The 61331-nt window shown below is 50.5% G+C and overlaps 2 protein-coding genes across 5 annotated transcripts; one reads left to right on the forward strand and one right to left on the reverse strand.

The window, feature by feature from the left end:
* The first annotated feature begins 11147 nt into the window (after window positions 1-11147).
* FAM240A (family with sequence similarity 240 member A) lies at window positions 11148-15768 on the forward strand. The gene is made up of 2 exons (XM_060021418.1): window positions 11148-11296; window positions 15666-15768. Exons 1-2 carry the CDS (start codon window positions 11154-11156, stop codon window positions 15766-15768), a joined length of 246 nt encoding a protein of 81 aa, XP_059877401.1. The 5' UTR covers window positions 11148-11153.
* Window positions 15769-36667: 20899 nt separating this feature from the next.
* ALS2CL (ALS2 C-terminal like) lies at window positions 36668-58866 on the reverse strand. Of its 4 annotated transcripts, none has more exons than XM_060022345.1 (27): window positions 58812-58866; window positions 54820-54945; window positions 53853-54051; window positions 53456-53521; window positions 52842-53007; window positions 52203-52334; window positions 51378-51497; window positions 49876-49934; window positions 49666-49732; window positions 49048-49244; window positions 47894-47959; window positions 47363-47461; window positions 47111-47272; window positions 46262-46373; window positions 45084-45161; window positions 44100-44230; window positions 42729-42902; window positions 42478-42574; window positions 42155-42312; window positions 41497-41565; window positions 40402-40575; window positions 39143-39185; window positions 38515-38544; window positions 38254-38315; window positions 37998-38147; window positions 37612-37708; window positions 36668-37193 (listed from the first exon to the last, which is right to left on the reverse strand). In XM_060022345.1, exons 2-27 carry the CDS (start codon window positions 54920-54922, stop codon window positions 37134-37136), a joined length of 2871 nt encoding a protein of 956 aa, XP_059878328.1. In that variant the 5' UTR covers window positions 54923-54945; window positions 58812-58866; the 3' UTR covers window positions 36668-37133. The 4 variants fall into 4 exon arrangements, with proteins under 4 accessions (XP_059878328.1, XP_059878327.1, XP_069397254.1 ...); XM_060022344.2 differs by lacking the exon at window positions 58812-58866 and adding an exon at window positions 57744-58152; XM_069541153.1 differs by lacking the exon at window positions 58812-58866 and adding an exon at window positions 58040-58149.
* Window positions 58867-61331: the final 2465 nt, after the last annotated feature.

Below are 61331 nucleotides of genomic sequence, written 5' to 3' on the forward strand. Positions count from 1 at the left end.
GCTGAGCCAAAAGTAAGGAGGTCCTCAAAGAAGGATGGGGACATGTCAAAAGACACAGAAGCCAGCTTGAAGAGGCTCCCCCTGGCCAAATCTGCAACCATCTGGGCATCAAACTTTTAAATGGTACTATGGATTATAATCCATTGAATAAAATAATAATCTATGAATCCATACTGACAATATATAGACAGACCAATAGACTGAGAGATAGTTGAGAAGGGCAAACTCTACTGTAGAATGCCAACTAATACATGTAGAAGTAAAGATGGTATTAGAAAATTACAGTTGCAACCATTGTAACAAAAAATGTTTCAGGCAGGAGTCATCAGTGGGTGCTAAACGTGGAGGCTGAAAGTTTGATGAGCAACAGGATATTTACAGTCTCCTACTTGTTCCCCACAAAATACTTATTAATTAAGGGAGAAATAATAACTTTACAGTGGATAAAACTGGCAGACACTACGTTAATCAATGATCAACAGAGACACCACCAACATAGAAACAAATGGCTATCTGTGCGTCCTGCTAGGGTGCCCTGAGCAGGAAACATCACTCCACTGATACTTATTCCAAAAACCCATAATCTGATTCTAACGATGACAGGAGAGCAAACAAAACCAAGTGGAGGGATATTCTACAAAATACTGACCTATAGAATTAAAAACTGTCAGTGTGACGAAAGACCCAAATAAATAAATTAATTAAAAGGTTGAGGAAGTGTTCCAGATTAAGGCAGATGTGACAAGTGAATGCAGTATACACACGATCTGGGATTGGATTCCAAACTGCTATCAGTTGCATTGAGGAAATCTGAAAACCATTTGTATGTAAGATAATAATTTTAAATTTCGTCATTTTGACCATTATATGGTGGTTATGTAAGTGAACATCCTTGTTCTTAGGAAATACACACTGAAGTATGAAGTACTTAAGAGTAAAGGGGCATGATGTCTGCGACTCACTTTTAAACAGTTCAGAAAGGAGATGATGTATGTATGGATGGATGGATGGATAGAGATGATAGGTATATACAGAGAGACAGATGTAGGAAATGCTACAGCAAATGTGGCAAAATGAACATTTGGTTAAGCTTGGTGATGATATGGAATTCTCTGTACGATTCTTACAAAGGTTCTGTTAAGTGTGAAATTATTTTAAAACAAAAAGTTTAAAAAAAAACAAAGCAAAACATGACAAGTGAAAAGGAAGACACTAAAAAAATATATGCAGGATGGGAATATAAAGTGGTACAGCCACTCCAGAAAGTAATCTGGCACTTTTCTAAAAACCTAAACATGTACTTACCATGTGACCCAGCAATTGAACTCTCGGGTATTTATTCCAGAGAAAGAAAACTTCTGTTCATAAAAAGCCTGTACACAGATGTTCATAGAAGCTTTGTGTATAATAGCCCCAAACTGGAAAGCACCAAAACACCCTTCAACAGGTAAAAAATCAAAGAAGCTGATGCAGTCACATCATGGAGTACTACTCAGCAAAGGAACAAACTACTGATACACACAACAGTTTAAATGCATCTCCAGGAAATCAGGCTGAGTGCAGAAAGTCAATGTCAAAAATTTACACACTGCATGATTTCCATTTATATAGCATTATCGAAATGACAAAATTGTAGAGATGAAGAATATATTAGTGGTTGCCAGAGGTTGTGGGTGGAGGGAAGGAAGGAAGTGGCTGTGAGTATAAAAGGACAACACAAGGGATCCTTACGGTGGAACAAGTCTGTATCTTGACTGCGATGGTGGACACATAATATGCACATATGATAAAACTGCACAGAGCTACACACACACACAAGGGCGTGTGAAATGGGTGAAACTTTGAAGAAGCTGTGTGGGTGGTACCAATGACAGTTTCCTGGTTCTGCTATTGTACTATAGTCATGAAAGGTGCTAACTCTGGGGGAAACTGGGTGAAGGATGTGCAGTACCACCCCGTACATTTCTTTGCAACTCTCTGTGAATCTATAATTATTCCAAAATAAAAAGTTCAAACCAAGAAAACAGCAAGCCCCGGACAGAGCTTGTATGGGCTGCCCTGCTGACACTGCCATGACCTCAGCTCCCAAGAGATGTCCCTTGGGGAGTCTGGCCTGAGTGGTGTCCTTTCTTCTCACTTTATCTGGCAGCCCCACAGCTTTGCATGAAGTCTCAACCCCCTTCACTATGTAACTTATCGCTGGGGAACAGATGATGGAAGCACAGGGCAGAGACCTAGAGAAATCTGGGTATGACCTTTAACAATACTGGAGCTCACATTGGATTAAGGGCTTTGAAGTCAGGCTGCTTGGGTTCAAACCCCCATCTGTCTCTTACTATCCACAAGGCCTCAGATAAGATGCTTACCCTTTTGTGCCACAGTTTTCTTATCTATGAAGTGGTAGTGATGATAGTCCCTGATCACAGGTATATGATGTATATCATACCGTGTTTGTACCTATAAATCTTAGAACAGTACCAGACACCTAGAAAGAGTTAATAAATGCTAGTTGTTATTTATAATACAAATAAAAACAATTGTTTACCATTATTATATCTCTCTACAGGTTTAATCATTCCTATTTTACAGTGAAGAAGCTGGGACTTAGCAAAACTAATTAGCTGGTGTGGACCGGCTAGTGACAGAGCTGAGATCCAGATCCAGAGCCTCCAAGCGCATGCCCCGTCCAATACGTCTGCGTGAGTCAGTGTGTGTGGAAGCCTTACCAGAAAGAGGAGGAGGGGAAAATTCAGAAAGCAGAGAAAAGGAGAAAGAACAGATTATATTCTAGGAAGAAAGATGTGAAAGAACATCTCAACTGACTTAGACTCTAAAGGAAATTTACGTTCCCATTATTTTGAGTTCCTAACGTAGGGAGCCTCTAGGGTTGGTGAATTCAGTGGCTCAGCAATGTCATGGATCGTATGGGTCTATCTTTCGACTCTGTGTTGTCAATTCAAAATTCAGTCAAATTAGGAAAATCGTAAGTGTTTGTCCTTTGGAGTAAACAAATTATAGAGGCTGTGAAATTCCATGCCAGGGCATTAAGTAGGTTTTCAGATCACTTGTGAGCACAGAGGAAATAGCAACACTTCAGAAGCTTAGTTTGATAAGTTTTTTCTTAAAGTACTTGCTAATGGCTTCACTAAAATTTGAAGAAACTCATGTAACCAAAAAGGTTTTCCCAGCATATAACATGTCTGTAAAAAAAAAACAGCAACAAAACTTTCAAGTTAATCTTTCACCTATTAAATATTGTTCCACTGTGGATTTCTTTTAAAGAGGAAAAGGGTACTAAAAACTTACAGTAGAAATATTTTACTAGCTTTTTTATCCTATCCTCTCTGTTTGCATATAACATGTATCAAGAGAAAAACACTAAAAGCAAAATGGGTATTTTTACTTTACATATAATCCAGTGATATCAGCGTTGCTCTTGCTATCATTTTGAATAGGTGGTGCTTTGAGGGGTTGCTTCCAAATCTACCTCCCTCTTTCCCCAATGAGAAAACCTCCACTGTACCATCTGGTTCTGCTGCTCCATTAGGCATTCATATTCGGAGAGAAAAGACTTACTAGAATACCTCTGCAGATTCAACATCAGCGATTCCACTTGCTTCACTGCCCTCAGATTTTGCAGTGGAGGTTTGAGCTTTGACACTGAAACTCATGTAACTAAGTTATAAGCATGCTTACTAATAGCCTAGCAGGGTTTGATGATGACCTGACTGTTCTCAGACAGGGACCATCCCAGATGTTTAACCCAAGAACACAACAAGCTCCTTGAAATGGCTTGAAGGCCCCTTTCAACTGAGAAGCCCTTCTCGGTTTAATGCCTTTGCTGGAAGATGGTCAGGGGTGTCCAGTTCTTGCTCCTGCTGGGGGACAACTAAGCAAACTGTGAAATGTCATCACCAAGCTCCCCGAGTGGATTAGCAGCTCCAAAGGGCAACACACATCTCTAAGTCGTCCTGTAAAGTGACCCCAAAGTGTGACTTGTCACACCATCCTGGGCTCGTTTACCCTCTGAAGGGCACAGGGCCGCTTTGCCTGATGCACAGCAGGTTTAAGCTCACGGATAATCCAGAGCATGTTCTGAACAATAACTGGTTCCAGCCAAGTCATGGTCCCTGCAGGGCCTGCCAGGGCAGAAGCTCGCCTGCCCTTGGGTGGGTAGGGGGAACAGGCAATGGGAACTATTTTTCACCAGGAAGCACGTCACCATGTCCCTGGAATGAGACCTCTGTGATTCTGCTAATTTGGTGCCTGTAACCTTGAAAGGCTGAGGCATTTCTGAAACACCTCCACTGGGCATATAAAGGGTTGAGGCCCTGAGGTTTCAGGACAGGCCGTGGACTTTGCAAACCCTAGAGCTGCAATACTCACCCTCCTTGACACTGTATCAAGACAGCAGCAGACCCATCTCAAAGGTAAAGGATTTTGAACTTGAGTGTGCCTGGGATGGAAGTTCATCTTGTATTTCTTGGGGGAAGCAAATGGATAGACTCCTTGTAACCCTGTCTTTTTCAGCCACTGGGGTTCATCTTTCCCTCTGAACGCTCACTTTGCATCTGCTTGGGAATGACTCAGAAATCTTAATGGGGCTTTTCCATATCTAATTTATATATTTAAGTGATACATTCAAAACAAGCTAAACTCTGTGAGAGCGCCAGAAATCAGTGCCAGTGTTCATTTAACACGGCACTGATAAGATGAAATCTTGTAAATGAAAACAGTGCATATGGAGGGAGAGATGCTAAAACCCTCAGAGGAACCAACATCCTCAAGCAATGTTCAGATAGAGACTCTCAACCATAGTGGGCTCCTCAGAAGACTGATGCTTAAGAGGATGTGCTAAATTCTGGTCTTTGTAATTCTGAAGCAGAGCTTCTTAAACTTTCCTATGTACATGAATCATCTAGGGATCAGGTTAAAATGCAAATTTTGATTCAGATTTTGGTCTTGATAAACTCTGCATTCATAACAACTCCTAGGTGATGCCAGCGCTGCTGGTCCATGTGACAATTGAGAAGCAGGGTTCAGTGGTGTTTCAGGGATGGTAAATAATCTTTAGACTTTGCAATCACTGAATCTTATCAAATAGCAAAAAGTAAAAAATAGTTCTGTTCTGTTTTTAAATTTTGATTTTTATATTAACATAGAGCAAAATGGCTCTTTTGTGTGTTCTCAGTTCTAAGAATTTACCACACATTCAGCTCTGTGTAACCACCATCACAATCGGGATACAGAACAATTACATCACCCCCTCCCCACCACACACCAGTTTCCTCATGCTATGGCTTTGCAGTTATACTCTCCCCCTACCTCTAACCCTGGGCAATTATTATAGCCTTGTCTTTTTGAGAATGTCATATAAATGGAATCATAGAGGGTATATAGTCTACTGAGATTGGCTTCTTCCACTCAGCATGAATGCCTTTGAGGTTCATCTAAGTTATTGAAAGTAGCGACAGTTTGTTCCTTTTTATTACTGAACAGTATTCCATTCTATGGATGTTCAACAGTTATTCACACATTCAATGACTATTGGTTGTCTCCACATTTTGGCAATGACAGATAGAACTGTGTGTGGGTGTACAGGTTTTTGCTAGAACGTTAAGTTTGCATTTCTCTAAGCTAAATAACTAGCAACGGGATTGCTGGGTCATATGGTGAGAATATGTTTAACTTTATAAGTTATAACGTATGAGAGTTCCAATTGCTCCATTCCTCTCCTCTCTAGCACTTGATATTGTCAATATATACATTTTTATTTTGGCCATTCTTATAAGGATGTAGCAGTATCTCTGCACTTTTCATTTAATTTGTATTTCCCTAGTGGCTAATGATGTTCAACATCTTTTAACATGCTTAATTGATATCTGTGCATCCTCTTTGGTGAAGTGTCTGCTAAAGTGTTTTGCCCATCTTTTAACTGGGTTGCTTGCTTTCAAATTGTTGAGTTTTGAAAGTTCTTCATATAGTCTGGACACAAATCCTTTATCATATACGTGATTTGCAAATATTTTTTTCTCAGTTTGTATCTTGTCTTTTCATTCCTTTTGGAGAGCAAAATTTTCTAATTTTGGTGAAGCCCAATTTATTAATTTTTCTTTCATGAAGTGTGCTTTTTGTCATGTCTAAGAATTCTTTGCCTAGCCTCAAGCCACAAAAAGTATTTCTCCTATATTTTCTCTTAAACGTTTTATAGCTTTACATTTTATATTCGATCTATAATCCACTTGAGTTAATTTTTATATAAGGTATGGGGTTTAGGGAGTTTTTGGTTGGGGTTTTTTTGCATATTGGTATCTTATTGTTCTAACACTATTTGTTGAGACATATCTCTGATGTCTTTTTTTTTTTTTTTTTGCCGATATCACACATCTTCATTATTGTAGCTTTATAGTAAGACTTAAAATCAGGTAGTGTAATTCCTTCAACTTCATTCTTCATTTTCAAAAGGGCTTTAGTTACTCTAGTCCTTTTGCCTTTCCATAAGTTTTATAATCAGTTTGTCTTTATTTTTAAAAATCCAATTTGGATTTTTATTAGAATTGCAATAAATCTACAGATTAATTTTGGGAGAACGGATATCTCTGCTATGTTGTCTTCCAATCCATTAGCATGATATGTCTCTGCGTTTACTTAAGTTTTCTTTTATTTCATTCTTCAGCATTTTGCAGTTTTTAGCAACCATATTTTGCACACGTTTTGTTAGATTTATATCTGAGTATTTAATTTGGGGGGAGTTATTGTAAATGGGATTGTCTTTTTAATTTCAATTTCCAATTGTTCACTGGTAGCATACACTCATTTCTATGTATTAAACTCATATCCTGCACCTTTGCTAAACTCACTTACTAGTTCCAGGAATTTATTTTTTGTGATTTGCTTCATGGGCACTTGAATAGAATCTGTATTCTGTTGTCACTGGGTAGAGATCTATACATTACATTTAGATCTAGCTGGCTGCTGCTGCTGCCCAGTTTTTCTGCATTGGTGATTTCCTCCCTACTAAGTTCTGCTCTTTGGGATCAGATCCACACATGTGCAGCCCACAGGCCAGCCTAGGTGCTCAAGAGCAATTTTTAAGGATACCCACCTCCGTGGTATCCCTGGTAATTTCCAATTCCCTGGACTCCCCTTTTTCAATCCTCTGGCCAGAAACTTAGGGCTTTAGTTACCTGCTCTGCTGTGCACTTCTGGAGGCTGCACCCACACCTTCGTCATGTGCTGAGAGGACAGAGAGAGAGAGAGAAAAAAGCAGCGAGGGTCGGCTCCATCCAGTAGGACCACAGCTCCTCCTATCTGAGCAGGTGGGTTTTGCATCTCTGCAGGCCCTGCTGCTGGTCAATTCCATTGATGCTGCCAAGCTCCCTCGCCTTGGAATTTCCTGGAGACCCGCAAGAATAGGGAAAAGGAAAACTAGTGATTTCCCTCATTCTCTGAGCATCAGGAGTCTCCTTTCTTCCTAGAATCAGAGGACTGCTTGGAGCTCTCTCTGTCCACGTTCCCACTTCTGAGTTTCCTGTTGACTTGAGTCTAAACTGGGGATACCAGAATAAAAATAGAAAACTTAGCGCCATTCAATGGTAATTGGAATTCTGGCCTTCTTCTCCAATCCACCTGCTACTGTTTACTTCTTGGAGTCCACAAGCAGTTGCACTGAGTATTCTGTCCAGGCTTTGGAGCTGCGTTCTTTGGAGAGACGGGTAGAGTGTGCTTCCTCCATTTTATCTGGAACTAGAACCCTACTTCAAACCATGATCTTTATGAAGCTTTTTGAAATGTTGTTAAAAAAAAAAAAAAAAGAACCATGAAATAGTTGCTCTTATGAGGTGTTGGGTATGCAAGAAGTACGTTGGTGGCACACACAGTCAGCTGGGATGCAGTGAGCCACACTAGCCGAGAGTCACAGGAATAACTGATACGTCAAAATTCTTCCTAAAATAACTCTCACATTCCTCAGTTTGGGTTTAATACTCTGAGTAACCAGAGACTTAGGAGATTAAATGGTTGGCACAGCAATTAGCGCTCACAATGGACAAATGTGTCTTTGTTTCAGCTGACTCACTAACATCATTTGGCACTTGGTGCACCACAAATGCCTCACAGATGGTGACAAGCTCAACACACTTTGTTTAACTGAATTCTGTGAAGGTGTTATACACTGTCGTTCTCTTTAAGCACTCATTAATTTTGTGAAGGAAAGTTCATAATTGTCATTGACGTTATGGCTTTTCTGGGTTGGTGGTGATTGACTGGAAGGAATACTATTGATTGTCTTGAGCGGAGTGCAGTCTGGTGGATGGTATTCTTAGCTGAGCAGATACAGACGAATAGAGCCATTTATTTATCAAGGACAATCCCCTTTGTTTCCAAAGGGCTTTCCAACTACTGATATCTTCCTCATCACATTTCTGCACATTTTAGAAGCCAGAAAACACAATGCTCCCAGAAACATGTATTACCCGTGAAGGAATGGGCTAAACCCTAACAATGAGATGCTGGGTCTCCCAGGAGGTTAGAGCTGGGGAGCTTGGATGAATCTCCAGTCCAAAGACAGAAGACAATTTTTCTCTACGCTTATTTTATTTTATTTTTATAATATTTATTTATTTTATTTCTTTTATCTTTGCTGCACCGGGTCTTAGTTGCAGCACACGGGATCTTTTTGTTGCAGCATGAGGACTTCTTAGTTGCAGCACGCATGCAGGATCTAGTTCCCCGACCTGGTGGTTCCACTGGACCACCAGGGAAGTCCCTTTCTACGTTTATTTAGGCATAACTTGTGTGTAATAAAATCCACCTGCTTTAGATGTACAGTTTGGTAAGTTTTGGCAATTGTATACAGTTGTTTAACCATCATGAGAAGCAAGATACAGAACATTTCCACAACCTTAAAAGGTTCCCCAGGCCCCTTTGCAGTCATTCCCCTCCCTCACCTCGACCCCAGGCCACCCCAACTGCTTCTGTCACTCTGGTTCTGTGGTGCTCTCACCACAGGCCTCTGCACAGTCCACTTCCTGCATCCTGGGTGCTCCTACCCACCCACTCGTCCTGCGTGTCCCTGCCCCTAGGAAGCACCCCGAAGCCCTCAGACCAGGCCAGGTGACTCCAAGGTTCCCCTCACTGGCCCCACAGACTTTCCCTCAATGCCTGAAGCACTACCACAGGGACCACTGCCACTTCCAGGCCAGCTCTTCAGGATAAAGATAACTTGGAGATGGGGGGGCATTTATTCAATTCAATAAATATTTATTGAGCACCAGTACATGCTTTAATATATTTAAATAAAACATAGGATAATCACATTTCCTAAAAACTCTGAGGGCTTACTGCAAGGTCAGTTGGATCTCTGCTCTTTTGCCAGGAAAGTATGAGATCACTGAGCACTTCCAGGGGATAAGAAAGTCACTTTCCTCCTCCCTAGGGGACAGCTGGGGGCAGTGGGTGGGGCCTGGGCCCTGATTACGACAGCTGCCCCACTTACCAGCTGTATGACCTCGATAAAGCCAAATTGCTACTCAACTTTCTAACCTGCGGAATAGTGCTTACCTTGCAAGATGGCTGTTGCTGTGACATCCCTATGCTCAGCCCTCACTACCTCAGCGTCCCTGGGGCCAGCTCTGACCCATCGCACAAGAGGACAGGATCAAAGACGGAGTTCTCACCTTGGCTGCACATTAGAATCACGGGGGGTGCTTTTAAAAATCCTGACACCCAGGCCACATCCCAGGCTGATGAAATCAGACTCCCTGGGGACTGGCATTTGTTTTTTGTAAAACTCTCCAAGTGATTCCAAGGTCGGCCAAGGTCAATAGACACTGATCCAGAAAGAAAAGAGAAAAGAAGTAGAATTATTTCATGTCTATAGAAAGAAAGTTGGGGGAGGTTGTGATGATTATTTATTGTTAATGATTACACTATATCCTATACAGTATGAGGTTTTAGAACTACAAAAGTTCTAAACTGTGAAACAATTGAATGTTCATGATCAAATTTAATCTTCAGAGAAATTTTAAAGATGAGGAGTCTGAGGCCTGGAGAACTTATTGTCAAACAGAAGGTGCATCAAGTTAATGGACAAATAGGTCTGCAGTGAATGTCTGGCTTCAAACCCCTCTCTGCTTCCACCCTGCCCCACTGCCCTTGTCAGTCCCTCTGAGAGAGCTGTGATCCAGACCTTCATGCTGATTCCAGACCCAGGTGTCCAGATGCCCCTTCAGTACTTCCCCTTGAATGTTAACGCCCAGGCAACTCAAACTCTGTCCAGCACTGCTCAGGGTCACTCTGCATGGCCCTCCTCCTCTGGTTGCCCACCTTTGCACAGGCACAGCCAGTGCAGCTCCACTGACATCCCTCACCTTTGTTTACCACGTGGCGCTGACCACCTCCAGAATGCCTTCATTACCCTTGCCTCTACCCCCTGGTCATAGCTCCTCCCTGGACATTTCCAGTAGCCCACTAACTCCTTTCCCCGCACCCACTCTCACCCTCCAGCCCCTGCTTTTGACCTGTCTGCTAGACCAACCAAGGTCTAGGAGTTGGGCAGGGGTTTCTTCGTGTAAAAAAGTGACCATTTTTGAGTATCTGATATGTATGATTTCACACACAAGCATGTGCACACACACAGGTACGCACAAACCTCAAAGCTGCTTGCTCGGTTGTGTCAGATGTTGGGACCATTTTCTGTGACAAACCTCTTTAGTAAAGGGCTTGAAAACATTCAGAAGTGTGCAGCCTGCCTTCTGCCAGTTACAGTTGTGGGACCACAAGCAAATTCTATCACTCCTCAAATGTCTCACCTTTAAAATGAGGAAGGGAATGTTGACTCATGGGGATGTGGTGATAACTAAAGACACAAAATGCCTGTCACACACTACTTGCTGATAAAAAGCCAAGGGGCCGTTCATCTGTAAGGAGGAAGGAAGGACAGAGCTATTTGCTAGGTGCCTGAGACACGCCAGGCTCCAGCAGGGAGCTTCTGCCTTCACATCCCTGGATCCTGTCAACAAACCAGTGTACCTCCCCGTTAGGTCCTGTGCTTGACCTGGGTCTCCCTCAGGTAAATAACAAGGGTCTGTACCTTCCAGAGTCCAAGAGAGCGTGTTCTACGGGGGTTCGGCTGATATTTTCTTTTTCAGGGGATGAACAATCAGTACGTCCGCCGGGAGGTCTTCTGCCGGAACACCTGTGACGAGCTCAAACGCTTCTGGGAAAGAGAAATTGGCAAACAGACTTACTACCGAGAATCAGAAGAGCATCGCCTGGGAAGAAGTGCACTGGCAAAGTATGTGGCTTGTCTATTTTTTATTATTGATAATTAATTTTTAAAAATAGACTTTAATTTTTAGGGCAGTTTTAGGCTCACAGCAAAACTGAGCAGAGGGCTTCCCTGGTGGCGCAGTGGTTGAGAGTCCGCCTGCCGATGCAGGGGACACAGGTTCGTGCCCCGGTCCGGGAAGATCCCACATGCTGCAGAGTGGTTGGGCCCGTGAGCCATGGCCGCTGAGCCTGCACGTCCGGAGCCTGTGCTCCGCAACAGGAGAGGCCACAACAGTGAGAGACGCGCGTACCGCAAAAAAAAAAAAAAAAAAAAAAAAAAAAAAAACTGAGCAGAAAGTAGAGAGCTTTCATACACCCCCTCCCCCGCCATACACAGCCTCCCCTACCAGCAACATGCCCCACCAGAGAGGTGCATCTGTTACAATCCATGAACCCACATGGACACATCATACCCACACTTGTCTGTTTTTGTTTGTTTGTTTGTTTTGGGTTTTTTTTTTTGCGTTGTGCGGGCCTCTCACTGTTGTGGCCTCTCCCATTGCGGAGCACAGGCTCCAGACGTGCAGGCTCAGAGGCCATGGCTCACGGGCCTAGCCGCTCCACGGCATGTGGGATCTTCCCGGACCGGGGCATGAACCCGTGTCCCCTGCATCGGCAGGCGGACTCTCAACCACTGCGCCACCAGGGGAGCCCCACACTTGTCTGTTTTTTAAAAGCAAAATTGATTTCCCCAGAGGAATGCTAGATGGGCATCCTAGAGGACATAATTATTTTGATTTTCCATGCATATGGTCCTGTCACCATCTATGGTTATGGGCAGTAATTTTAAAAATTCTTTAGGATTTCCCTGGTGACTCCATGTTTCCACTGCAGGGGATGCAGGTTCAATCCCTGGTAGGGGAACTGAGATCCCACATGCCATGCGCCGGCAAAAAATAAATAAATAAAAATAATAAATTCTTCTAAGCTAACAAATGTACACTCTAGTTCTTATCTGTATAAACAGAAAAATCTCTCCTCTCTGTCACCATTTCTAGCGTGTGAGGGTTACACTAAATTTGGGGAGCAGATCAGCAGATGTATCCATGAAGGGCAATCAAGCAAAGGAGACAATGACCAATTAATTCTCAGTGCTCGTTTGGGTCAAGACACAGGATGTCCTGCGTGGTTCTAGGAGGAGGGCCAATGGGCTCTCAGCCCTCTGGTGTGCATCCCTGTTCTAGCCAAGCAAGTCGAGTGGAGAGCAGTAACTCACATGAGCAGACCAGGGTTGCTGTCTCTGGAAACAGCGGCACCTCACCACACTCACACATACTGCCTCTCGATGACTGCAGGGGGTCACCCACAGAACACAGGGAAAGACAGGTCGGGCTGTCTACCCCCTCATAGGCAACAGCTCAGCCACTGTCTGTGCACTAAGACCACAGCTAGTGTGTAGCCAGTTGCTGGTGGGACAGGTGTGTGCTGGCCCAACGGCAGGGCCCGTGACTCCATACTGTCAGTTCATGGTTGCTAGGCTGAGAACATGCATGAACTCACAAGAGTTATATTCACTGTCACCTTCCAAAACCCCGTCCTGAGCCCTAGAGGCAAACCCAGCCTCTTCTACATGCAGAGACCTGCTCAGCCATATTCCTGGCCACAGGCAAGAAAAAGCAGACTGTCCTACCTGCTGAGGCGTTGTGTCAGGGCATCTTGTCCAGGGATTCTCAGAGAAGCTGAGTCAGGTGGCCAGTCATCTGAGGAGTCCCTGCCATCTTCCTCCCCCGAGGCCAGGCCACTCAGCATGCAGCACACCAGAGGCCACACTGAGGCCTGTGCCACGTGTGTGTCCCCCAGGGCAGTACACAGAAGGCCTCAGGTGGAGTGAAACTGACCTGCGGAAGATGCAAAAACCTTGTCTCTAAGCAAGGAGTAAGCCAAGGGGTGAATAAAATAAGCTCTGAAACAAACCGTGGTTTATTAAAACATTAAAATATATGTGTGCAGGATCTCTCCATGCACATAAAAAAGACTGCAGGAAAGACACTTTTGGTTGGTGGGGTCGCAAAGCTCTAACTTCTTATTTATCCTTCTCCTGCCTCTTCTAATCTGAACCTGGGCAGTCTGGCTCCAGAGACTCTCTGCTCCTCACCACTACTCCATGTTGTCCCTTCATAAATTGTAGAAGACAGCTCTGGTTCATTAGGTTGCTCTGAGGCTTGAATAAGAAAATGTACCTAGAGACTTCCCTGATGGTCCACTGGTTAAGACTTTGCCTTCCAATGCAGGGGGTGCAGGTTTGATCCCTGGTCCGGGAGCTAAGATCCCACATGCCTTGTGGCCAAAAAACCAAAACATAAAACAAAAGCAATATTGTAACAAATTCAATAAAGACTTTAAAAATGGTCCACATCAGGGCTTCCCTGGTGGTGCAGTGGTTGAGAGTCCGCCTGCCGATGCAGGGGACGCGGGTTCGTGCCCCAGTCCGGGAAGATCCCACATGCCACAGAGCGGCTAGGCCCGTGAGCCATGGCCGCTGAGCCTGTGCGTCCGGAGCCTGTGCTCTGCAATGGGAGGGGCCACAGCAGTGAGAGGCCCGCGTACCACAAAAAAAAAAAAAAAAAAAAAAAAAGGTCCACATCAAAAAGATCTTAAAAAAAAAAAAAGAAAATGTGCCTAAAGCACCCAGCATGGGGCAGGGCCCAAGGTCAGGGCTCGCAAATGTCAGGTCCCCTGCCTCCTCCACACTCCCACTTAATCCAGGATTGAATATAGCAGCAGCAAGATGCCAAAGGAAGAGCCCTCCGGATGAGTAGCAAGTCTCCCTGTGCCTCAGTTTCCTCCTTGTTATTTTTATCATAGAGAAACAAACACTGACAGAAGAGGGATGTTGGGGAGTTACTGCCTTTAATTAGTGGGGAGCAGTAGGTTAATAGTGTTGTTCAACTATATCCTTACTGATTTCTTGTCTGTTTTACTGATGCTTGAAATATGGGTACTGAAGATTTGCAGATCTATTTCTCTTTACAGATCTATCACATTTTGTTTCATGTATTTTGAAGCTCTGTATTAGGTACATAAATGTTTAGGATTATTATATACTCTTGATGAATTAAACCGTTTATTACAAAACAACCCTCTTTCTCTTCGGTAATATTCTTTGCTATGAACTCTACCTTGTCTGTTGTTAATATAACCACTCCAGCCTTCGTTGATTAGGGTTAAGATGGGATATTTTTCCATCTTTTTACTTTTAACCTATTTATGTCTTCATATTTAAAATGAGTTTCTTATAGGCAACATATATTTGGATATTTTTTAATGCAATCTGTCAACCTTTGCATTTCAATTGGATTACTTATGTCATTAACATTAATTGGTATGATTGGGTTTAAATCTACCATCTTGTTATTTGTCACCTTTTTCTCTCAACAGTTATTTATTCCCTTTCTTTTTCTGCCTACTTTTGAATTAAATATTTTTAATGATTCCATTTAATCTCCTCTTTTGGCTTTTTAACTATATCTCTGTGTGTTATTTTAGTGGTTGCTTTAACATTTACATATACATCTTTAACTTATCACTGTCTACCTTCAAGTGACACATTATTTCCTGTAGAGGGTAAGAACCTTACAATCATATAGTCCCATCTCTCCGCTCCTGGTCTTTGTGTTATTATACAGAGTACAATTTGACTTCCACATATGTTATAAACGCCATATTACATCATTAACAGTTTTGCCGTGCGGCTTGAGGGATCCTAGTTCACTGACCAGGGATAGAACTCGTGCCCCCTGCAGTGGGCACGCAGAGTCCCAACCACTGGACCGCCAGGAAATTCCCATGAACCACTGACTATCTTTTAAAGAGATTTAAATAGTAAGAAAAAAAAATCATTAATACGCACACACACAGATGTCCTTCCAGGTGCTCTTCGTTCCACTGTGCAGATTTCCATGTGGCGTCATTTTTCCATCTGCTTGAAGGACTTCCTTTAACATGTCATATGTGACAGTCTGCTGGTAGTGAATTCTTCCAGTTTTTGCATATCTGAAAACAACTTTATCTCACCTCTGTTTTTGAAAGATAGCTTTGCTGGGTAAATAATTCTAGATTGAAGTTTTTCCCCCCCTCCTGTACTTTAAAGATATTGCACTTTCAAGGGAAATGTCAGAGAATTAAGACTAGAATAGTGCTCAAACAGAAGTGAGAGTTCAAATATGTATATATTTAAATTTGCAAGTCTTCTGCATACCTTTTAAAACCTGAACACATGCATGCACACACATGCACACACAGACACCTTCAGAATAAAAAGGAAGGAAGCTTCCCTGAACCAAAAGCCATGGAGATGAATACTCCATTTGTGTTTATTTTGTTTCTATTTTCAGGCTCAGAGAAGAATGGAAGCAGAAACTGGAAACAAAGCTGAGACTACGGAACAATTCAGATGAGACAGAAAAGCGGGCCAATGTTGGCCAAGAGCTTCACTGACACAAGAGGATACAAAGCACTGAGGTCACTCTGCCAGGACAAGCCAGTGCAAATCCCTGAGTCCCTTTGCTACACCATACAGATCCCATACTAGTGTTTCCCCCACCTGTAAATCCTGTGGGGATTTACCTGTGAATCCTTCCCCACTGCTGAGTGGGAATTATTAGCCAAGGCAGTCCTCTCTGCATGGGGACCAGAATATTATCCCCAATGTGTCTAAAGACGAGATTATCTAACAGCAAAGCTCCATGCAGCATACTTTATTTCCATATAATTATCTTCTAATTTTGAAATCCCAATATTTGAAATTCTAAGCACATGAGGGGGGATGATTTTCACGGTCATACTTTAAACATCGCACATTAGTTTTGCTCCACATCTCTCCTAGGAAACAGCACCATGTAATCCTTTCTCTTGTTTTCTTTTTATGAGAAGAGAAATGCACCCATCTGCAGAAATAAAAATACTGTAAATAGTCCTTAAAATAAGGTTTACAAATTAACTGATCTAATATTATTTTTCTTCACATGAATTTAATAGGCTTATTCAAAAACATGTTTACATAGAACCATTCAATAAGATTGGAATAATTTTAATAAAACTTGGTTGCCATGCCATCACTGGTATACATGCTCTTCATTTTGTTGCCTTCTTTTAAATCTCCACATGCTGGCACTGGCTGGCTCTCTGTCAGCTCAGCTAAAGTATATCTGGCCACCCGAACAAAGTGCTTGTCACATAGATTCTGGACTTTGAAATATCATTGTCACTGCCCAGCCATCTCTCAGGTCCCCATACAGGGTTGCTGCTTCTAAAAGTGCAAACTGTAACTAGGCCTGGTGCAACCTTTCCCAACCAGGGCAAAGGAGCAGAGAGATACATGCTGTAAAGTACTTGATGGTTGTAGGCAGTGCCTGCAAAGCCTTACATATTTAAGGGGCAGTGTTACCAGGAGACACAGAGAGCAAGGCAGAGGCAATTCTGAACAGAGCAAGTGTGGTGTTCCAGTCCTCTAAATGCCCTGATGTGCCCTAAAGTGCTTCCATCCACATCCCCAGGGAGCCCAGATGGGAGCCACCAGGAGGCAAGAAGAATTGGGGGAGCATTTCCTCAGATTCCACACTCATATGACCCAGGAAACAGGGCTTGGAGCCCTGCTTCCTGCTATGGTCTCTCATTCAACCTGGGATTCAATTCAACTAATAAACCATGAATCCCAGCTGGGTTCTTTTGAGATTGATGAAAGAGGAATTTTTGTTGGGTATAAGAGGGAAATAGGAATTAAGTAGAAGGAGAAGAAAAGACAGAGCTTTCAGGCTGAGAGGCTCTCAGAAGAAAAGGCCTCCCATCACGAACCGCAAAACGCTGCTGCTGGAATCTAAATGCAGTCAAGTGAGGCAGATAATGCATGTGAAGATTCGTTGTGCATTAATTCATCCACCGCATACCTGGCACTGTGCTGTACGACCAAATACAGCAGAGTAAACCAGAAGTGATGACTCTGGAGGCTACAGGCTAGGGAAGATGGCAGAAAAGCCAAGGCAATAAGTGTGAGGGACTAAAGAGCACTGGGAGCCACAGCAGGCAAAGGTGCCCACCTGATGTGGGACCCATTCTGGTCTAGGGAGGGCTTCTTAAGAACAGGGTAGTTAAACCCAAGTAAGCATGATCCAGTGAAGGCAAGATTCAGGGCTCAGGTCCTGGGTGCCTTGAGGGAGTACATTTAGCTAAGCTAGAATGGGAGTAAGAAGAAGGTGTAGCAAGACCTGAATCTGCAGAAATCAGCGTTCAGGGCCTTGCTGCATGAGAGTATGAGCTTTTCCCAAGGGCACAGGAAGCCACTGCAGGGTGTTGGCCAGGGGAGAGCCACAGTGGCCATGGTTCAGGAGGATTACTTTGCACAGAAAGATGCAAGGACAAAGGTGGGAAGGCCAGCCAGGAGGTTCTGCAGATGCCTCCCCAGAGGTGAGAAGGCCTACACTAAGTCCTCAGTGCCCTGGCAGCAGGGACTGGGGGGAAAGAGACAGGGAGAGAAGCATGAGTGCCTTTTCTCACAGTACTAGAGGCTTGAGGTCAAAGATCAAAGCGGCAGCATGGTCGGTTTCTGGTGAGAGCTCTTTCCTGTCTTGTAGATGGCCGCTTCTCACTGTGTCCTCACATGGTATGAGGAGAGAGAAAGAGAGAAAGGGAGAGAGGGAGAGGGGGAGAGAGGGACAGAGAGAACAAGCTCTCTGGTGTCTCTTCTTATAAGGACACTAATCCCATCACAAGGGCCCCACCTGCATGACCTTATCTAAACCTAATTACCCCCCAAAGGCCTCATTTCCAAATACCATCACATGAAGGATTAGGGCTTCAGCATATAAATTTGGGGCAGGGTAAGGTTTGAGGGGCAGGAAGGACACAATTCAGTCCATAGCAGAATGGGATGCTTTCAAACTATGTATCAAGTCCTGGACACATCCCATTTATAAAATTGACCAGGCTCAAACAGCAAAAACTTTGAGAGCTGAACTATGGTGTGGAATACCATAGGTTTCAAATTGGCCTCTGGGTAGCACACAAGCAACAGACCACAAAAGCAAAGGCTTTGAAAAGTAATTGACATTTAAAGTGTAGCCCACAAAAGTGGGCCAGGACATGTGTTCTTAACATAAATAGATTGACTGCCTATTAAAATAGATACATAAAAAGGAGAGTCTCCTAGCCTTGTACTCAAAATGTCCAGGATATAGTCCAAAATGACTCATACCAAGAGCCAAGAAAATCTCAACTCAAATGAGAAAGGATACTCAACAGACACTTAGTACTGAGATGACACAGGGGTTGAAATTATATGACAAGGATTTTAAAGCAGTTATATAAATGCTTCAACAAGCAACTACAAGCACTCTTTAAGCAAATGGAGAAAGTAAAAATATCAGCAAAGAAACAAAAGATATAAAGAAGAACTGAATGGAACTTTCAGAAATGAATGCTACAATAACCAAAATAAACAAACAACAAAAATAACACTGGATGAGCTCAACAGCAAAATGGAAAATACAGAAAAAAGGATCAGTGAAGTTTCAGATAGTTAATAAAATTATCTAATTTGAACAAGAAAGAGAAAATAGTTTTCTTTAAAAAAAAAAAAAAAGAAAGAAACAGAGTGTTAGGACCTGTGGGACAATAACAGAAGACCTGAAATTTGTGTCACTGGAGTCCCAAAAGAAGAGGATGCCCACTTTCACGACTTCTATTCAACATAGTACTGAACGTCTAGCCAGAGCAATTAGGCAAGAAAAAGAAAATAAAAGGTTTATCTCTGTTCACAGATGACATGATCTTATATACAGATAACCCTAAAGATTACATACACATACAAAAGAAACTGTTAGAACTAATAATAAATGAAATCAGAAAAGTTGCAGGATACAAAATAAACACACAAAACAAAATGTATTATTGCATTTCTAATACACCAACAATGAAATATCTGAAAAAGATTATGAAAAAAATTCCACTTGTAATAGCATCAAAAAGAATAAAATACTTAGGAATTAACCAAAGAGGCAAAAGACTTGTACACTGAAAGCTACAAAACACTGCTGAAGGAAATTAAAGATGCAAATAAATGGAAAGACATCCCATGTTTACAGATTGGAAAATTTAATATTGTTAAGATGTCAATACCACCCAAAGCAATCTACAGATTCAATGCAATCTAATCAAAATCCCAATGGTGATTTTTACAGAAATAGAAAAACTTGCCCTAAAATTCACATGGAATCTCAAGGAACTCCAAATAACCAAAACAATTTTGGAAAAGAAGAAGACAGTTGGAGGTCTCATACTTGCTGACTTCAAAACTTTCTACAAAGCTGAAATAATCAAAACAATGTGGTGCTGGACACATAGGCCAATGGAATAGAATAGAGAGCCAAGAAATAAACTCTTGCATATGTGGTCAGATGATTTTCAACAAGGGTGGGAAGACCATTCAATAGGGAAAGGACAGTCTTTTTAGCAAATAGTGCTGGGAAAACTGGATACCCACATGGAAAAGAACGAAGTTGGACACATACCTTATACCATTTACAAAAATAAACTCAAAATGGATCAAAGACCTAAACATAAGGGCTAAAACTATAAAAATCTTAGAGGAAAACAGGGGGAAACTTTATGACATTGAATTTGACAATGATTTCTTGGATTTGACTTGGATATGATAACAAATAAAATAGATAAATTGGACTACATCAAAATTAAAAACTTCTCTACATCACAGGACACAATCGACAGAGTGAAAAGGCAACCCATGGAATGGGAGAAATCACTTACAAATCATATACCTGATAAGGGATTCATATCCAGAACATATAAAGAACTCCTAGAACTCAACAACAAAAAATAAACAACTTAATTCAAAAATGCATAATGCATTTGAGTAGACATATTTAAGTAGAAATTCAATATAAATCTCCAAAGAAAATATGCTAGTGGCCAATAAGCACATGAAAATGTGCTCAACATCATTAATCATTAGGAAAATGCAAATCAAAATTACAATGAGATACCACCTCACACCCATAAGATGGCTACTATCAAAAAATAGAGAAAATAAGAAGTGTTGGTGAGGATGTGGAGATATTGAAAGCCTGTGCACTATTAGTGGGAATGTAAAATGGTGCAATTGTTGTGGAAAAAATATATCAGTTCCTCAGAAAATTAAACATAGAATTATCATATGATCCAGCAATTCCACTTCTGTGTATACACCCAAAAAACTGAAAGCAGGATCTTGAAGTGATGTTTGTACACTTATGCTCATAGCAGCATTATTCACAATAGCCAAAAGGTGGAAGCAACCCAAGTATCCATCAATGAATGAATGGATAAGCAAAATGTGGTATATCCATACAATGGAACATTATGCAGCCTTAAAAAGGAAGGGATGTCTGACACATGCTACAATATGGATAAATCTTGAGGACATTAGGCTAAGTGGAATAAGCCAGTCATGAAGGAACAAATACTGTATGATTCCCACCAGGCCTACATGGAATGGGGAAGGACCAGTTTCTCAAATAAAAAGTGAAGAGTGTACTGAGTAGAAAATAATTAGTCCCCATAGATCCAAGGGGACCATGACCAAATGGCAAACACCCACAGGACCTCAACAGACCTCCTGTTGGGACCCAGTCACGCTTCCATCCTTAACTGTTCTGAGCAGTGTCTGCCCAGAGCTAAACTCAAAGAAGTTTCTTTCTGGCTATTCCTCTCCAGATCTGTGGTCCCCACAACAGCCACGCTTGTACCACAAAATCCTGTCCTGACTCGGGTTCAGAAGAGAGAATGGCACAGATCCAGCGGACATTTCCCCAGGGTGGGGTGGGGTGGGGTGGGGCCAAGGAAGAATCCATTTCCTTCCAAGCATCTGAACTAATACCATGGAGATCTGAGAGCTCCAGGGGCCACCACTGCCCTCAGACTGGAAAGCCTAACTGCTAGGAGATGAGAGGGAAGTAGACACCTGGTGAAAAACATAGGGGTGACAAAAGCACCCTCCATGGTTCTTGGCAGTCTTCCACTCCCAATTCTGGTCCTTCTCAGGGTCTGGCCGCTTTCCCAACTTGGGCTCCCCGAGGTACTGCTGCATCTGAATAATAAATTCCCTTACTGGGGCTTCCTTCGGGGCCCAGTGGTTGGGAATCTGCCTGCCAATGCAGGGGACAGGGGTTCTAGCCCTGGTCCGGGAAGATCCCACATGCCACGGAGCAACAAAGCCCGTGCGCCACAACTACTGACCCTGCGCTCTAGAGACCACAAGCCACAACTACTGAAGCCCGTGCACCTAGAGCCCGTGCTCCGCAACAAGAGAAGCCACGGCAATGAGAAGCCTGGGCACTGCAACAAAGAGTAGCCCCGCTCGCCCCAACTAGAGAAAGCCAGCGTGTAGCAATGAAGACCCAACGCAGCCAAAAATAAATAAATAAATAAGGGAATGTAGTTATTTATTTTTAAAATTTTTAAATAATTTATTTAAAAGTTTATTTACTTAAATTTTTTTAATAAATTTATTTATTTAAAAAATTTTAAATACATTTATTTTAAAAAATTTTAAATATATTTATTTATTTATTTTTGACTGCTTTGGGTCTTCATTGCTACACGCGAGCTTTCTCTAGTTGCAGAGAGCGGAGGCTACTCTGCTGCGGTGCACGGGCTTCTCCTTGTGGTGGCTTCTCTTGTTGCTGAGCATGGGCTCTAGGCACATGGGCTTTAGTAGTTGTGGCGTGCAGGCTCAGTAGTTGTGCTGCATGGGCTTAATTGCTCCGTGGCATGTGGGATCTTCCCGGAGCAGGGCTCAAACCCGTGTCCCCTGCACTGGCAGGCGGATTCCCAACCACTGCACCACCAGGGATAAATTCCCTCTTTTAAGCTGCCTGCACATTTCTCTTATTCACAAAGAAGGTTACAAATAATATGGATTAAAAGGAGATTTCAGAGTCTGCATCAGGGAATGGGGCTGTTCTTTAGAGACAGGGCCTCCCACATCACCTGTAAAGTCTGCTGGGACCTGAGGCCCCAGATGTGAGCAATGCTCTAGAATGCCAAGTTACACCTCTAGGGGAAAGCATCAGTCTGAGAAATTAGGTACTGGGTTACTTACTGGGAGGAAAGCACCCAGAATCCACTCAACTCAAGGACTAAATTCTGCAAAAAAAAAACGCTCCCAGTTCTATCTCAAGGGCAGCCTCATAACCTGGGGTCTCCAGAGCAGTCCCGATTTCAAATGTGCTGCCAATATCTGATCCCGTGTCACCATTTTTGGTGAAGAAATGTGGTCATCATAAATATACTCCAACAGGAGTCCAAGAATTTTTCAAAGACATCTCTCTTAGATTCTCTTTGCTCAGCAAGTTAAGTACTATGCACTCACTGGATAAAGGATTTAGTGATCAGGAAGCTACTGGATGGGGGAGCACATATTCCACAGGGAGCAGGGAGCTGGTGCTGTTTGTTTTGAAGCCAGAAAGCCCCTACTGTGTTGGGCTAACTTTCCATATAACATATTAACTATACAGAAAGAGAATTCTACTGTGCATAATTCTGGCTAGGTAACCTTAGTCAAGTTATTTAAGATGTGAGCTTCAGTTTCCTCATCTTTATAATACAGTTAATAATTATCTTCCTCATAAGTAAAATACAGTGCCTGACACATAGTAAGTTATGGTAGGCAAACAGATGGTGCAAATGGTGGTGCAAAACAACTGAATAGATTGCTAAGCTTCTAAGAATGATAATTTCTAGAATTACAAATGGGCTTCAAGTGAGTGCACTTAAAGGCTGTTCTTACATTTAAAATTTCAAAATCAAAGCATTCCTTCTTCTAAGATTTTTCCGGAAGGCTTCTCCACCCCCACCCCCATCTTCCACCACCCCCCAATCTCATTATTTCCATAAATGTTGCCCCATTCATCCTGTTACTCAGATTAAAACGTAGTCACCCCATCTCCTCTCCTTCTCTTAAACCTTCCATCTAAGCCACTCACAAATCCTGCCAGTTCTACCTTCAAAATTCACAAGGTTTAGAATCAGACCACTACACCCTAGTTCAAGGGTCACAGTAATTTTAACACAATTAAAACTTATCATCTTTATACTGCTTAATTTATAAGCGAAGGTCAGAGTCTCCCACCCTCCCCAAGGTCACCTCCTCCAGGCAGTTGCTGCCCCCTTTCCATGAACGATGGCTCACGCAGGGTGGGTACAAGGGAGCTGGGTTGATGGGTTGTAGGTCACTCAGAAAGCTTGGTGGAAGTGGTACTTTTTAAATGGAGTGTGAAACACAGAAGGAATTCTATTTCCAGGTCACTGCTCAGATATTCTGGAGCACTACCTCCTCAGGACACTTTTTAGATACTGTAAAAGTGGTTATCTTAGGACCCTCTGTTCTGATGTCTATCTGGTCTTCGAAATGGGGGATAGAGACTTGGCAGAAATCTTGGCTGATTCCATGCTGGTCTCCACCCAGCAGAAAGAATGACGAATTCATGGTCAAGGAGGTGATGAGTGGGAAGAAGAGGTTTTGGACTTGGAGGTCCCATTTCCATAGGGAGAGGTATTATGGGTGTGCTGGCAGGTGAAACAGTCTGTGAATGTCTCATCTCTGAGTATTAAAAAGGGATGTCTCTCCTTGGAAATACCCAAGTGTTGCTGACTGGGTGGGGCTCTATCCTATTCCCAGGCTGAATATGCCCTGAAGAAATTTTTATTGATTGGTGTGTTTTAGTTTAGTGTTTTTGTAAAGCACATCAATGTAAGCAGAATGAAATTCCTCTTTTAGGATTGATCATAAAATCAGCTTGTCATGTCTGCCTATATGGATGTAACTCATCACTTTTAAAGCTCCAATGGAATTCTCTTCTAGGAAAAACATGTGTTTTTGGAACCTTGTTTAGTCCTTGAAAATAACAGATGTATGCCATAGGATTCGTTTGTTTAAGGTCAAAAAAGAGCCTTAGGGGATGAATCAGGCCTTGAAACTCAGCTCTCAATCCATTCTTCCCCAGTGGCTTGGTGTCCTCTCAGAGATCTGAATAGTCCTAGTTGTTGTTCCTTGGAAATGAGCAGACCCTGCTTGCTCTTCTCTAATCTATGGAAAGGTCACCAGGATAATGCATCCACTAGGCTGGAGACCAGCTTTGGGAGAACTTGAGAAAGGCAACGGGAGAAGACCATGAAAGGAAGGTTCCAGCTACACAGTATGGCTATGGGGAAAGGGTAAGATAAGTTAGGGCCAGAAAGACCCAGGACCCACCTCAGGGGGCTCAGAGGCTGAATGTGAAGGCAGAAACCTTGGCATCTGGTACAGCCCTAGGATCTGGAACAACACTATATGTTATGAGACACGAAACTTATCTGTTGGATGAATTGACCGGAGGGTTTGCACAAACACACTGCTCTATGAGAAACTCCTCAACAATACCCCATTCACAGCAGGGCAGAGGAGACGGAACAGTTGTCACCCCAGGCTTACTTCCTCCCCCTTTTAGCAGAGAACTAGCTCAGCTTGTCTGAATTAGTCCACATAAAACAGGCTGATGTCAGTGGCTAAGCTTCACAGGCTTCTTTTTACAAGGGCACTTCCTGACCAGGAAGATTTCATAATTTCGTAATTGTCCAAGTGTTTCCATTCGGCCTATAAAATGAAGGGCATTACAGGGGTGTGGTGCTTCTGGAACCTTCTCACATGTGCCCAGTCCATCTGTGCCAGGCCTGAGCCCACCTCTAGGTGTGCTCTGTGGCTTCTCTGCTGGTAGTTTCTCCCTAATAAACATAATTGTATATGTATGCCCTGAGTCACTTTACTGATGGGTGGTCCCTGCCCCTTGTTCATGACAGTGGCCCCATTCAGATCCTCCCAGCCCCAGAAGGCTATCTTAGAGGACAGCTCCAGAGTCTACGGAAGACTTAGGACAAGAGGAGGGAGGGATACAAAGAAGGCAGAAAATGAACCGAGGGAAGTAAAACCCACAAACGAGAGAGATAGAATAGTTTTTTGGAAAGAATCATGCAAAGGGTTTAGAAGAATTTATTCCTGATCTAATACATCTGACTGACAGGCCAGCCAAATGCATTTCATTTGATTCACACAGCAGTTAATTAAGCCAACTGTGAAGGGGACCTCAAGCTGCAGGATGAAACTCTCCTACAGTATTGACTCAACCATGTACCCCAGGGTCCAGGATCCCACCAGCTGAACAAATCCCACCAACCATGACGGATTTGTACTCTAGAAAGCCAGGTGGCTTTCCCCTTAAGTCTCCATATTGACCTTTCCTCTTGGCCCGAGGCATTAATCCAGATGGGCAGGGTGTATTAGTGACTGCAGACCCCACTTTCTCCTGTAAGGAGGAAGCCTAGGCAGATTCTGTCATCCGTAACAACCGTGGCCTGTGAGCTGAGGCTGCCCTGAATGCCTTCCAGAGCCGAGGTGGTGTCGTTGGTCACTTCAGCTGAAATCAGGGACAAATTTTCACACCACCTTTTCTAATTGGACGATTCCCATTGCGGGGAAAATGCCCTCAGGGTGCACATACATAGTGAGTAGCCTCATTTTGAAGAGCTCTTGGCAGTTGTCTGAGGGCTACAGGAGCCACTGGTGGTGTTTCTTTAAGCACTCAAAGGTCTCTTATGACACCCCCAAGATACAAGTCACCTACAGGCCTGATAGGATGGAGACAGGTGTCTGTATCCAACAGAACCATGAAAGATTAAGTCTTTCCCTTCTCTGAGTTTCCCCAGCATACTTGGAGAGGTGTGTATAGCCTTTGATCCCTCTTGGGGAAAGGGAGACCTCTGCCCCGCTCCTAAGAATCTTTCTCCTTAAAGGAGCTTCAGTGAGGACAGAGGGGGATGGAGGGATCAATATCATGTCTCACTGAAATGCAAATCAGAACTACTATGAGGTATTACCTCACACCAGTTAGAATGGGCATCATCAGAAAATCTACAAATAATAAATGCTGGAGAGGGTGTGGAGAAAAGGGAACCCTCTTACACTGTTGGTGGGAATGTAAATTGATACAGCCACTATAAAGAACAGTATGGAGGGTCCTTAAAAAACTAAAAATAGAATTACCATATAACCCAGCAATCCCACTACTGGGCATATACCCAAAGAAAACCATAATTCAAAAAGACACATGCACCCCAATGTTCATTGCAGCACTATTTACAATAGCCAGGTCATGGAAGCAATCTAAATGTCCATCAACAGACGAATGGATAAAGAAGATGTGGTACACATATACAGCAGAATATTACTCAGCCATAAAAAGGAACGAAATTGGGTCATTTGTAGAGACGTGAATGGACCTAGAGACTGTCATACAGAGTGAAGTAAGTCAGAAAGAGAAAAACAAATATCGTATATTAAAGCATATTTGTGGAATCTAGAAAAATGGTACAGATGAACCAGTTTGCAAGGTAGAGAACAAACGTATGGACACCAAGGGGGGAAAAGGGGGATGGGATGAATTGGCAGATGGGGATTAACTTATATACACTAATATGCCTAAAATAGATAAATAATGAGAACCTGCTATATAGCACAGGGAACTCTACTTTGCTGTACAGTAGAAACTAACACAACATTGTAAAACAACTATACTCCACTTAAAAAAAAAAAAAGCATGTCTCATTGATTTACTCCTGGTTTGCTCGTTTCCTGTGGTGGCAATCTCGGTGCTTTATTAACATTATTTTTGTAGACTTTTTAATTCTATGTTTTCTGATGGATTCTTGGATGAAAGACTCAAGTAACATACACTGATTATCAAGTGCATAATTTATAAGCAGAAATTTAGGTGTATAATATGTAAGAGACACAAAGGACTTGAAGCAGTATAGGTAGACAGATGTAAGTTAATAAAAGTGAGCCTGTCTTATTATGTCAGTTTATGACAGATAACATTAAAACCTGGAATAACTGTGTGCCTACTTTTAAAGGAATTTTGTGTTATTTTAACTCAGTGCTTAAATTTGGGGCTCTGGAATGAATTAACAATTTTCCACTGAAATTAAACTTAATTATGCTTTTAACTTAGGAGAATTTGCCCCAAATGATGTTTATGGTTTTTTTCCTCTTCTGATCTTTATGTTATAAGCATTTTCAAATTTAAAGTATAATGAATATGCATATATATGTGATCAAAATTTTAACTGCTAACATTTGCCATGTTTGCTTCACTTATTACTGTTCCGCAAATGTTTTTGAAAGTAAATTACAGATATATTGACATTTCATTCCTTAGGTTTCTCTGAAAACTTCTCTGAAAATATGACATTTTCCCATATAACTAGTAAAAAATTATCACACCTAACAAAACCAACAGTCATTCCTTAAACTTATCTAATCCTCAGTAAAAACATGTTTCTCAAGAATAAATTACTCACCTAAGGTGGGGAAACATTGTGATCCGGGACATAACCTGAAAATATAATATTTATATCTCTAAGAATCTATAATAGTTTCCCTGTGAAAAGAAACAAAATAGCTCCCTTACACATAGGAAATGATAAGTGACAGAAGTTTTCATTTTCTCCAAAAACCTTTAGACAGCATCAATGGAAAATTGTAAATTTCATTGCTATTGTCTGAATGTGCATCAGGATGGACAATATGTCCAAAATTCCCAAAGGGGACTCCTTTTCTTGGGAATCAGTAGGAGTCCCTGAACTGGAGACACTGCACATCTTTTCTCTTCTTGTCAGATACACACCAGTGTGTGAGGTGTCCAGATCATCAGTACTCAAACCCAAATCAAAACCACTGTCTCCCAAAGAAAGTGACTTCCCTACCTTATCAAGACCCACTGAGGATGGCTCTGGCCTGCACTGCTCTGTGCTTCTCTGTTCTCACAGCTGTGGTCCTTGGGGTCTCTGGGAAGCACAGAGACACTCCCATCATCAAGGCCAACATCCAACCCACAGCTACATCCTGCTCACCTCCCTCTTCCTGGGTTCCCTCTGTTTCTTACTCTCCATTGGCCTTCCCAACACAGGCATTTGCATACCTCAGCAAACAACATTTGCATTTGTGTTTACTGTGGCTATTTCCACTGTTTTGGGTAAAATCATTTCTGTGGTTTTGGCTTTCAAAACAAAGGGAAAAGGATGAAGCAGTGGTTGATATCAGGAGCACCTGACTCTGTCCTTCCCATCTGTGCCTTGATCCAAGTCACTATCTAGAACCAGATTGGGACTCTCTCCTCCTTTCATTGAAATAAACACACACTCTGACCCTACACACATCACTGGTTGCATTAAGGGCTCTGTCACTGCCTTCTACTGTGTCCTGGGATATATGGGATCCTTGACCCTGGGGAGCACTGCTGTGGCTTTCTGGGCCAGGAATCTACCTGACACCTTCAATGAAGCCAAGTTCAAGCACGCTGGTGTTCTGCAGTGTCTGGGTCACATCCTTCCCTGTCTATCACAGCACCATGGTGGCCATGGAGATCTTTTCCATCTCGGCCTCCAGTGCAGGACTACTAGGCTGAATCTTTGCCCCCAAGTGCTATATTAGTCTTCTGCTGAGTCCTGATAAGAACATCTTGCAAGGGATAAGGAGTAAAACAGGTCCTAGAGCCAATAAGCATTCCAAAGATTTAACTCATTGCTCTCAAATAGACGAGTAACAGACACATGAAGATGAATCACCACTTTTATAGAGACAGTGAATCAAAGCCAAATTTATAATTTCTCTTTCTCAATTAACAAAGATTTTTTCCTATGTTCTCTAGTATACCAGGGGCACAGCCATGCTCAGTCAGCAGTTCCTGAAACTTCAAGGTCATCTTGGATATTCTGCTCACCAACATTAGATCTATTATCTATTTACAAGAACTTCATTTTACCCTCCACTTCTTGAATGAATTTTCTAGCCTATGCACTGATAGTTGGTACAGTCTACCAGGTGGTCTACTATTTTAATTTGGTCCCCAAAACCATTAGGCAGCATCAACAGGAGTTCATGCTCATCCTTAACTAAAATGGTCTTTCACATACTAATTTGGGGACTTATTCTGCTATCTCTTCTTCTAATATATTTAGTTTTATTTTTACCTTTTAACTATTCAGTTTATCTGGTGCTTGTTTTTGTGGTCTGTGGAGGAAGCTACACCATCCCTTTTTATGAGACAGAACTGGAGGGTATGTGGTTTGTTACCTGCCCTGAGTGAGTTGGGTCTACATGACCAGAAAGGTCTAAAGTGAAAGGCTGAAGAGGGTTTGGGGCCAAAAGCCCCAACTCTGGGGAGGCCCTACATGATGACAGGGTACTTTATAAGTTGAAGATGTCACAAGCAAGGAGAGAATAGAATCTTAGCTTCCTGGGAGCCTGGGAATCCTGTGGGGTCTGTGCCATCCAGGGGCCAGTTATAGGACACACAAGATTAGAGACACACAGAGGCTCATCAGAGGGAAGAATTTCCTGCATGTCAGAGCCACCCAGCATGAGAGATAGAGGCGGGAGAGATGGGATCTGCCCTGAGCGCACACTGCCCACCATCTGGAGTGACAGGAACATGCAGGACGTGAGGGAGTTGGAGGGAGTCTCTGAATTAGCCCAGGGCAGGGAGGATGAAACCTCACCAGTTATATTAACAAAGAGGATTTAATATAAAAGCATTAACCAGTTATGTGCTTTTTATTGCTGCGAGAGCAAATGGTCACAAATTTGGTCACTTCAAACAACACAAATGCATTCTCTTTCAGTTCTGTAGGTTAGAAATCCAACACGGCTCTCACTGGGCTGTGTTCCTGTCTGGAAGCTCTAGGAGAGAATCCATTTCTTTGCCTTTTCCAGTTTCTAGAGTCCCTCACATTCCCGTGCTCCAACACTGCCGTCTCCCGGGCCATTCCTCAGTGGTCACATCTCCCTCTGATTCTCTTCTGCCTCCCTCCTCAACTTCTAAGGACCCACATAATTAGATTGAACCCACCCAGATAACCCAGGACCAGCTCCCCATTGCAAGGTCCTCAACTTAACCACATTTACAGAGTCCCTTCTGCCATGTAAGGTGACCTATTCTCAGCTTCCAGGGATTAGGCTGTGGACATCTTCGGAGAACAATTATTCTGCCTACCACACCCAGCAACTGAAGAACTAAAAAGGCAAAAAAAAGAATGCTCGAACAGTTATATAAAGCAGCTTCCTCTCCCTAGGGCTGGAGGAAGAAATGGGAGAGGCTAAAGATATGAAAATATAGAAACTTGGAAGACGGGCCCTATGGGGAGGGAACCCAGAACTCTGAGAAGGGGGTGCCTCCCTCGGGCAGCAAGAAAAGAACTGCTGTCCCTCACAAGGTGGAGGAACCTATGTTTCTGAGGCAGAAGCTATCACTGTGTGCTGGATTTGTAACTCCAATCAGAAGGTTGTCTTAACAGGGAAAAAAGGCACACTCCATGGGGCTGTGGCCCTCTATGCTCCTGATGAGATCTCTGGCCGCTCCTCTCCAGGCAAGGATAGTGCTTTAGGCTGTCCTTTTTAGGTTACAAAGGTGCCGTTTCAGCCAACACTGGCCCTACCACGTGCTTGAAACTAACCTGTGTTGTTTCACTTGGTGGACATTCCACACACCCAGGTAGCTGACCCTGCTGAATAATGCCTTGCGGAAATAGAGGTTTTAGGATGAGAACTACTTCTCCTTACTGTGAGGGATGCTGCCATTGGGGAAAGGCCACAGTCAGGACAATGACATTGGGACTGGTGCCCAACAGGTGCCCTCCAGGCTCCCCGGCCCAGCCACATGGTAGCAGTAAAGCAGTTTAGAAGACAAGGGTGGACGGGGAAGGAGATCACCACACACTGACTAAAAAGCTGTGGACGCAGAAGTGCTTAAAGAAAGCAACCAGCAGGCTGTACAGACTGCCTCCCGCTCAGGCCAATTGTCCTAAAGAGCCTTTCCAATGACAGTGTGGGGGACTGAGATACGCAACCTGGAGCCTGGGGCAGAAGGAAGTTGACACGCAGCAAAGGCGACCCCTGGTGTTTTGAGTGGCAGTTGCCTGACAGTCACGGCTCAGCATACCCCATGTGAGGGCCAATTCACTTGGCTTCTAACTGGGCATAGGTGGACGATGAGAGACCAGCTCCCCTTGTGTTGCTCCTCCCCGGCACATGTGTTATGGGATAAAGTGGGCCCTGCCCAGCAAGCACCTGTTATTAAATGAAACTGGTACATCCAAGAAAGAAGTAAACCAGCCATCAATGGACTCTCTCACCTGCATGAATGGGTGAACCTCAGACGTGGGGTCTTCAGTACACCAAGGTACCAGAGGATGCCTGGGCCCGACGCACAGTCAGCCCAGTTATATTAAACGGTCCACTGTGGCTGGGCAGCCACAGGAAAAAGCCAAAGCATGTAGAAAGGAAAAAACTCTGCCCGTGGACAGAGATGCAGACTGGTGCTTGTCCTGGAAGACACCCACTGAACACATCTCGTCACATTTTCACCGGCTTGCAGCCAGTAGCCAATGGACATCAGTGTAGCACCTGACAACCGAACAACCGGGATCGAATCCCAGCCCCTTAGGGACAAACGCCGTGGCAGCAGACTGCACAGGACCCATGCACTCTGTCCATGACCCATGGAAAAGGATGCTTTGGCAATGAACATCATTGGAACCGACATGCTGACCAATTCTGCATCACACAGGTAAAGACCACAGCCACCCGGATACATCATCACAAAGGGCATGGCACTGCCAGCACCTGAGGCCAAGGAAGCCTGGCTAATGTGCCTGACTGGCAGCTCCACCGGCAAGTGACAAAGGGAACTCTGGGGTGCACGGTCCAGTGCACTAGACCTGGCCAGTCCTGGCAAATAGACTCTAGAAACCCTTTACCCTTGTCCCAGGGGTACCACCGGGTGTTGACTACAGTGAGACCCTTTCTGGGTACAACACAACAATTCCCACTCGCAGAGCCAACGCAGGCCATACCATCTGAGAACTCCTAAATGTGCTGCTGCATATTTGAACTCCCTGAACACGTCCAGTCAGACGGTGATGCCACCCTCATGGTCACGCGTGCCAACAGCAGACAACTATCTGGCACTCATGGGACCTTTCACGTTAACGAGCCTTCTCCCGCTTCCCTTTTCCCCTCCTGTGCCCACCTTCAGCTCTGCTCTGCCCCCACAGGTCCCGTAGCCTGGTTTCCTGAAGGCAGTAGTGATGGTCTGGGACGAGGTTGCCAAAACATTCTGAGATGACAAGCCTGGGGCTTCCCTTACCTCATGCCTATGCTTGCTGGATCGGGCAATTGTGGACATCGCTGATAATGAGCATGAGTGTGAGGTGACAGCTCCTAAGGTGGTCCTGCCAGCATGGCCACCACGTTCAGGGATGCCACATAGCAATCTCCTAGGGATGAATCCAGCCGGAGTAAGAAATGGCGAGGACTTCTCAAAGCGTAAAGTCCCTGTGCTGCAGGGACAGGTCATACATATACTGACCGTGCGGCCGAGAAAGGACAGCTGCTCCGCTGGTGGGGAAGGGGCACCTCGGACTCCTGAAGGTCAGAGACGTTGGGGAGGGGGGCATTAGCAACTTGGCTCTCACCTGCAGGACACCTGGCCCAGCCTGTCATCTCAGAATGCTTTGGCAACCTCATCCCAGACCATCACCACTGCCTTCGATCTAAGTCCTGGACACCCACTCTCGGGACACTCTGAACTGACGACTATTGACTGGGGAGGCAGGATGGCCTCCAACAAAATGACAAAATAAGATTAATTTTCTAGATGCTGATACGATCTCCCTTAGCGTCATCTTATTACTGCTGGTGCCCTGTGGTCTCCCTCTACTGTCAGAACAAGAACAAAACCAAACTTCTCTTGTGTGCTTCCTACAGACCATAGCTAGTGCTCTACACTGAACTGATTGCTGGATCTGTCACCTCCCACCTGGTCCTGCTGACGGGACCACCTCCCCCTCTCCCGGCTCTTGCCAGCCCCCCTTGGATCTGAGGGGGCAAGCCTCATCCAGGGGCACATGCGGAGGTGGCTTTGGGAGAGACTTGCCCATCTCGAAGCACCTCCTGTGCATGTGGGGAGAGGGGAGGTGGCCCCGACTCCTGGGCTCTAGCTCACCCCCCGGGTGGAGCTTGCACTCTGGAGTGAGGCTGTCTAGGTTCGGTCCCCATCCTGACCTAGCCGCTCAGTCCTGTGTTTCTCCAGGAGCAGAACATATGCTCCTCCGCTCCAGGTCTCCTCCTCCTTCCTGGATGGCAGAACAATAGTGCCTAGCAGCAACCTTCCTTACACACAGCGCAGAGGACTCAGTTAGGGGAAGGACTTGGCCGAGGTCATGGACAGATCAAGGCCTTGGCAGCCTGGTCCCCATCCCTGGTTCTTGCTCACGGTGAGATAAAAGCCAGAGCTCACTTCTGCACAACTCTTGACCAAGCCAACCAGGAAAGCCCCGACCTGCACTAGGACCCTGAGCTGACCTGAACCTGACCTTGACTCTCACTCTCACTTCAATCCTAACCCCTAACCCGAACCTGACACTGACCCTGACTCTGACCTTGACCCTAACCCTGAACTTATTCCTTCCCCAGTGCCCACAGGAGGGCAGTCCCTGCCATTCGCTGACCCCACAGTAAGCAGCCATCCCTCTGGGAGCCCCGACAGGTGTGGCCATGTGGCCCTCACTCAGGTCCCTGCTCGGGTTACATAGCATTGCTCAGACTGCTCTCTCACCCCCCACCCCGACTCCTTCCAGCATCTCTGGGGCTGCTGTGGGCAAGGGGCCGCCCAGACTGTGCACTAGCTCCCAGCACCCTCAGGGGTGGTCTGAATAAAGAGACTTGGTCAGAACTCAGATCCAGCTCCCCATTCTCTCGGCCTAGCATGCACAGTGAGCCGTGTGCCTGGCGAACTGGGGGGAAGCAGGCACCCACCAGTCACACACCAGTAACGTGATGAGGCCAGGGAAGGGGCCCTGGAGAAGGGCTGGGGAGCAGGGAGACTCCTGCCCCGGGACACGGGGCTTCATGAGAGCTGGGCCTGCGAGGATGGAGCAGCCTGGGACCCAGTGGAACTGGAGAAGGACATTTCTAGGGGACAGAACAAGGAGGGGCAGGAGCTGGAGAGCAGGAGGTGGCAGCAGATAGGTTTGACTGTTGAAGGGAAGTAAAGGGTGGGGGGAAGCAGGGGTTGAGAGGTTGCATGAGCGACTGCATGCAGGACCAGGACTGCATTGGGGGAGAAAAGTGGGGGGTTGGGCCGTGTGACTCGGACACATCTGCTCACTGAGAGGCCATTTAATAACTCTCAGGTGTCTCTGTCTTTCTCAGCCCCAAGTCCAGGTCCTTGAGGGCAGGGCCAGTGTGGCTCTTTGTAGCCTGTCAGAACGCCGTCAGTGAAAATCATCTCCCTTGGCCTCTCTCCTCTCTGGCCCTGGTGATCATGAAGTCCTGATTGAGATTGACTGTGAAGAATTTTACCACTTCCTCACGATCACTGCTGAAAGCAGAATTCTCATCCTGGAGAAGAGATGGGGACCAGAAAGACAGAGCGCAGAGGCTGCTTTTGACATCATCCGGATCACCCGAGGCGCTAGAGTTCCTGGTTCCCAACCAGACTCACAGAGTGGATACCAGTGCTCTCACTGCAGCGAAGGGGCTCCTGCAGCAGCCGGGGGAGGCCATCACTGGAGCGGGGACTCGCCTGCCCGCAGGTGGCCATCCCCATCAGCCTCCCCAGGCACCCACACGGCAGGGGGTTACCTGGCTCCAGGTATCTCTTCTGTAAATGAAGAACTGACCTCAGCTGTCAATTCGCTGTCTAATTCGAAGGCCCCTGCTGGCTTTATGGTTGTGCTGAAAGGGTCTGACACAACAGCCCGAGCTGCCCCGGGAATCTCCTGAAGCCCTGTCCAGGGGCCCCAGTTCAGTAGGTGTTGGGGAGGCCCAGCAAGAGGATGGGTGAAAGGTCCTGGTGAATCTGCACTGCGGTGAGCGTGCACTGATCCTGATGGAGCCGGGGAGTGTGCGGTGCTCTCTGGAGTGAGGCTGCGGCATAGCACTAACTCAGGGCTGCCCTTGGGCAAGGCTGTTGTCACTTGTCAAGGGACAAGAACTACCTGACAACTGTTGGAGAGTTGCCATAGTCCTGGGTGAGGTGCATGCCCACGGCAGCCTGGATATCCTTACCTTTCCTCAGTTCAACCCTCTTCCAGGGACTCTGCTGGGACACCACAGGAGTGTCTGGCAAAACCAGAGCCCAGGACCTTTCTCCATTCAAGCTGCCACATTTGGCGGAACAGCCAGGGAAAGCTCACCCCCGCCCCTTCCTCTGGAGGCGGCAGTGCATGGAGGCAGCTGAGTCTCTCCACTCAATGCCCCACAGTATCTCTGAGGGTCCTTGGATTGCCCCCTGCTAAATCCTTGGGGATTCGGCCTTGGGCCCAGGCTTTCTTGGAGCCTCCCTCAGGGTTTTTTTATGGAAGGCACACCCAGAGCCAAGATGTATGACCCAATTTTCTTATAGTCCAAGGCATGGGCCTGGCAGCTAGGCCCAGCTTGTCCTCCAGGGCTACGCCCCTGCATAAACCCACCCTCTCCCCATGCTTTGCCCTTGGACCACTTCAGAACACAGTCACCCTGCCTACCGTCACACATCTCCTGTTAGGGCAGGGGGAGCCCCTGCAGGCCACCTGCCCCAAACTCCTCCATGTGGGGAGGAGAAACTGAGGCCTGGCAGGGATGAAGCTGCCCCAAGACCCAGTTCTGTGTTTTTTGGTTCCACATTAGAACCACTATTTAAATAAAGTCCTCCCCTCCCAAAGGCAAAGGAGCTCCCAATGCCTCCCTCCCCAACTCCTGTTGGGGTCCTGAGCCAGAGGTGCTTATCAGTCAGGGCATAGGCCAACCTTGTGCCTCCGTTGTCCCTCCTGCACGCAGGCCCACAGAGGTCATAGGTGTGTAATTCCCTTGGCACCTGCTGGCAGTGAGGCAAGCAAGGTGTGTTTCCTCCCCTGCCCCCAGCCTGCTCCAGCATGGCCATGATATGCGGACTGTAGTTCAGAGACCCCCAAGCCCACGCTCTCAATTGCATACCCAGCAAGGGGAAGGGCCTTGCCAGAGGCCACCCAGCAGGTCAGGGCGGAGGTGGAGCTGTTCCTGCCTTGCAGCCCTGAGAGGCCAGCTCTGCCCTGGGGCAGTCAGGAAGAAGGCAGGTCCACAGGAGACAACTCATGGGAAAAAAGCCCAATAAACGGAGCTGTCACTAGCAGCTTGGAGCCTCTGACCAGGAGAGGAGAAATGGAATGACACCACCCGAGACATAAGAACTTCAGTTACAGCCCAACAGACCAAAGTCAGACTTACGGAAGGACGCCAGAAGTCAGCAAGATGACTGGAAGGCCCTTTACAGATCATGTAGTCCACCATTTTACAGATGGCAACACTGAGGCCCAGAGAGGCTCAATAACTTGGAGGCAAGGATGAGGTAAGGAGAGGCCAGGAGCTCCTTGCCCCCAGTCCATGAGCTGCTGCTGGTCAAGAAGGTCATCCAAGGCTGGCCCAGAGAGTGGCAGGGGGCAGGGGGAGGGGAAACCACCAGCTCTGGGGCCACACCCATCACCCTCACCCTCCTCCCAGTCAGGACAGCAGCAGCATCTCCCTGCGAGAAATTAAATGCTCATCTCCCCCAAGAGCCACCTCCAGGGCTCATCCTGCCTTCTGTCCTGTGGGCCACAAGGGCCAGAGTGGGCCACGCTCACTCCACGGGAATTCCATGGCGGCCCCTCTCAGCTCTGCAGTTTGTCCAGGAGAAGCTGAGCTACCACGGCTCCCTGGAGTTCTAGCGGCTGGGCAAGCGATGCAGCCTCATGTCCTCCTTCTGGATGTGCTCGTAACAGGACTGGCGGGAGAGAGGTGAGGCTGAAGCCAGCTGGCCTGCCCGCTTCAGCCACATGCACAGGCTCTAGGGCCTGACACTGGGGTGCACCCACCTCCCGGGCCTGGACCACTGTGTCTCCAACTCAGCCCTCAGCCACAGTCTGCAAGGAAATGGCTCCTTCCCTCTCCTATTGTGCTCAGGGATGCAGCCTGGAACACACTCAGCCCTGGGGATCCGAGGGCCGGGATGCACTGTGCCCACCTCCCCCCACCCAGCCCCTTTTAACAAGGGCAAGAGCAGTGGCTCTGTGAGGACCCTTCCCATGGAGACACACAGAAGCTGTGAATTTGAGCTCATCCCTGTGATGGTGTCTGGGGTGAAAGGGGTCTGCCCCAGTGGCCAGGGCATTTCTGCCTGGCCCACCGCCTCTGTCCCTCACCTCCAGGGCCGTGAGCAAGAAGTCATACAGGCCTCCTGTGTGGATAGGGGCCATCATATCACGGATCAGGTGGATCTCGGCTCCCAGGTGCTGGATTCTGGAGAACCACCGCCACCACAACGAGAGGGAAGAGGGGACCTATCAGGGACACGCCTCCAGCAGCAGGGAAGGAGCTCTGGCCTGGGTGGCTGGACACCTGGTCCCTGCTCTGAGTTTGGCACCCACAGGACCCTGGGTGGGCCTCTCTGGGCCTCAGCTTCCCCATGTGTACCAAGAAAGGCTGTGTCCATAAACCCCCATGTTCAAAGACTTTGGAGTATGTCTTGGTTGGGGGTGGGCAGGGTGGGAAGGGAACCTCCTGCAGCCCACCCCCAGCTGGGGCTCACTGGGCACGCGACACCACGTAGATGAGCAGCGGCAGCAGGTCGTCCATGGGCAGATTGTGCTCCTGGCCGAGCATCCGCGACACAGTGGCCTCAATTTCCCTGTATGTCCTCTCTAGCACCTCCAGCTTCTCCCGGGGGTCCACCGTGGTGCTGCAGGAGGGTAGCCGGCTCCAGATCAAGGCCCTCAGGTTCAGTCCCAACCAGGGGCCCCAACACTCCTGCCACCCACACCCACCCTCCCGGGGTGTGGACTCACATCATCTTCTGCAGACATTCCGTGGCTGACAGGAAGCACTTGTCTCTGACTAGGGAGTATCTCTGCGTGGTTGGGGGAGTGGGTTAGATGAGGCCGCAGCCCCCCAGCTCCGTCACCTCCTCTTTCCCAGGGTCAGGGCTGGCCCCCGAGCCCCTCACCACCCACCCCCTTCCCCATCACTGGCTTCAGGACAGCTTTGCCCAGAGGGTTAAGTGACCCAGGGAAGGTCACAGATCCACTGTAAGCCTCAGTCTACTCAACTGTAAAGTGGGGTAAATGGTCTCCAGGAGGCTGGGAGGATCAAAATGGAAAAAGAAGATAAGAATCATAACAGCCAATGGTCACTGGGTGCCGCCCAGTTCTATGTCAATGGTTCTTGAGTCCCAGGGCTTGTTGAAACACAAATTCCAAGTTCACTCCCTGAGTTTCTGACTCAGTAGGTCTGGGATGGGTTCAAGAATCTGCTTTTCTAACAGGCTCCCAGACAACACGGATGCTGCCGATCCAGCAAACACACTGAGAACCAACGCCCCTCATGTTCTGGCCCACATCACCCGACAACAACCACAGGAGGTAGTGCTAGTACGCATCAGGGACTACTTCCACAGATGGGAAAACTGAGGCACGGAGATCAAGCATCTCACCCAAGGTCGTACAGCCAGTACAAGGGTGGAACCTAAGCTTGAACCTGGTCACTGTGGCTGTACACTCATCCACATGGGAAATCAGAACAGTGCAGAAAGCCTGCCATATCCTCCCTCACCCGCCCATGCAGCCTCTGACCAGTGACCATGAGGCAGAGAGCTGCTCGGAAGCCTGGGCAAACCTGGGGGCCCAGCTCAGGCTCAGACCTCCCTCTCCTGGGCAGGTAATGGGCCCACACTCTCACCTGATTGGTCGTCAGCGTGAGGTCCTTGAGGGGCCACAGGTGCCTGAAATTAAAGCAAGGTGGGAAGCTCTGCCAGGACCAGGGTGCGGGGCCTGAGGTCAGAGGGCAAATTCCCTGCACCTCCATGTCCCCCAGGAGGGCTGAGCAGGGGAGAGGGGCAGGGGATGCACAATGGCATCTGGGAACGCTTGTGTGAAGCCCAGGCAAGAGGAGGGCAGGAGGGATTCCCTGAGAGGGCAGCCCTCCATGCAGCCCCAAAACACGAGTGGGACTGGAACACGATGAGGAGACAGAGGGGCAGTGCTGCAGGCCAGGGGACCCTCCTGGGGGTCAGACCAGAGAGCTCAGTGGTAGAGACTGCTCCAGAGGCTCAGTGAGCGGGCCCAGGCTGGCGAGAAGTAGGGATGCCACGCAAGGCAAGTAGAGCCAATGGAGCAGGGAGGCCAGCATGGAGGAGGCGGCACTGAGGCAGCAGGAGGGGTGGGGAGGAGGGACTCTTGAAAAGCCATGGACAACCAGGTCTCTGGGCTGGTGCCTGGTCAGATACAGGAAACATTCACCACATCGGAAGGGGACACAAGGTTTTTCGGCAGGAAGGGGAATGGGAAGCGCCATCACCTTGAGACAAAGGAAACCAGGTGTGGGAGGAGAGAGTGCGTTCATGCCCTCAACACTGGTAGTATCAATGGATCAAAGGGGCATGAAGGAGAAAGAACATTTTGATGACTGAGGGCGGAAGGGAGGCTCTGACCTACTTCCGGAACAGTCCTCAGTTTCCCCTTAAGGATCTCCCCTCTCCCACTCTCAGTCCAAGAGCTGGGAGCAGGCGACCTTGCCCCAGCCCCAGTGGTAGATATTGAGGCCAGCCTGGCCAATCTGGGCCACAGCCAGCATTCAGGGGCACATTCAAGACCCCAGCCCAGCCAGGGAGGAACTTCAGAGGCTCTGCTGGAGCTGCTGGGAAGGAGACACCAGCTCCCTGTGGGGCCTGAGCTGGGAGAATATAAACCTCGAGTGGCTGGTACCATATTTGTCACCATACGGGGGAGCCAGAGAGCCCAACAGAGAATGAGAGAAGTTGCTTCCTTTATCATGCAACTGGACACCCCGATCCAGCCACACCTGAATCTAGCCACACCTTAGAACTTCATGGATACACGAGCCAATTAACCTCCCCGCTTTTTTGCTGAAGACAATTTGGGTTTGTACCCTCTGCTACACAAGAACTCTGGCAATCGTGGCATGGTAGGGACGCTTACTTCTGTACATCCAGGAACTCAAGCAGCTTGGTGTCGGGGAAGAGGCTAAGGTTGGCAATGCCCTGGCTGTAGAGGCTGTCCTCCCTCTCATGAAGAAGCAGGTAGAGAGTGAAGAGCTCCGAGTAGAAGCTGGGCAGGACAAGGGGTAGCATCAATCTGTGCACCTGCAGGTCCCTGAGTGAGAGCCACCAGGACAGGTCAGGGTCAGCAGGGTGGGCTTGGGGATCTACTTGGGCTGCCCCTCAAAGAGTCCACAGAACTCCTCGTCCCACCACAGTGTTCCTGCCTCCAGCCTCCTCCATCCTGGAGAAAACCCTTCCCAGCCTGTTCTCAGTCATTTCACAACCAATTGTCATCTGTGACTACCTCACACTCTCACTTGACTTTGAGAACCAATATGGCAGCTGAGGCAGAATTTTGATCCCCATTTAATTGAAAGCAAAACCAGGGCCTTGATAGATGAGTGACCTGCAGCAAAGCTCTCAGCAGCCGTTCCAAGCTAGTCCAGTTCTGCCTCCTAGTTTTCTGTGCTTCCTAGGACTCAGGGGGAAGTTCTCCCTAATGTCTAACCCCATTTCCCATGCCTCCTGCAATGCAGTAACAGAAAGACCTCTCTGATCAGGATCTCTGGGCCTGGAATCTGAAGGCAAATTGTAAGGTTTGGTCTCGGGGGACTGGGGAGACAGATTTAATGACCCACTTAATTCCTGCTCTGTGTGACTTCAGGCTCAGCCCCTGCCAGGCCTCAGTTTCCACATCTGTGCACAGGGAAAAGGAGGTGCCTGAGGCAGTGCTCACCCGCCATACACCCAAGAGATGAGGGTGGGATAACATGTTTAGAACAAAGACGCACTTGATGCACTGTGGCAGGGCCCCTCCCCAGGTTGCTCAAGGAAGAGAGGTCATGGATCATTCTGATTCTTGAATGGTGAATGAGCAATATTTGGTCAATAGCATGAACCCCTAACACTTCCCAAGAAATACCCTTTTCCCCCGAAGGAGGACCCAGAAGCAAAGGTATACGGACTCCCAGGACCCGAGCCTGGCTGCTTGCACCAGGGCAGAGAACCCCACAGACCTAATGGGGGCAGTCACCTTGTCTCTGCATCTTGATCTTCCTCTGGGACCTGGCCCTTGCACTGTAAGGCAACCTGCAGCAGACCCCTGCAAACCAAAGGGAGGGGCAGCGTGGCTGCCATCTCCCACAGGATGGGAGTCACCAAAGGCCAGGCAGGTGGGCTCCACCCCCAGAACCATGGAGCCTGAGGACTGCAGAGCCCAGTGGCCCAAACCCCAGCAGCAAGGAGGTTGGGAGTACGGGATGTCTGCCTGAGTGTCCTGGAACCCTACCACAGCACTAACTGCAGCATCTAAGGTTTCAGTTTATAGCGTTTGACGAGGTCACAGCTCAGCCGGGACAGGACGGGAGATGGTGTCTGAGCCCAGGTCAGGCTCCGTTTGCAGTGGGGTTAGAGTTCTCCTGGGGTCAGGGCTAGCCCGGGGCCTGGCTGGGGCTTGGACTCTGGCTGCAGTCAGGGCTTGCTACCACCTCCCCACCCTCTAACCCCTATGCTCACCAGCTGCATATTAACCAACCCACCCTCTGTTTCTTTCTCAATCCAGACCCAAGGCAAAGGCACCCTTCCTACCCAGGGCACCAGGCAGAGCTGATGCTTGGAAAGGGCAGAGCTTCCCCCACACCCCGCTCTGGGGTCACAGTGCAGTGGTTGTCCCCATGTACCACCAAGCTCACCTGTAGGCGGCCCAGAGTTCCTGGGCGTGCTGCTTCACCTCCTCCTGTGCCAGCCCCTGCAGGTGCTTGTTGGCCCCAATGCCTGAGTATGTGGCCTGGAAGGTCAGCATCAGAGTCCGGAGCAGCTTTCCCAGGGGATGCAGAGAGTTGCTCAGGGCCTGGGCAGGTGCAAAGGCAACAAAGAGATACTCAGCACCGTGGGCTGGAGCACAGCATGCCCACGCAGGACCCCACTTCTTCAATGGGAGCACCGAGGCACTCTCAGCAAGGGCCCACAGGCAGGCCTGTCCCCTCTGGTCAGCACCCTCCCCTGGAGCCCTTACCTTCCTGAGGCACTGCTGCAGGGCCTCGGGCGCCCGGTGCTGCAGCAGCTCCTCCAGGATGTCCTCCATTCTGCCTGCGTGGTCCTCGGGGTGGGTCCTGGGGCACCACACACACACACGTCTCTCACCCACGCCCAGGCCTGCCCTCTCTGGGAAGCCTTCCTCCCCTGGCCCACTCAGAGCCCCACGACCCCAACACTGAGCTCTGGATGCCCTATGGGTACACACGCCCACGCATGCCTGGGCCTCACCTCTCGCAGCACAGGTACTCCTGGGACTTGCGCAGCTCCCTTGAGCTCTGCACGTGGAAGCCCAGCAGGGCCTCCTGCAGGTCTCCAGGGCAGCCGGCTTGAACAAAGTCCTGGAAGGGGCCATAGACGCCCTGCCAGCGGCTCTCCACGGGGAAGACGCCCAGGCCCAGCTGCCTGCGATGGAGGCAGTGGGGGACATGGATAGGGATGGAGCCATGCTGGGCAGGACCCTGATCAGCCCTTGGAGAGGTGGGGATATCCAGCCTGGCCCAGAGTCAGGGCCCAGGTGGGGTGGGTGGAGTGGGGGATGCAGAGCGGCCTGACCTCCAAGGCTCCAGGAGGAGAAACGGGAGGCAGAGAAGGGTCAGAGAGAATCTACTCCACGGTAGAGAAAAGAGACAGGGGCACACAGAGCACTGGAAAAGAAACAGAAAGAGCTGGAGAGCTGAAGGCCAAGTCCAGAGAGTGGGGTCTTGGCCTAAGAGAGACCAGGGCCCAAATCCCAGGATGCCCCCGCCACGGGACCCCGCTCTCCCTCCTACCACACCTGGGTCCTTCCTGAGCTTGATCCTGTCTCAGCCAATAGGCTTAGGGGTCTGGCCGTGTGTGTGTCTGGTGCAGTGTCTAATGGAGCACTGCTCTCCCATGTCACGCTCATAGATTTTCCTACACCTGCACCCGACCCGGGCTCACACCCCTAGGGTTTGCCATCCACTTCTAGCTCCTGCTGTCAGGGAAAAGAAACACGCAGGGACAATGTGTCAAGTAAACAACATGTGAAATGCTGGCTGGCACCATTAGAACCACCACCCTCACCTCAACAGACATAGTAAGAGTCACCACTTGAACAACGGTTTTCCAAGGAAGAACTCTGTCCCCATAGGGAAGAAGTCCATCCTCTTCTCAAATACCCCAGGATAGGGACAGTGATTCCACTTAGTAAGTTTCCTTCTTTACCCTGGCTGCCAGGGAACTCAGAGCCAGGCTAATGCTTGATTATAAGGCCTATCTGCACCTCCCTTTCTTGTAAGCTCAACTCACACTTTAATTTTCTACCTTATTCTTGCTTGTTTTGTTTCATACACTGTCTTGTACCCTTCCTAGAATAAAAGCAGGGTCTAAGCAAAGCCTACACATAGTATTTTTCTCCGGTTTTGTGGCATGTGGAGTTACCGCCACATAGCCCTTAATTCCAAGAGTCTCTGACAAGGGCTATGTGACCTGAGCTCTCTGAACTCTCCAAAGAGCTAAGAGGAGGTACAGAAAAGCCGTTCTAATGAGACCTGAGTCTTTAGGGTAGAAACAGACACACACAGACACCCCCCCCCAGAAAGGCTTCAGAATACACAGGCCAGACAGTCAGTCTCTCACCTCTTGCGGGTACTGCCTGGATCTGGAGGGAGGGCAGCTGTGTCCAGCACACCCTGGGTATGCAGTCCTCTCCCTGCCCCACTGCCAAAAGAGCCCTCCAGGGTGAAGCCATTAGGGAAGGTGACCTTGCCCTGGAAGCCGGGAGACAGATGCAGGGATGTCTGTCCATCTGTCTGTCCAGCTGCCCTTCCATCCCATCATGACAGGCCTCACGCCTGTCCATCCCAGGTCACAGAGGCTAGAAACTGATGGATGGCCTTCCCACCATCCATTCAATCTGCCCCACCCCAAGGGGCTCATAATCCTCCACCCCTGCAGGAGCCCCTGCCTGTGTCCACCACCAAGGGGCTCATCTCTGAGGCAGGAAACGGCGAGGGAGACAGAGAAGGGACTCACAGGTCAGAGTGGGGAGGACCACCACTGGGTCCAGAAGTAGGCAGAGGCCTCGGGAGGACATGAGGCATTACCGGCCTTGAGGAGGGGCAATTCCTTGCTGCATGCGACTGTTCCATTCACAGCATTCCTAGTCTCCATCCACTAGATGCCATAGTACCCCCCAGTCAAATAGCCCCCACATTTCCAAAGGCCCCAGCAGGGATACAGCAGGGATACCTTCTGCGAGGTCAGCTCAGGCAGAAACATACTGAAGGACGATGCCTCCAGGGGCACCTGCCCAAGGCACTGATGGTGGTGGTGGAGGGGGTGGATCCCTCTCTTGGGGGCCAGGAGGAGACACAGCCAGGAGACCACCAGCACCCTCTGCACCCAAGGCAAGCCTACCTATCCCCTCTTGACTCACACCCGATCAAATCACACCTCCGCAGCAGGGAATCGTCACTGTATCCACCCCCTAGATGTAGTGGAGATGGGAGAGGCCCTCCCTTACCTGCTCCACCTACCCTCAGCCCTAAATCCAAGCAGGGAGATTACAGGCCCCAGCCAAGGTCTCAGCAGGGAGTGGAGTAAGGTCTCTGTGGCTCTCACCTTCCCCACGAAGGTCAGGTCCCTGGCGAAGGTGCCCTCATACAAGGAGTCATCTTCAGAGAGAAGGATCCCTGGGCCCTAGGGAAGGAAGCGGGGAGGGTAGGAGCAGTGGGTTAGGAAGGGCCAGAAGACTGGCGGTGGGGAGGGGAGGTGGGCAGTGACCCATGGGCAGAAGGGTCCTGAGCCCTGCCATACCTCCCAGGACTGTGCCTAGGTGGGATGCCAGCCCCTGGCCTTCTGAGCACTGAGCACAAGGCCCATGGACCTCGACCCTGGGTTACCTTGACCGACATCCTGGGACCTGGCTCCTCCCCTCCAGCAGCCTCTCTCAAGAAGCCTCCTGGGGGACCCTTCCTTCCCACCTACAGCTCAGGAAGTACTGGGCTTTTCCTGAACCATCCCCACTTCCCTGTCACTGACCCCGGGGACCGTGGAGCTGATCAGGCTCCTGTGCTGCATTGGCTGCCAGGAAGCTCAGAAGCAAATGGGATACAATTCGTGTTCTATTTATTTCTGAATCTATCTTATGTGCCTATTCTTACCTTTTCTTCCTCCTTCAATCCTTTCCAGGACAAAGGATAGATAAACAAACAAGCCACAATATCAGTAACAGCCATCAGGCCAGAGCCGCACTATGTGCCAAGCACCTGGCAGGGTGTGGGTGAGGCAGAAGGTGAGGGCTATGCCGGGCACGGGAGACCTGCACTCAACAGAATGCGACAGTGGGCAGGTTCTCTGACCTCTCTGAGCCTCACGTTTGTCACTTTTACACTAGGGACAATAACATGACCCCAGGGCTACTGGGAGGATCCCATGAGGTCATGTTGGGAGGCTTAGCCCAGAGCTAGACACCCAGTTAGGGGTCTATAAACATGGGTGGTAGAGGCTGCTGGCATCCTCATTACTATGCACTTCATTGTTGCTATTTTAGTGAGTCGTTACGATAAGTAGTTCACCTGAGCTGCTGATGGGAAAACTGAGGCTGGGAGGGGCAGGGACTTGGCCAAGGCCAGGGTAGGTAGGTGGCAGAACTGGATTCCTGCCCAGGTTCTGGCTCCCTCCAGCACGTCGGAACCCCGCTTCCTGCTCCATCCACCCCTGACCAGTCTCAGTTCAGCTTTGGAGCCCCCAGAGCAGGGAAAGGGTAGCTCAGGACACACGTGGGTCACTGCACTCACCACCATCTTGTCTGCCTGGAAGGTCCCCTGGTAGCAGACACCCGCCTGGGTGACCACGACCCCTGGGCCATGGCGCTGGTCAGCCTGCCACATGCCAATATAGCGCTCACCCCTGGGGGAGGAGAGAGTAGGGCCAGAGTTGGATCAGAATTGTTCCCATGCACCTTCTGTGTGTTCTGCTGGCATGGGACTGGGGTGGGGGCAGGGGTCAGATAAGGAGCAATGACATGGCCTGAATCCACTCAAGTCAGACATAGGGCAGGTGAGGTGAGGACCTGCAGGAGGAACGAGGGTGGAGGAGGAAGGGAGCCTGCCTGGGGGAAGGCATCCTGGCAGGCTTCCCGGAAGAGGTGGCAGGAAGGACAGATGGAGTAAGTAAGGGTGCCATTTAACATATGCAAAGCCATTGAGGCAGGAGTGTACGATAGATACGTGGGGGCGTTCAGTGGTCTAAAAGGCTAGGGGGTACACAGGTGGCATGGCAGGCATGAGGTCAGAGGAGCAGGCAAGGCCTCAAATGTCAGGCCAAGGACACTGGGCTCTGTCTCAGCCCAGAGAGCCTGGAAGGGCTGTGATCCTTTGATAGGACCAGATCAGGGGGCCAGAAACTCCTCTCTGAAAGCGCAGGGAGGGGCCAGAGTTGGGGGGGCTCCTGCAGTCAAGGTCGGGGTCCCTCATCCTGAGCCTCAGCAACAACCGAGGGAATGGAAAGAAAGTGAGGGGCTTCAGAGAGACTCTGGGGGACAGACAGAACGGACCCAGTGACGACAGGGAACCCGGGCCCTGAGGCATTTGGCCTGTGAGGCCCCTCTGCCCCTCAATCCTGGTGCGGGGCTGCAGAGCACTCGCCTGTCGCCGTCGTCCTGGACGCCATAGCCACTCCTCTGGCCCCTCTCCCAGTGGCCCGTGTACCTGCAGGGCTGAGGGGTCTGCGGGGTGCTCTCAAGGACCCCAAATCCATGTCGCAGGCCTTCCTGAAAGTAGCCCTTGTACACCTCGCTGGTGCTGTACCTGCGGAGGGTCACCAATGGCTGGCCCTGCCTCCCAGAGGACGAGCCTGTCCCACGAGCCTGTCCTACCATCAGGCCAAGGGTCACTTACTCACAGATGCCATAGCCGCACATGCTGCCTTCCCGCCAGTGGCACTTGTAACAGTCAAACTTATCCTCGGAGGCCTGGGGCACCAGGCGGATGCCAAAGCTGTCAGTGTGGGTGGGCAGGGAGGGAAGTCAGCACTGGGGCCACAGCCCTGGCCCAAGACACCTGTCACACCCCCTCCATGCCCAGGAGTGTCCCTGCTCTTCCAAGGGGCCTTCTCAGACGATAGGGAGAATCTGAGAGGTGCTGAGCCCCATCTTGTTCCCAAGGGCCCCTCAGGACACCTCATCTCCACCCCAACCCCCATGCACTCTGGGAGGGCCTTCTGGCCCTGGACCACTCCCTCCATGACCTGCCCCCCTCCTCAGGCCTAGTTTCCCCTTTAGGACAATGAGTGGAGCTGGACCACATGGCTTCCAAGTTTCTGCTTGAGGTTTGGGAGTGTAGGATGGGGCCCAGCTGGTGACAGTGGAGAGGGGTGGAAACCACTCCCTGCCTGCCCACCACACAGTCCTGTGTCAGCCCCAGCCTTACCCGTGCTCCAGGCCCTGGCAGAAATCCCCCACGTGATTCCGCCCGTCTGGCCACTTCAGGGTTCCCCTGTAACACAGTCGAGGTCCACGGGCATCAGGTCCATGGGCATCAGACCCACCAGACCTTCAACACACACAAGACCCCCAGCCAACCTCCGCCGCAGACTCTCTCCGAGGCCTCGATCCCCCTTGGACTGGACTCTCTGCCCCAACTCGGTCTTCTTCTCCGAGCTTTATGACCCCACATGGGCTCTCAGCCCTTCTCTACTCCTGGCACAATGGCCCCAGCAGCCTCACAGAGTGTGCTCCACACCCAGCAGGGAGAGATCTGGAAGCATCCAGGTTGCCTTTTTCCCTTGACCAACAGGAAGCTCAGAGCTAACCTTCAAGCTCAAGCCAAGTGCTAGTTAGTGGGGTTTCTACCGTCCTTGTCTCCTCTTCTGACACAGCATTGCTTTTTCTGTGTTTTTGTTCACAAGCTTCCTCAAGCCCTTTCTGGAAGCAGGCAGGGTATCAGAAACGAGTGGAATGCTTGCAAGCGTAACCTTGGCGAGTCCTTTCTGCTTTCTGGGCCTTGGTTTCGCCAGCTGTAGCACAAGTTGGGGCCATGTTCTTCAAAAGCCTATCTGCCTGTGGGGTCGTGTCAACCTGCAACTGAGGCCAGGTTCACCCTAGAACCTGCCCTGAGGCCTGGGGAAAGTCATGCCAGTCTCTGGGCCTCAGCTTCTGCACCTATCACCTAAAGGGGGTGATAACACTCCCCCAGAGCATTCTTGTAAGGACTGATGAAGACAGAATGTCTGCAAAACATTTCTACCACCACCAGACAATGCTATGTAGACATGAGAGTTTTCTTCCACCCGCCTGAGAACAGAATGGTGACCGTGGGCCCTGCAGGTCAGCTTCCTGATGACTGCCCCACGCTCGGTAGCCTCACTGCCATCAAGACTGTATCTGGCACAAACCTACAGTGGGCCAGGTCCTGTCCAAGAGGACTTAAGAGAGACTGTGGGGGACAAACAGATTTCACCACAGGCGGGTAACAGCCTTTGGTTCATGCCCCGAGGCAATTAGGTCCATACGGGTCCTGTCTGCCCCTCGGACTCCCAGGAGGATCCCTGCCTTGCTTGGCCCAGAGCCTCCTCGGTCACTCACTTGCCATGGGGCCTGCCACCGTACCAGTCGCCCTCATAGGTGGCCTGGCTGAAGCGGCCCTCCGCACGGAAGGTGTATGCTCCACAGCGGCAGGTGGGGGGTTCAGAAGGCTCCAGGCCCGCCCCCAGCACCGGGAAGTCCTTCTTCCCACGCAAGGTCTGGCACACAGCCTGGGTGACCTTCCGCTGCCAGGCCACCTGCGGGGGGACAGGGAAACACAGGACAGGCCACTGTTGCTGGAGGCAGCCCCTCTAGGAAGCCTCCTGGGGCGGCATCAGGTATCACCCTACCCACACCCACTCTTATCACTTGCAGGGACCTCCAATGGCTCCCGTGCTGCTCCCTGGGGCCTCACTCAGACCTGAATACTTGTTTGCAGCTTCGGGCCTGCCCAGAGAGGCCAAACAGAACCTTCGAACAGGCCCCAACCCTGGCTTCACAGAGAAAAACACGTGTTCTCTTCGGCATTCTGATGCCTGAGCCCAGGCTGACCCCCTGACTCACTCTGACCGTGACTCCAGGGGCTTGACATTCCCAACGAGCCTCCCCTTACCCTCCTGTCGCCTTCCCTCACTCCCCTGACCCCACTCCCCGGACTCACAGTCCGCCCACACTCACCCGGCCCTGTGGGTCCTTGGAGCACAAGGAGAACTCTTCCTCAGGCGTGAGGAGGTGAAACATGCACCTAGACAGATGGAGCCAATGAGTGGGCTCCCGCTCTGTCCAGGAGGGTGCCGAGGGAGGGCCCAAGTCAGAGCCCCGGCGTGGGCAGGTTACACGGGGTAGAGGGAGGGAAGGCCTGGGGTGTCACTGGATGGGGGTGCTCACCCGTCCTGCCCAGGTTCCACCCACACCAGCTTCAGATCAAAGGTGTGGACACTGTGGCCCTGGAAGAGAAGGGGGCACAGGTGGGCAAGACGCTCACCTATTCTCTGGTCTGGCCTTGCTCCCAAGCAGCAGCTCGCTGGCACACCGCTGGGTGTCCCCAGCATGCTCAGTGCGGCACGCCCAGCACTGAGTCCCACACCACCCCTGCCGGCTCCCCATCTCCAGGGCAGGTCCTCCACCTCCCTTCCCACCCGAGGGCCTGGCCAGAAACCCAGGACAAGCCTCCCGCACCCCCGACATTCTGCTCCATCAGGGCCCCCAGAGTGGTCTTCTGGAAATGCAGCATGGATCTTGTTAGCCCCTGCTGGAAACCTCTCTAAGGTCCCTACGGCTGAGCCTGACCCCTGAGACCACACAGACCACTCCCCTCCACTGCCTGGGCCTCCTCCAGTTTGCCACAAATTCTCCTCAGCCTGAACCTTTGCATGTGCTCTTCCTTCTACTTGGAATGTCATCCCTGCTCTGAGAGATAGACCAAACCTCCCTTCCTCTGGAAGCTTTTGCGGAGTGACCTTTCACCTGGCAACAGACACAGGTGGAAGCGGCACCAGGCCCAGGCCTGAGGGGGAGGAGGAGTGTGCCAGACACGGGCCAGGACAAGAGAGGGTCCAGCACAGACAACAGGACGTGCCAAGGTCCAGAGGTGGGAAAGGGCTCAGCACCTTTTAGTGACAGTATCTCGTCAGCATACCTGGAGCACAGAGGGTGAAATTGGGAGTGGAGGGAAACTCAAACTGAATCAAAACCCCAAAACCAGGCTTCAGGAGACACAGGTTTGGATGGGCAAGTAGCATCCCTTCTAGGCCTCAGCCTCCCTATCTGCAGGGGAGCTCCAGGCTGACACTCTAGGGGGATACAGAAGGCAGTGCTCTGGCTATCACAGCGGCAATATAAGTTCAGGGGGAACTAGGCACAGCCAAGGTTATGGGCCACATAACAAATCCCAAACCCTAGTACCGGCTCCCTCCTGACTTCTGTAATGCCGAGAGCCCGGGCACTGCTGCTACATGGAACTCCTCTCTAGAAGCCTTGCATGTGCCCTGAATGGTTCACGCAGCCCTCCTCAGCCACTACGGGCCACTTATGACCGTTGTCTGAGGTTCCTCTCCTGTTGGAGGAAGACAACTAGGAGTTGTCTGCCATCTGCTGAAGCACAAACTGACAAGTGTCCCACTTTACAGGTAAGGAAACTGAGGGGAAGACATTTAACAGGGATACCAGCTGTGGAGAGTTGAGACTGGAAGAGCCCTGCTCCATAGCCCACACTCCTTCAGGGATGGCTCCACCTGCTGCCCCCACCCTAGCACTCTGCCTTTCTGCCCCCATCACCTCCCCAGGCCCAAGTTCTTGCTCCCAGCCACATGTCTCTTTCCTACTCCTTTTTTCAACCAGCCCTCAGACCCCCACTGTGACCCCACGACCTCTGGCCAGCCCCACCCTACCTGTAGCAGGACAAGGGCATCATCAAAGAGCAGCACACGCTCTGCCCTCAGCGGGGTGACCGTCACAGGTATGTCCTGGCTGTCTTGCAAGAGTCGGTGAGCGGGGGTACAGAGCACATCCTGGTGAGGCGAGGAGGGAGGTGCAAGGCTCAGGGACCTCTGTCCTGGATGCTGCTGGCCACTCCACGGCCCGCCTCTGCCCCAGGCACCTCCCCCAACACTCTGAGCATCTCCTGGAGGCTCCCAGGTCAGCGATGGGCACTGGGGCTCCAAGGTGGGGGGGTTCATTCCTGGCTATACCCAGAAGGACAGCACAACTTCTCTTGAAGCCTTACTTTGTCCTCCTCCAACCCATCTCAGGCCACGGCCCCAGTCAAGCCCCCATCAACTTTCACCCAGGGTTCTACAATCCCTGCCTCTCTCTGGCAATTCCTGTCCCCTTCACTTGTCCTCCTAATTCTCTGCTGCACTGGGCCCCAAGCCTGTCACGTCCTGTGAGAGCACAGGGGACTTTCCCTCCTGCAGCGGCAATACGGGCAGTGACTCGGGGGTGCAATCATTCAGTGACATCCCAGGAGACAGGGTCGATTCTGCTGACCACGCTTCCCCAGAGCCAGAAGCTCACATCCCAGCCCAGGAGGTGCTCAGCAAATGGGTGAGGATGGCTGGACAGGGGAACGTCACAGACACCTGCTTTAGCCACTGCCCCCCGACCCAGGTGGGGAAGCTGAGGCATGGAGCAGGCAGCAGGCAGCTCAAGCTACCCAACGGGCCCCTGCCGGATGGCAACCCCTTCCCTCACTGCCCCTCAGGCCTCGAACTCACCCGCAGCCGGCTGCTCAGAGTGTGCCAGAGGGCCTGCGTGGCCATGGCCTGCTCCAGCTCCTGCCTCATGAAGGACTGCAAGTTCCCAAAGACGGTGGCTGCATGCACCAACAGCTCCCGGGTGGGGTGACTCTGTAGGGGGACAGAGCAGCCGGGGTGGGGTATTATCAGAATCCTCTCCCACCCTGTGATGACTGCCCCAGCCCTGGCCTGGCCCCAGCCAGTCAGGAGGTCTGGGTCTAAGTCTAAGTTTTCCCTTTTCTCCCTGCCGGCCCCTCCTCTGGCAGTAGGAGGATGCTTCCAGGGGATTTAGGACCATTCGATGACTCCCCCAGCTGGGGCTGGGCCATGTGTCCTCACACCCAGTACATGATTCTACATTTGTTCTCTGGGTCTCTGCTGGCTCCACCAGGGCAGGGCCATGTACCTCAGATACCCCAGGGCAAGGACATATCCCTTCAACCCCCCCAGAGCAAGACCATGTCCCCAAGGCATGGCCAGGTCCTTCTCAAACCAGGGTTCCCGAGGAGGCAGGTTGCCTGAGCCAGAGGCCTGTTTCTCCATCCCTCAGCTTCCCCACGGGAGACAGGCCTGACAACCAGCAATTACCCCCTACTCCCCATCACCCCTGCTACCTACCTCCCCGACAGTGTCCCTGAGGCTCAGCAGGAGGAGCACGCACTGCTGCACATGATGGGTGAGTGGCTGGCGGAGAGCCTGGACCAGCGCGGTGCCCACCGAGCCCTCTGAGCTCATGCCCGACAGGAACTGCTGCAGCGCCTTCCGCTGGCCCTGCCAGTACTCGCTGAGCGGAGGGAGGGCCGCACACCCCTTCACTCTCCCCTCCTCTGTTCCCACACCTGCCACCATTGCCCCCTTGCCCTGGCTAATCTCTCAGATCCCAGGACAGTCCCAGACCCCAAACCTCTCTCCCATCAGAAAAACAGTGGCTGAGTGACCCTGTTGGAGATTCGGTAGCAGTATCCCAGAGATGAAAGCCCACCCTGAGTAGCAATTAGGAATGCTCCCCCACCCCAGGGTCACTCCCGTGAGTTGGTATATGGATTCTGCTCACAGCCTCACTAGGCTTCCCTCCCTCTCTTCAGTGTGGAGCAGCATGCAATTGCTAGAGCCAGGATTGCTCAGGATGAGTCCCGGGCCGTGACACTCACTGCTCTGGGGACGTGGCTTCCCCAAGCCCTCCCTCCCAGACACCCCCAACTCAGAGGCCCACTGCAGTATTCCATGCTCACCTCCTCCTCTTTACTGCCTTCTGAAAGGCCTGCACTGCCACACAGCTTGTGTAGGACTCGATGTACCTGTAGGTAGCACAGGGGACACCCAGCAAGCCCAACGCTCAGCTCCAGACCCAAGCCCCTGCCCTTCTGGTGTCCCCAGATCCCACCCACTGAGTGTCTGCAGCCCTGAGGGCCTGGCTCTGGGCACTGGTGACCTTGAGTCTTAACTGACCCAACTAGACAATTCTAACTCAAAGTCTCTTTTCCCTGGGAGGCCACCAGGCTCAGATCTGGGGTGCCTGAGCCTGTCACCAGGCTAACATCCAAACCCAGGGCTGAACCCAAACCTTTGCCAAAGCCCTGACCCACGTGAGTCCCAGTGCCGGCCCCAGCCCCGCTTCGGCTATCTTACTCCAGGTGGACTTGCAAGACACGGTCAGCGCTGTGCAGCAGCAGCAGGGATTCCAGACTGATGGAGTCCGGGTGGCGCAGCCTCTCCTGCAGTGAGTGCAGGCTTTCCTCCGTCACCTCCCACAGCTGCTGGGAGCTCCTGTGCAGCTGCTGCAGGAGCTGTAGGCACTCTCTGCCCCAGGGATCTGAGGGCTCTGGAGCTGGGGCAGGAGCACAAGCACACTGTGAGGGGAACAGGGCCGCTCCACCTTCCAGGGAGCACGCAGAGGCCCTGGGTGGTCACCGGAGGGGCAGCAGCACCCCTAGCCCTGGAGCTGCAGCTAGGGTCTCACATCCCTGGGGTCCTTGGGACAGAACTGGAAGCCCATGTGCCCCCTTGAGCTCAGCAAGGGATGGGCAGGCTACAGCAGTGGGCAGCACCCTTGTGGATTCAACAGGGGCACGTGTCCACCTCCTCACTAAACAGGGACAGCACTGATGACCTAGGGCCACCAAGTACAAGAATCCCCCCTGAGCTTCAGAGCTTCCTCAGGTCCAGAATGTGAAGCCCATAGGGTCCTGTAGTCTCCTGCCATTCACAGATGCACCAACAGAGCCCCCAAGAGGAAGGCACCTGCCCAAGGTCATTTTGTAAACCGGGCATCCTGCCTTCCAGTCATGCCCTGGGTGAAAGCAAGATGAGAATTCAGGCAGAGAATCCAGGCCTGTGCCCTGGGAGGGATGGAACATCGTCTCCGTTCACAGAAGGTCTGGGCTAGAATGGGGTTCACAGCCTGGTTCCCTGGGGTCCCTTTGAGAAGGAAGCAGCCAGCAACTGGGGGTGAGGGCCCTGGATCCATCCAAAGACACCCACACCAAACGTCACCGCTCCCATTTGCAGCTGAGAAAGCTGTAGCTCAGAAGGTCCAACAGGGAGGACTCCTGTCCCTAGGACGGTTCCTGCATCCCCCACCCTCCCCTCAACTCACCGGCCTCCAGAAGGGGCTGGAGGACAAAGCTGTTGATGCGTGCGAGTGTGGCTGAGAAGACCTCCTCCAGCCGCAGCAGGGCTGCCTCCTCAGGGCTGCACATGGCCAGGGTGCCAGACTCAGGGCCTGAGAACCAAGCAAGATTAGAGCGAATAGCAGCCATGGGAGCAGGGTGCCCTCTCAGGCTATATGCCCAAAAGGCCCATGACCACCCTACCTCAGAACTGAGCATGGAGCCCATGTCACCCCAAAGGGGAGTTTCTGAACTGGCCAGTGACCCCTGCTCATGCTCCACTTGGGCCCAGCTGAGGGGAGCCTGAAGGAGTGGGAAAGAGGACTCAGAACTGCCAAGGGAAGCATCTATTTTTTACCCAAAAGGCAGATGCTCCTTAAGCCCTCTGGCCTGCTCATTCCTCTGCTCAAACACCCACCATGGCTCCCAAGAGCTCAGAGTAACATCTAGTAGTGCTCCAACCTAGTCCTCTCTCCACTGACTCTCTGGAAACAAGGACATACTCTCGGAGGAGCACAGCCTTTATCTCAAGGCCATGGCTCAGGACTCCCTGTCACCCAATAGGGCTATGTAGGAGGGGTCTGGGAGAAGTGGGAAATATCCTGCTGGAGCCATGAAGGATGGGCAAGAAATAAAGAGGCAGAGAGGAGGACAAGGCATGCAGGTGGGGGAACCATGAGAGCAAAGGCTCATGGGCATGAAGGCCCAGGCTCTGCAGGTGGCCCACCAAGAGCTCCCTAAGTGGCTAACAGAGAAGCCATGGAGGGCCTCAGAGTGGGGGAGTGATGGGATTCAAAGTCAGACTTGGGGACATGGACTTGGTGACAGTTTCAGAGGAGATGATACCAAGCCATGAGAGGGTGAGGTGAGTGTGGGCAGGAGCCAGACACTTCATGCCCCCCTGCAAGCTGCAGGACGGGTTCTACTCCAGAGGTGGGGGCCATGGGGGTGGGCAGGTCTTTGGACCTCCTTCCCTGGAGAGCGGGACCCTCCAAGAAAGCAGGATCACCTGAGAACGCAGCCTCCTGACTGGAGGGAGGGGGAGCAAGGGGCCTGGGTTCGAACCCATCCCCATAGCCAGGCTGCATCCTCCAACCAGACACAGCCCTCTCCTACCAGACCTGGCAAAGGAGGTCATCTGCCCAGATTACGTGACTGTACGTCTCAGGGTTGAGAATTAGAGAGTCTTTTAACCCCAGACCCTCAGACTCGGCCTCTCTCCGACTCTGACACTCTGAGGCTCTGAGTTGGTTGACCTCGGTGGGGCTGTAGACATAATATGAGGAGATACAGACAGACCCAAAGGATCAAATGAGAAGGGGTCTCATCCCTCCCCACCCAACCCCAAAGACACCAAAGGGCATTCCAGGCTCCTGACAGAGCCTACAATTCCCAGAGAATTGGCTCTGGGGCAGAGTGAGATGAGTGCCTCAGATCTCTGGCCAAGGGCCCAGGCCCAGGACATTCCTGCCCCACCTTTCCTGCTGTTGTTGCTTCAGGAGGGCGAGGCCTTGGGAGGGAGAAGCAGGAAGGAGAAATGGCTGGACACCCAACTGCAGGCTTCTCTTTCTGCTGGCCCCCTGCAGCAGCCCCAGCCCCCTGTGGAGGACTGGGGTAGGGTTGCTCCAAGTCAGCTCAGAATACCAGGACAACACAGCCAAGGAGTCAGGGGTACAGCAAGTGCGGCCTGGGCCCATCTGACCCTCACCCATATCTCCAGAAACTGGTGGAATGGAAAGACCCTTTGGGAAGTGACCTTTCCACCCTCAGCTGGCAGTCTGTCGGGGTCTGAGCTGAGAGGTGAGGACACCAGCTAAAGGTGGAGGGGGGAGGGTGCAGCCAGGATGGGAGGTACAGACTAGGAACCAGATCAGGGTGAGCTGGGGACCTGCAGCAGATAACTCACTGTTGGGAGGCCTTGCACATCAGATCCCCGACACTTACCTGGGGCCCACCCCAACCAATGCCACACCCAGGGCACTCCTCTCCCCCTTAGGCTTCCTCCCCTTGCCCCCATGGGGCTGGCAGAAGCTCCCCTACCCTGGACCCATGGCTCACACCTCAGTAGCTCCCACAGGACCCCCTTCTGACCTCTGCCCAGCTATTCGGCCCTGGCCATGCCCCAGCTTATCCAGATCCCTGCTCTTCTCTGGGCTTCAATCACCTCCTCTGTGAAATGAAGGTCTGACTAAATCACAGCTTTTCAAACTATTTTAGTCCTCCCGAGAAAGCATAAACCGGTGGAGGGGAGCTCCTCTGGGTATGGGGACCTGCTCTTCAGTCTCCCTTATCTCTCAGTGCAGCCTGGGGCCCCTGACGATGAGTCTTACCGACACAAACTGGCAACACTGGCAACACAGACTGGCCAGGTCTGTGGCCCCAAAAGGATCTCTAACCCTAGGAAACCGAGTCACACTGCCCAGAGGAAAGGCCAGAGGTTAAACATGGCTGGTGAGACGGCGGGTGGGGAGAAGACTGCAGTTGAGGCTAGACATCTGGTCTGGTTGGCCCCGAGAGCCTCCGCTCCCAGGCTAGGGAGTTCTGGGGCTTCATCCCGCAGGCAGTGAGGAGAGTGTGAGGGCAGGGGCCAGGCCAGGCGTGAGTGCGCCTGAGTGTGTATACTGGCGAGGGAGGAGGAAGAGGTGCTGAACCTAACACCACAGGGACCCGGCAGGAGTCTCCCCTTTCAAACCCCAGTCCCACCTCCAACCCACTCCTCTCTGGTTAAGCGCATGGCTTCCTCACGCTCTCACTCCATCCAGCTCGAAGGTTCCTTAGTAGTAGACTGCACATGATGTACATATGGGGAAACTGAGGCCCAGAAGGGCATGGGAGGGCCCAGAAACACTAACTGTAGAGCGTGTACAGGGCTCAGACCCAGGCCTCTGGCTCCCAGTCCCACCAAGCTCACCTGAAAGGCTGCCACAGCAAGTACCTAGGCTTCCCAGGCAGGCTTCATGTTCACCATGGGGCGGGGTGAGGACAGACTGGCTAGTCTTGGCGTGTCCAGGTGAGTCAGCTGCCAGTCCCCGTGGCAATCTAACCAGCCGCCAGACCTGCTCTCTCTCTCACGTGCTCTCTCTCGCGCTCTCTCTCTTTCTCTCTCTTGCATTCTAGGCCTCTGTCCACGCTGGGTCCCTCTCTCCCTTGCCTCCTCCAAGGCCTGGCCCTTCAGGCCCCTGGGCCACACCCTGTCATGGTACTCACTCTGTTATTTCCTGGTCTGGACAGGCAAGGAAGTGCTGCTTGCTGTGGAGGCTTTTTCCTGGGCTGCCTTGGAACCCCTTTGATCATCCAGCAAACTCAGTGGTAGGCAGAGGAGGGAGGGGCTGCCCAAGGGAGGGGGCGCTGAACTGTCACAGCTGACGGGTCCCAGCCTCCACCTGGGCCTCTCCCCCCACCCTACCCCGGCACCCTTCCTCTGCCCTTCCGTGGCTCTAGGCTTCTTGTCCTAGACCCCACCCCCCACCTTCCCAATCTCTCTGGTCGCTTTTTTCACAGCTTTCCTTCCTCTTCCTAAGTAGTCACTGGAATTTCCCAAACATGGGATCCACTTCCCACCACCAGGCATTTGCCCATGCCTTCTCACTGCAAGCAATACTAGCCGGCGTCACCTCCTCCTGGCAGTCTCTCAGGCTGGCTGAGGCCCCGCGGGGTCACCCCACAGCCCAGGCCAAGCCCCTGGGCACTGCCCACGTGTTTGTCTGCCCTCATGTCAGGCACGGGCCCAGGGAGGCTGTCCCGTGGTGACAGGGTGACCAAGGGGCAGGGAAGACGAAGCTGAACCCCGCTGGGAGGGAGGGACCTTCGGACAAACTCGGACGGCCCGGGTGTGAGTGCTGCCAGGGACCGAGGAGTCGTGGAGGGGCGGCGCGCGGCGGCCCGAGGGGACGCGGAGACTAAAGTCCCACCTGGAGCGAGCAGGGGCGGGGAGCAGAAGGGCTCTACCCCAGACGCGAGACCTCCAGCCCTCCCTTACCTGTGCGGCGCGGGGTCCCATGCCGGGAAAGCCGCCGCGGTAGCTCTCTCGCGGACGCCCGCCCCACGTCGGCCCCGCCCCTACAGGCCCCACCCCGAAGGCCACTCCACCCCCACCCCCCCGTCCCCGCCTCGCCTCCGGGTACCGCTCCGAGTCAAGGGCGGGGGCCTGCCTGGAAGTAGGCGGGGCTTGGCGTCCATCTGCCCCGTGCACTAGGGCTCTCCTGAAGTCTCAGTCTGCTGTCTTCCGGGGTCTGAAGTCTCCTGGGACACGGTGGGGGGCTGGGAGAAGGAGGAGAGGAGGTGGGAGCTTGACCCGCCCTTCGCTCCCCCCAACACACACACGCACACGCTCTTGCTCACGCCCAGGAGAGCCTGGGTGTGTCTAGGAAGCAGTCTTGGTTTCCTCGTCCCGGCGGGGTCTTTTCCAATCCCTCTCCCCTCCCCTCCCTTCCGCCCTCATTCTGACTCTCTGCAGGCCTAGGTAGAGCCCGGTAACCTTCCTCCGCCCGCACCAGTCACAGGGGCCGGCACAAGAGGAGCACCAGGTGGGTTCATGAAACCTGTGGCCGAGAGTAGGGTAAACCGAGGCTACCCGCGGTGGGCAGGGTGTCCGTGGCCAGCGGCCACTCCTGAGTGACCTTGGGGAAGTCCCCTGCCCGCACTCCTGAGTCTCAACATGGCCCAGTAGAGCGTGAAGCCAGCGGTTGTCTGCGCGCCAGGGCCTCCGACCTTGGCAAAGGTGGCGGAGAAGCCTTGTTCCAGCGGACCTCCCGGCAGGGGGAGGGCCCACGGTTCAAGCCTGTAACAAAGGAGTCTGCTGCCTGCCTCCGGTTCTCCATTCACTTACTGAGGCACGCGGATTCCAGGGAATGACCCACGTCACTGCCCCTTTCACGGCTGACAACACTGAGGCCGAAAGGCCCCATCCATAGACAGGCAGTGGAAATGCAGAAAGGATGGCCCACCAATGCTCTACTCAAGTCTGAGCTGGTGGGAGGCATGCCCCATCCTGCCAGGCTGAAGAGAGATCCCCAGTGGAGTACATGGCGGGTTGCAAGCATTCCTTCACAGATGAGCAGGGTCTTGGCGGTTTTGTGAGTGGCCTGGCACATTGCGGTGGGCAGACAAGAGGTCTCTGGGCCTTGGGAGGAAGGGCCAAGGGCTGAAGAGTGGCCATAGCCACAGGTGGAGAGAGCAAGGTGATCCAGGAGCGTATGCTCCCACCACTTGGCAACAAACAGGGCAGGCAGGCCAGGCCCTGAGCAGGAGGGATCTAATCTTGTGCTGGGTGTCTCTGGGCCAGCCCTTCCCCCTCTCTGGGCCTCAGTTTCCTTATCTGTACCTGTAGCTGAGGGAAGGCAGTGCTGCCTGGGCTCAAGCAGGAAGAGAAGCGCCTTGTTGACTTCCTCCCCAGAGCCTAGATTTCCTGTTCAGCCACATCTAGGGGAATTGGAAGGCTGAGGGCTGGTCTTCCCTCACTCATTCCCCACTCACTGGCTAGCGTCACAGCCATTGCCAAGCCGTTTTACACCTGATAAATGGGGCATGACCTGCCCAGCCTCTCTCCCAGCGTTGTTGGTAATTTGTAGTGCCCGGTAGTGCCCCAAAGACAGCCTCCACTTGGTCCACCTGCCCTTGACCCCCTGCAGTACAGCCCAGGGCCCTTACCCAACCCCACCACAGATGTGCACACACCCACCTGCACCTCTCCTACACTCCCTGCACACATACATGACTCCACAGTCACAGGAATATGGTGGTGTGTACACTTACCTGTGTCACACGGACCCATCTGCTGTTGAACCCACTGGCAGGGCCTCCATAGTGCATAACTTGGGTGGCAGCTCTGTACACGTGCATGTGTGCAGACTCACACTGCTCCATGGAGTGCGCACTGAGAGACCCAGGCATGCAGAGGCCAGTGCAGAGTGCATGTGTATTCCCACGTACTTGAGTGCCCTGGGACATAAACACATGCTGATGAACACACAGGTCTCACCCAGGCCCAGCTCAGCCCCAGAGCTATTCTGGGCCAGGCCCGAGGCCAACAAGGTCAGAGACTGCCAGCTCCCAACAGGCCCCAGCCACTGTGTCACAGGCCTAGGCCAGCCAGCCCCCAACCCCAGCCCAGGCTGAGTCCAAGATGCACTGGATCTCAGCCTGGCTCTGTGACTAGGGGGATCCTCGCTCCCTACCCCCTGCTTCCCCAGAGCTGAACCTTGAGCTCTGGGGTTTCAGGCTCCAGAAGAGAATGTCTACAGGATCCCCTGGCCCCTGCCAAATGACTCTGCCCACAGCTTCCAGCCCAGAGGCCCTGGAGGCTGGACTGGATCCCTACAGGAAACCCAAAGGAACTAAAAATAATACACAAGGGACAAACAGGATTCTGCAGGCCAGCGTTCATGCCACCATGCGTGGAGGGAACACTGTCTTCCAGGGAAGCCAGGCTGGAGAGCATGGGTGTCCAGAGCTCCGCCACCCCAGACCTGATGGGCCCAACTGGGAGTGGGGTGCAGGA

This window comes from Delphinus delphis, chromosome 10, assembly GCF_949987515.2.
Source record: "Delphinus delphis chromosome 10, mDelDel1.2, whole genome shotgun sequence".
In the NCBI taxonomy this organism is placed as follows: domain Eukaryota; kingdom Metazoa; phylum Chordata; class Mammalia; order Artiodactyla; family Delphinidae; genus Delphinus; species Delphinus delphis.

What these genes read in the sequence shown, in the direction of transcription:
- FAM240A (XM_060021418.1), top strand. Translation starts at nt 11,154, where the DNA reads ATGAACAATCAGTACGTCCGCCGGGAGGTCTTCTGCCGGAACACCTGT. An exon ending in GGAAGAAGTGCACTGGCAAA is followed by an intron (nt 11,297 to 15,665) that starts GTATGTGGCTTG and finishes TTCTATTTTCAG; the next exon opens with GCTCAGAGAAGAATGGAAGC.
- ALS2CL (XM_060022345.1), bottom strand. Translation starts at nt 54,922, where the DNA reads ATGTGCAGCCCTGAGGAGGCAGCCCTGCTGCGGCTGGAGGAGGTCTTC. An exon ending in GTCTTGCAAGTCCACCTGGA is followed by an intron (nt 53,522 to 53,852) that starts GTAAGATAGCCG and finishes TGCTACCTACAG; the next exon opens with GTACATCGAGTCCTACACAA. An exon ending in TGCGGCTATGGCATCTGTGA is followed by an intron (nt 47,273 to 47,362) that starts GTAAGTGACCCT and finishes GACCCTCCGCAG; the next exon opens with GTACAGCACCAGCGAGGTGT.